General features: G+C 41.8%; 2 protein-coding genes across 2 annotated transcripts in view; both read left to right on the forward strand.

The window, feature by feature from the left end:
* Positions 1-10,625: 10,625 nt before the first annotated feature.
* GRAP2 (GRB2 related adaptor protein 2) lies at positions 10,626-50,117 on the forward strand. Its single transcript, XM_008931529.2, has 8 exons — positions 10,626-10,708; positions 35,438-35,540; positions 38,663-38,754; positions 41,039-41,158; positions 42,661-42,829; positions 44,468-44,599; positions 47,552-47,671; positions 49,881-50,117. Exons 2-8 carry the CDS (start codon positions 35,463-35,465, stop codon positions 50,058-50,060), a joined length of 891 nt encoding a protein of 296 aa, XP_008929777.1. The 5' UTR covers positions 10,626-10,708; positions 35,438-35,462; the 3' UTR covers positions 50,061-50,117.
* A 21,722-nt stretch (positions 50,118-71,839) lies between these two features.
* The window catches only part of FAM83F (family with sequence similarity 83 member F), a 17,813-nt gene continuing 17,563 nt past the window's right edge, over positions 71,840-72,089 (forward strand). Inside the window, exon 1 of the mRNA XM_029963637.1 lies at positions 71,840-72,089. This exon is cut by the window's right edge and continues 206 nt beyond it. Within this exon, the coding sequence (XP_029819497.1) occupies positions 71,840-72,089 (250 nt within the window).

The raw sequence follows: 72,089 nt of genomic DNA on the forward strand, positions 1-72,089 counted from the left end.
TAGTCTAAATTATGCAAGAATAAAGTACAAAGAAAGCTGTGTTACAAATCTGCTGTAACCACTCTATTGATCTTTACCTATATTTTCAGAGCATTTAATCTATAGCATGCCTGTTCTCCCAGTATTGGTCTTGGTACTTTTCAGTCCCAATGCTATTGCACAGTTCAAACAAGAGTCCATTAAACTGGTTACTTGTTATTCCCCACTGATGCTCCCCACTTCCTAGTTCTGCACAGGCACCTCAGTCTTGACCCAAAGCAAGTCTTTGTTTTCCTGGTTGTGGGATCCCAATGCACTTTCTGTCAAGCTATTTTAAGACCAACCATTAATAGACCCTGCTATTCCAGTTTTAATTAAATCTTTTGGTGAAACCAGGTTGTATCAAACAGGGACTAAGACAATAGAAAAAGCAGACTGAGACAGAGAAATGTTTGCTACATTTAAATGCCTACAATACAAACCTGTTTGTGACTACATGAGAGTACTCTAACAGACTCATTAATTTATTCCTAAATACTTCCATTTCCCCCTTTTTCTAAAGCCATTGATGTACAGTTTTCACTTTTTGCATTGTGTGGATTTTTAGCATTTGTTTTAACAGACAGCACTTTTCTTATCATGGAAAGCTTTTTCATTTTTAATCAATTAAACTTTCAGCAAATATATTCTTAAAATATAAGTGAGCTGTTATGGGTGAGGTTTGTGTTGAGAAAGTCTGGTAGGAGCTAAAAGAAATTAAATGTTGGTGAGTAGCCTTTGATAGTAGCTCTCTTAGGGGACAGCATAATATAGGAGATACAACATCTAATTATGTTTTAGTTATCTTGATGTCTGTTTGTCATATTACTTCTCCTGATGCTGTCAGAAACCGTGGCGAAGGGAAGATAAGGCAGATTTTTCCTGGGCTTGGCATGCTGGGCAGAGACATTAACATCTGCTATAAAATGCCTCAAGAGACAGGTTGTAGACTCTGAAAGACCTCTGGCTTCCTCCTCTCTTGGAATTATAAACCTGAAAATTTAGTGCTGAGATCTCCTTCTCTCTATTTCTTTTTCTCTTTCATTCCTGGTTTCTATTGTTGATAAGTTTTACAAGCACTGAATCTGACATCACACTGATGAATTCTGGTCTGGGGTGAGCTAAATAGACTGACATGACGGACAAATATAATGAGTTGCAGCTGGTAGTTCAGGTGGTTACTTATGGCACTGATGAGCACAGGGTTTTCAAATTGCTTTTCAGAGGGCTTTTGAAGTTGAGATATTTTGGTTCACAAATAGGACGGAGTAAGACTGCATATGTTGTCAGTTATCAGAATCCAAGTGAAGGGCAATAGTGATTTAAGACAGTGACACACATCTTAGAACTGAGTGACCAAATGTTAGTTGTTTTTTTCTGACTTGCTCTGAAACCACATTAAACCACATACCACTTTCAAATTATGCAGTGGAGGTGGAAGCACATGCCTTCTTTCGCTGAAAGAGGGGAAAAAAGGCATTGAAATGCAAATTCTTATGGTACAGTTAGAGTTTTCCTTACTTTAATCTCATAGCCCCCAGATTTTTATGCAATCACTTAATGGTCTTGAATTAATCTTATCCATCATTATAAAATCAAGCAAAATCATTACTCACAGCTGTGCTATAAAAGCATCACAGTGCAGCTTTTTCATTGCACAGAACAGATGCATGCTGTTGGCATGTCAGAGCCAATAGGAGCTGCATGGAGCTTGTATCAGCAGGAATTCACTTTTACATACATCACTTGGGGACATGAATGTGCAATGTGACAGGCCCATCACTACCAATAATTTATCTAATTTACTATGGCAAGGCAGATACTTGGTTGTGTCTGAAAGCCAACAGGTCAGTGGCTTCATCAGGCAGCTCACGCTGTTCCCAGCAGTGTTGTGTTCCTACTAATAATTTAATCTTGTATTTGAAGTTCAGCTCCTAGCAGCTTACCTCCTCCTTCTCATTTTCTTTCACTTCTACTTAAAAATATAATGGTCCATTTCAGCAAAATTAACTGTAATTTCATGGATCACTACAGCAGGAATAAGTTTTATACATAATACTGTAATCCATCTATTTGTTCCTCAGAATGCAAATTGACTTGATAAGCAATTCTGTATCCTATGTAAATAACCCTACTTCTAATTGAGAGTGCTGTATTTTCAGTGAAGATGGAGAAGGGAAAAGAAGATTGTCTCTGGCTTTGACTTTGATAGTTGTTCCAGGATATGTTACTTAAATCTTTTTAAGTTCATCATATGGAAAATATCAGCAACAACTACCCTGATTTCTCTTGTAACAAAAACTCTGGTGCTCTGATCATGCTTCATTCTTCCTTTCTCTTAGAAAAAAATTTCTTAACAAAAAGTTTTCAAAATTTGGATTCTGATGTGATATGCCAGATGACAGTATCTAAAATGCACAGCTCCTCTAGCTAGTAGATACCAATTATCATACGGGTGAGAATAGAATATGACTCTTGTTCTTCCATCAGTGTACCAGTAATGTGTAAGAAGAAACACTTCACAGTAGGACGAAAAATAGGAAGTTTGTTTTCCATGTTCCCTCTTACATTCAGATTCCCTGTGAGGTATGCCAGCAGGTGGAATAATTTATATGAACTGGACACTTGTTTTTGTACTGTGGATATTTTTCTGCTATGAATTGATTGGCATTTCCATCTCTTTTCTTTATGAAGATCTTACTAATTATCAAGAACTTCTTGCAGGTTCAGAGCTGAAAACAATGGCTAGATATTATATTGAAAATAAAGATAACACCTTTTATATGCTGTTACATATTTTCTAAACTACCAAGGTTCTCAACCAATTTTATTAATTATGAAATAGAAAAAGTTACTTAAAAGCCAATGGTAAAGATATTTGAGTGGTAAACATTGAGTATTGTCTCTAAGTGTAAACTTCATTGGACTACGGCCTTGAAGTCCACTAAGTTAGTGTAACCTAACTTCTCCAGGAGGAACAAACCTACGTTATCAAAATTACCAGGTAGTAGTTTTAAATAAAAAAGAAGGAAGTGTTCTTCCATACTGTGCATTAAGTAAATTGTGGCATTTATTGCCACAGAGTGTAGTAAAGGGCAAAAACACAGACAAATGTACAGAAAATAAATGTCTCTTAAATATAACTGTTCAAATACAATCTCTGGCTCAACAAGTCAAGTCAGGCTTGTTGCAGGGAAGTATTCCTGGGAGGAATGTCAAGAAGGCTTGTTTTGTTTCCTTTCTTCTTGATCATTTTCTGTAAATAGATCTTATTGGCACTAAATAGATCTTATTGCCCTCTCATCTAGAGGGCACTGGGCCAGGTGGGCCTTTTGCCTGACTCTGTACACTATTGTAGTGCTCTTCTGTGCATTATGGCATCTTTAGGATGATTTCTTGGCAAAATCACTTTTGCTTCAAAACTGACTTGTTTCTGCCCGTGGCATCTGTCAGAACTGCAGAATGAGCAAACCTGCTGGCTGAAACTGCTTCAGCACTCGCTTCCCAGCTGACATACACCTGGAGTGCTGGTTAATAACTTAAGTTGTCTGGGCTCTCCTTGCCCCAGACAGCCACAATAATTACCCTATTCTCATATTAGTACTCATATAAGTAGGAATTCATATACAAAAATTCCTTCTAACTGCCTTTGGTTCAATTCCCTTCAACAATCTAGGAAAATACAGGTATGGGAGAGTAATATAAACAGCAATCTATTTTAGTACATATTTTAGACCCAGGAAATATTATTTTGTCTTGTTTACTTTCCAGTCACTAGTTTTCAGAAATGCCAAATGGATGCTAATTTCTTCTCAATTTTCAACATTTCAGTTCATCTGTCTTCATATTCAAAAATATTTCCACTGATATATAATCCCAAAATCAGCAGTTATACCATTTTTCCTAAGTTCTTACTTGTAAAGGTGTTGATATTTTTAAGTACTTTTTCTGAAAATAACAGGGAGAAGTTGGTTTTCCTTACTCTTTTTCTGATTTCTTTGTGCAGCTATAATTACTTGTTAATTTTTCCTTGAGCAATTAGTTTAAATAATCCATCTCAAACTTACTAATTTTAATTGACAGTCCTTTTCAAGTCATCCTGAATTCCTTTCAATGTTATACAGATATTGAAAATTCTTCATTGCCTCAATGTTGAAGAAGCCCTATTGACAATGGTGTTTGACTTTCTCTGATCCATTATTCATAAAATAGTTAACCATGTGAAGCACTTAAATACATGCCTCCAGTTCTTTCTGCAGACGTTCATCTGGTGGCATTCCATGTCCATCATCTCACAGAGAGAAACTTTTTGTTTCACTGTATGTTAGTTCATTGATCTCTCACATTAATGAACTTGAGGGGCCTTAAGAATTGTTGGAGGCTGTTTTTCTGACTTTTATTTTGGCCTCAAAACAATTTTTCATAACGTCCTTCATGTGCATCCTGAGTGTCGCAGGTAAATAGTTACTTTGCATCTAGAGTCAGGAAGTGATGCCATACACTTCTCACGGTGCTTATCTCATCAAAAAAACTCCACACACTTCTGCAAATATAACAGCTCAAACATGAGTTAGGAATTAGAGCTTATCCCCAAAAAAGGTAGCAGAATCAAGAGCCCAATTGTAGTGCATCTACACCAACGCATGCAGCCTGGGGAGCAAACAGGAGGAGCCGAAAGCCAATGAGCAGCAGGAAGGCTGTGGCATAGTTACCATCATGGAAACATGGTGGGATGACTCGCTCAAGTGGAGTGCTGCAATGGATGCCTATAAACTCCCCAGGAGGGATAGGCAAGGGAGGATAGGTGGTGGGGTTGCCCTGTATGTTGGGGAGTGTTTTGACTGTCTAGAGCTTAACGACGGCGGTGACAGGGCTGAGTGTTCATGCGTAGGAATGAGGGGGAAGGTCAACAAGGACGATATCATGGTGGGATTCTGTTACAGGCCAGGTGAAGAGGCAGACAAAATATTGTATAAGCTGCTGGGAAAAGTCTCAGAATCATTGGCCCTTGTTCTTGTGGGGGACTTCAAGTTATCAGATGTCTGCTGAAAATACAACACAGCAGAGAGGAAACACTCCAGGAGGTTCCTGGAGTGTGTGGACGATAACTTCCTGACACAGCTGGTGACTGAGACAACTAGGGAAAGCACCCTCTGTACCTATTGTCTGTGAACAGAGAAGCACTGGTGGGTGATGTGATGGTTGGAGGCCATCCTGGGCACAGAGATCATGGAATGATAAGAGTTTTCAGAGTCCCTTCAGACAGGTCTAAAGAGCAAAGGATTCCAGGAAGACCGGACATTCTTCAAGAAGGAAACCTTGACGGGGCAGGAGCAGGCCATCCCCATGTGTTGAAAGATGAGCCAACAGGGAAGAAGACTGGTCTGGTTGAACAGAGAGCTTTGGCTGGAACTTGGGAAAGAAAGGAGAGTTTATGATCTTTGGAAGAAGGGATGCGCAACTCAGGAGGATTACAAAGATGTTATGAGGTTATGTAGGGAGAAAATTAGAAGGGCCAAAGTCCAACCAGAACTTAATCTGGCTACTGCCATGAAAGACAATAAAAAATGTTTATATTAATACATCACCAACAGAAGGAGGACCAAGGAGAACCTCCAGCCTTTTTTGGACATAGAGGGAAACATTGTGACAAAGGATGAGGAAAAGGCTGAGATACTTGATGCCTTCTTTACCTCAGCCTGCAGGTACCCATACCCCCGAGCTGGAAGACAGGGACAGAGATCAGAATTAAGTCCCTCATAACACAAGGGGAAATGGCCTGCTACACTACCTAGACACACTCAAGTCTCTGCAGCTGGATGGTATCCACTCAGGGATACTAACGGAGCTGGCAGAAGTGTTCATGATATCTACGATTCTGTGATATCATACACTTAAAATTCTGGAGAAAGAAACAGAGACAGAAATAATTTCATCCTCCATTTCTCATCTGTGTAAGGCAGCCAAAATCAGGATTCCATGGTAGCAAAATTAATGAACAGGAGGACTGGAGATTACTTTCTGCAATAACCTTTTGGTCACATTCAACTGACCTTAACCAAAAATACAGCAACCATAACAGACCCAAGGAGAAAATACAGAAAATATGCCTAGCCTCTCCTACTGGCAAGATATCATGTTTGATATTACACTAGAAGGAAAGTGGCTTGGTTCTACTCAATAATGTATGCGGTAATAATTAAGTGCTTTGACATTTACAGGTTGAAAACACAATGAATAGTCAACCCAGAGGACTGGGAGCCCTAGCAAGTAAAAGAAGAAATGGATAATTTTATTTTCCAGTAAGTTTGTTTAAACTTACTTTCAACTATTAAATCACTGCTTCAATTGACTTTGGTGCTAACAAAGCTAGCATTTTGAGCATATATCAATATATATCAATATATAGCATATATCTATAACAAGATCCAAGTGCCAATGTCAGAGTCAGTGAAAGTTACATTACAGCAAAAGGACAATATCTGCAACTAGGGAGAAGGGAAGGAAATGTCTCATGTCAATCTATTGCAATCCTTCTGTCTAAGGAATTGTTGAAGGGCTTTAAACCAGAGCAGAGAGGTGAAGGAATTAAAACAAGAACTTCCATTTGTCTATGAATTGCTCTGCTAAACAGTAACAACAATTTTTCTAGACCAATCAGCTTGGATCTGTCATCTTTCACAGCTGGTACACTCAATAGGAAGTGCATTTTGGTCAGCAACAGCATAAAAAGGGAATGCAGCCTCCAAATGATTTAAATGATGCCTGTGAATTGTCATTTCATAGCTTTTTGTGATGTTCCTGTTCCTATCCCTTGCTTTTATTGGTTAGTATCAGGCTGGATAGAATTCTGTGCAATTCCCATCTAAGTCACCAGAGAAGGTCCATCTTCATCATGTATCAATTTGATTTCAAGCCTTGAAAAACACCCAGCCTCGAGAAGAAAAACAATCTGTAGTACACTTTAGGAGAACAAAAAGTAAAAATATTAAAACTTATGATAAATGTTTGGTTTCCATCTGAGGCGCCTCCCTACAGCCCCCCCTTATGAGTATGTTTCTCCTGTCTGCGAGCTACCACAGTCCAGATTGAGGAATACTTTTAATGCAAGGATAGACATGAATTTCAAGCAAAAGATCAAAATGGTACCTTTTCAATTTTTTAAAGAATAGAGCTAATTAACCTTTTTATCAAACTACACACATTTTCAAATTACTTAAACGGGAAAAATACTGGTTTAATTAGGATTTCACAGGGAGAAACAGTTGCAAACACTTGGATGAGAGAAACTGAGATCTTTATGAGGAGGGTGCTGTATGTTTTACAATTCCCTGTGTCTTTTTGTTGTTTGCGCTTCAGATGGAGTCCATTTATATCTGTCTGTCTCCTGCTGAGAGAATCTGATTTTATCATGTGTTTCAATGAAGCTATTAAAAACATCAATCATGAGGTTCCTCCTTTCCCTTTGTATGTTTCTCTCTCTGTCAGAGTGGCACTGTGACATTGGTTATATGGCAGCATACATTGATTTGCTTTGTTTTACAAATTGATTAGCTAATCCTTTTGCAATCCCCCTTGCTTTACAGAAAACTTGGTACCTATGTTTCCCTTATCTGGGTCCCCCCATGGTTTCTATTTTGTAGGTCTAGGATTTTGATGAGTATGCAATGCTTTCTTCTCTTTCTTTGCTTTTAGTAAGTGGTGAAAAGTCCAAGAGTGACAGCTTGAAGTTCTATACATATACAAAAAGAACAACATGAACAATGCTGGCATAGCCTTCCCCCTCACTTCAGGAGCTCAGGAATATTCCAGAGGTATAAAAAGAATTTACTAACTGACATAGCAATACAATACCAGTATTTTGGTGGCATTATGTCAAAAGAGTTGAATCATGATTAAAACAAGTTATTAGCCTAAAGATCTTCCTCTGACCAAAACAAAACACAATCAAAAAAAAAAAAAAAAAAAGCCTGAAATATAAAATTTGGTAGATGTTTGTATTTAAATAATATTCAAATTGATCAATTGAGACTATAAAGCCTGAAGACTGGATACAGCCCTGCATTAATTTCCAGTCTTTTGCTTTTGTTTGTCAGGAAATGTCAGACAAATTGTGCCATATAAATGAAGCTGAACACTGTATAGGTCTTAGCATTAGTGAACAAGATATCAGCATTTGATTCTTGCATTCTGTGTCTCTGTTCTTCAGCCAGCTCCATGTGATTAATGCTACAATGCTGCATATATAACTGATTTTCAGTTTGCTTGCAAGATTGATGTCCCTAAGGCAAAAGAAAAAATATTTTTTATCTTTATCAAATGGAAAGTTGTGCTTTTCTCCAAAACATTGTATATTGTTTAATCTGTTTTTACCCTTTTTACTCAAATTGAAGTAGATTTTGAGATAAAGAGCTGTTTTTAGATGGAAAACCAGAATATTTTATATTGGAAGTACTTAAACCATTAAAAATGGCAAAAGAGTAATTTAATAGCAATTCATAAAACATCTTAATTGTTCTTTGTAATTTTTTGGACAAAAGATACAGTTAAGAATAGTTTTTTTCAATATTAGATAGTTCAATGTTATCAATAAAATTTTGCCCATTTCTCTTTGTAACACCTGTGCTCTTTTGAAGAACACAGATTGAACCTGAGCAGTCTGGCCGCTTGTTCTACAAAGTTAACAATAATTAGGAGTGAAAATATTTTTTTCTGCTGCTTTTGAGCAATAGGATGGAAAAGGCACGGACCATTTGGCCAGGCGCTGAACCATACTCAAGGAAACAGTACAAAGTCAAGAAAAGTGGCCTCAAGAACTTGGGGCATGTGGATCTCACTGGCTCAAGAACTTGATAATTTATGAATCTATTTCAGCTGCAGCAAACAGCCCTTTCACGGCTTACAGCTCCCCGACAGAATTTAGATGATGTTTTTAGGCTATGATTTTAAGTGGTCCTAGAGTGGTGGCTGCAGGGAGAAATTTAACTTGATGTCAAGTCCTTTTTACTTTCTCTGAAATGCCTCATGTTAACAGCCACAGGCACCACACCTGGCAGCCCATGGGCCAGGGCAAGGGCTTGTGTTTCCTAAGGCCAGAGGCTTTCTGCTCTCCAGTAGCAATCATTTTTCCAACCACCCATGCTCCTCCTCCCACAGAGACCCTGCTGATCCCTGGCAGCCCTTAGGCATGAGAAGGGAGCTCTGGAGGGCAGGGAAGGTGGGAGGAAACAGCCTTCCAGAGGCCAAGCCCCAGTAGGATGAGCATAGTGCAGGGGTAACTGTGTAATTAATGATTGGAGTTAACCATGAGGCTGATATAGGTGGATGGACTCACACCACCACCCTCTATTTATCCCCTCTTCCAGCAGTGGGAACAGCAGAGATTCTGGGATCAGCTTCCCTCCCCTCTCTCCCCACCCCCGCCCCGCCCCCCTGCTTCAAACTGCTTTTGCCAATCCATCTGCAACATTGCCCCACCCCTTTCCTTCTGTAATCCAATTCAGAATGCTTTTAACCAGCCCTGCCCCTCTCCATAGGCTTGCTTGCATCCACGAGGGGGCGGTCAATTTTCACGCATCAGCCCCTCCCCCCCATCTTCCAGCCCCTGCTGTGAGGAATGGGAGACCCCTTCCATTTTCTGTAGTGGTGGGGGGGTAGTTTAGTGCAGTAACCCAGCAGTGTCTTTTCAGCCATTGCTCACCTGAGGAGAAGAAAGTTCTATTCTTATATCCTTAAGATACTACCACACATTTTACCATCTGAAAGGTGCACAGCCCAGACAAATCATCAGTCAGCTGGGCAGACCTCAGTCACTCTTGTCCAGGCCACTGCAATACAACCCTGCTGGCAACCCAACTGATACAGCAACTAAATAGGCAAATGTGCCTTTTCTGTGTTCTTGTACGAATCAGATTTTCATAACTCTTTTTCTCACAGCTTGAAGACAGCCCCCTGGTTCACACTAATCCCTCAATCTGATGAAATCCTGGACACTCGATATATCAACTCTCTCTTGGTCTGTGCCTACACAGGCACAAGATGATTGTTGCATTTGCCTGTGTTTGCTTACACAGATCCAAGTGCATCTTCACATGTGGGTGCCCCGTGCATATACACCCATAGATTCTGTCGCATCAAATGGGGTGTGTAGCAGGAGAGGTGCTTCACGAATTCAGATGCTGATAGTTTATGGCCACTGCTGTCCCCCCATAACAGAAAAGAGGGTGCATTTTAGACCTTTGATGGCTTGCTCTTGGGGATCACTACTTCTGTCCAAAGGGGCCAGTGTTTTCCAGACAGATATATTAAAGAACTCAGCATCGAGCAAGTTATGAGGTGCCCCAGCACAGCTGTAGCATTCAGAGAAACTGCTCTAGAGCAGTTTCCCTCACAGTAAAAGAATAAAACCACTCTAAGCTGATGAGCCACTCACAGGCTCGGTGAGCTGCCGTGCCTGTGAGTTCCTGCGTGGTTTGTGGTTTGCACCCTACTAGCTTGATTGGCTGTGCTTCAGGAGGGAGAGGCTGAGATGCTGGGGTGAAGACTTGTGTGTCCCACATGGCTCCACAGACTTTGGCCCTTGCTAAGCATTTGTGCTGAAGACAGGTTGTTATGAGACTTGTGCCATTCCCCCATCGCTTTCTCTCATCACAGAACCTGAAACAGGAAAGTGCAACCACCTGCCTCAAAGGTACAGATCTGCTTGGCTGCTTCCTTCTTTCACTATGAAGTTTTAAGGGTAAATATGCTGAGTAAATTAGTATCACATTTTCTGTGGAGTTAAACAAATAAGGTCTTAGCTGCAAGGCTTGAGATTCAGTGTGTTTTCCACCGCAGGTGCATCAGGCTTTTCGCCTTGTCAGTGGGGGATCAGGACTGTGCTCAGGAGGAGTGTTTTTATTGGAACAGAACAAAGAAAATAATGAATGGAGAAATTTCTTTGTATTAGTCAGGAGCACAAGAGATATCCAGATTTCCCAGAAACTTTAAGGTTGCTCTGGCAGAGATCAGACTATTGTATCTCTGAGACACCCATTGTGATCATACCAACAGGGGCAAGATGCTTAGAAAGAAAAATGCTTCTGGCAGCTGAAGATCTGGCATTATTGACCCTCCTTTTGGTGTCTTCTGTGGAATGTGGTGGTTTCTTAAGGGGTCAGGCATGAATGTAATTTCTCCTCAATTATTTTTTAATGTCCTTGTAAAGCTTTTTGATGCACTGTAAGCCTAATATGCAATATCGTTATGAGACATTTCTTTAGACTGCAGTGCTATAGAGCTGTATAGCAAGGTCTTGTGTGTGTTTCATGTGTGTTTGTGTACATAAAGTTCGTAATAGTTGTCTTGTAGGAACAAAAGGACATCAGTCTATAAGAAACATTTTAGTAGCATCCTACCAGTACAAAATTTTCTTAGAAAAAACAATAATCTAAACTCTCTTCAACAGCAGTGGGAGAATCTGTCCCTTTTATAATTGCCTGGTGAAAAAAGGTTTTGTAATGACTGAGCTTTTAGTAAATAGGCATGACAGGAGGAGCTGGGTTTTGGGATAAGAAAGAGTTACCCATCAGTTATGTGTTGATGTGCAAGATTGTAGGTGATGCAGCCATCCACTTGAAAGCGGAAGAGAGAGAGGCCCATGCTTTAGCCTCTTCTCACAAGTTTCTGAATAGGACATAAAATCTGGCTATGATGTGATGGCAAAATGAGTTGTGGAACAGATATGGAGAAACCATGTTTCCTTAGTAGCAGCTCAGTGAAAAAATGTTGCAGTGAAGCAATTCTCTTTACTTTCCTATTTAGTGACATTTACTTCTATTTCTTTCTTACATTCTAATGTGACAATCCCACGGATAAGAGATTAAGCACAAAATAGCAGGGTGTGTCATTCCCATTTTTATCAAGAAAGCAGAATAACCTGGAGATGGATGGAGATGCAATGTGAAATGTACACATCTAAACTTAGCATAGTTTTGTTGTCTGGATTTTGGAGTTGCTTTCATCTCTAGCGCTCCCTTCTGCACACATCTCCTAAACTAAGACTGAAGGATCTGCCTGGGCAAAACAGGCAACTTCCAGAAAGCCAGGGCTCTGCTGCTCAAGTTAGTTTTTTGTCCTGATCTCTTACACCTTCTTGCATTAGTTTCCATAAGATGTAGCGTGTGTGCAAGCTTGTCTGGTTTTTATAAGTTATAGCCATTACTTTTCTCTTTGTGTTTGTCTTCCTTTACCTGTTCACATGGAATTTCTTTTTTTTTCCTCAGGATTATATTCTACTCTTGTAACCATACACCAATGCCCTCCGTTTTTGCTGATTCAAGGGCAACAGCAGTGAGGTTGTAATGTCCTCTGCACAATGTTATACTTTGCTCTCCCCATCAACTTGCAGCTTGACAGCAGCTCTCTTTAGCCACAAGCAATATCTAAAAGTTTGGCAGGCAAGAGGCTGCTATTAAGCTACAGATCTGGAACTACTGCTGTAGGCAGTCTCTTCTGGTTTATTTTTACTGTCTGACATAATGAAAATGGTCTTCATTCTCTTCCCTAAGTTTCTTTCCCTAACAGTATTTTCACTTGAAATTCTCCTCTTAGTGGAGCTGTAAGATATATGTATATAGACACACACCTTAAAATATACTCACTGGCAAGTTCAGTCTCTGATATTAGTTAGAAGAACTTACCTACTGGGGCAGATAAAATGCCATATGTTTGACAAGTAAGGAAATATTGCTACCAACAGTTGATATGCCTGGGTCTTCGGGGGTCATTTTAGTTTCTTTAGCTTTTTACAATATAATAAGGCCCCGACTTCCACTACCTTTTTCTCTTCTCTTCTCTCCAGAGTCTGCTTTTGGTTTAAGAAGAACGTAACAATTCTATCTTCTTTTGGTTCCTCGAGTGACTATATAGAATCACAGAATCATTAAGGTTAGAAAAGACCTCTAAAATCATTGAGTCCAACCATTAAGCCAGCACTGCCATGTTCACCGCTAAACCATGTCCCTAAGTGCCACATACATGTTCAATATAATGATTGTCACACGCTTGATCTAAAGCTCAGGGTTGACTACCAACCATATTCCAGTCAGCACAAATTTTATCCATAAATCCCGTGATATCTTTCAAAAATCTTTTTTTTGGAACTCCATTGAAGGAGTCTTCTTAGTCTTTTCATCTTCATTTCCCACCATTCTTTGCACATTTGGGCAGCAGGAAAGGAAGTATATTACCATCAGGGTTTATATGGCAGTAACTGTTTTTCCTGCACAAGCCTTTCATCTTAATGTCTACAGACGTTTTTGCCTATTGATGGGCATTTTGCCCATTTGCTTTTAAGACAGATGAGTGTGAGTGCTCTCACTTTATAACTGTAATCAGGCTCAGGTACATGAGCGTGATGACATTGAGATGACAGAAGCACTAAAGCTGTACCAGCCAAACTAACTTGACAATCTGCAAAAATGAACTGGTCTCCTGATGAGGAGGTTTTATGGATTTTGGTGCCCCATTCCATTTAAATATTTCCATGTATGGCTGCACTGCACTTTTTCAATACATCCTACAGTACAGAGACGTGAAGTGACTTGCCCAGGTATGCACAGCAAAACTTTAGCTGAGCTGGGCTTGGAAACTGGATTCCTAATCTTTCTTCATCACCAAACAAGGGTGTCTTGTTTCTGCATTTTATAGTGATAATTAATTTTAAATACTATTTTAAATGAGCACTTTTTTTGAACGAGGGAGAGAGACTTGCACGAACACAAGTAGAATTGGTAGTCACATCAGCTAGGCTAACAAATGGTTCAAAACACAAACTGAATCCCATGATACAACCATTCTAGTGGGCTGATGTTGTACTCAAATGCTTCGATGTTTGATCACTACTGTCCCAGGGATATTTAACTCAACCCAGCTGGATAATCTGGGAGAAAGGAAGGGCATCTTCTTTTCTTTTGCTTTAGCCCAGAATGCTATCTCTGAAGCATAGTTGCTGTAAATACTGTTTCTAGAAGGATTTCAGATACATGAGAATGAAAAAAATTATCCTGGAAGGGTCTGAGTTCTTCCCATAGCCATAACTTTTTTTAATTGTTCTGCTAGTTAGAGAACCATGCTAAAGTACCATTTAAATAATATCTGAGCAGGGGAGACTAACCTTTGAGGAATAAGCTTGCTAAGAATGGACACATTATCCTGGCACTAAGATCAGAGGTCGGTACTGCAAAATATTATGAGATGAAAGAAAATTACTCGAATGCCTAAATGAACATTATGTGCCAATACATGATGAAATTCTTTTTTACCTCTCTTGGAACTCCCAAGATCCATCCTTCCTCTTTCTCCCCAACTCTAATCTTTTTTTACATATGGCTTTATCTTTTCAGAGCAGTGTAAAGTACTAATAACATGCCATTTTTTCCCCGAGGCACTCTATGCCTTGTGTTCTCTAGTTTTTCCTTTCCCCGTTTATTTTTTTTTTATTATCTCATCATGAAAAATCCACCAGTAACACTTACAGTACAAACTTAAACCCCCAGAGCTCTGGCATTCCTTTTTTATTTTTAAAATCTAGCTACATAAATAACATCATGTTTCCAGGTCATAGGCACTCCAAAATACAGCTGAGTTCTGGCACTGGAGAAGCACTCCATAACCCTGCAATCTAAACAGGGATGTGAAACAACTTCTAAAATTGCCTCTGTGCATAATCGTGCCCTGGTAACTGTTTTTCATGTGAAAGTACATAGTGTATAAAGCCAGGACACTAGAGACATTCTCTTTGAGTCTTTGTATATGGCATTTGCTGAACCACATCAGACTATTCGTCTGTCACATCCAGTATGCTCCCCAAATAATAGTCAAAACACTGATTCTGAGAAAGGTGACCAAACCTTCTGTCAACCAAGTGTGCAGAGCTTTACACGGGGATGGAACAAACATTTTCTAACTCTATCAGGATGATTAGTTTACAGTTTCAAGTGGTATTATCAAGTTTCAAGTTGTATTATCGTTACACTGGTTGGACTATCCTTTCTTGATAATTCTAACAGTGTAACAGATCTCTGAGATTAAATCCATCAAAGCAAACAAAAACAAATCTCCCAATCTTCTCAGCTGTCAAAAAGAACTGAATCTAGTCTGAAAACGCTTTCCCATCTTCAACAGAAGGTGAATCTTAATACACTGAAGCCATCAAGTACTTTCATGTTCTTAGTAGAAAGGGATGAAGCGACATGCAATATTACATTGCCAAAAATTACATCAGGTTGTCATAATCATGTCATTACCTTCAACAGAGGCCATGTGCTGCACTTGCCTCCTTTGCCTACTGATTTGATACAGCATATATTGCTATCTCCTGTATACTAAGTAATGACACATGTACTACATACCCAAATGGTTTAACGCTACCTACTCCTTTTGCTGTAATGAGCCCATTCAATAATGAAAGTCTCTGAATGTTTGTGTTGTCAGATTAGCTTTAAATGATGTTCAGGCAAACATTTTTCCTTTCCCACAACATCGCAGCAAGGCAGTTCTCAGTGGGGCTGACACTGCTGCTCACAATGGGAGTTTCATCATTCTGAGCAGCAGCTGCTTCCCTCTGTTTCCAACAGAAGTGAAGCCAACTGTCCCTGCTGAAAGATGGTGGAGGCTCTACTATCTACTGAGAATCCAAGTGTGAAGTGACAAGCATTCCAAAAGGACCATTCTAACTGTCGGCAGCTCAGGTGTCTTGAGGTCTCCATTTGTAGCATCATCTGAGGGAATAAATTAAACACTGGGGGGTTTCTGAAGGGAGATTTTTTTGTGAGAAATATCATAAAGTTAAAAAATTCTTGAAAAATCTTCCTACATTGTCTACGCAAGATTTCTGTGATCTTTAAGTAGAATAAAAAGCTGGATTAACTAATCCATTATTAAGGCTATAGAAACAAGCAAAATATCGAACACAAAGTGTCAAGTTTCTTAAAAAAACCATATTTAAGAATAATTTTACTTAGTAAACTAATTAATAGATTTAATTGTAACTTCTCAGGAAATTAATTATTTGCCCTTACAGTAAGTGCTGTAATTCTTAATGTATGCTGTGCTTTTCATACACAGCAAAACCACCGAATCTGTATTTTAAGTGCAAAACTCAAATTAGCTGTTAGTACGCGGACATGCCAAGTGCCTCCATAGTACATACTAATTAATTTTATTTTTATTTTTTAGCTAGTTTTTGTCATTGTTCTGATTTCTTCCCTTAACTGTTGAGGTCAATGTGGCAAACAGGGTTGAAGCAACCACAAGATAATGTCTGTAGAAACTAATCATTCATTAATAACTGCAAATGCAGAATGGGTGTAGAAATACTTTCCTAAATCTCCAGGGCTTCTGAGGGTCAGCTCTTTAAGCATCCTGAGCTTTATTATTAATTAGTTTTTTTACAGAAAGGCTTGAACTGACTTTCAGACACTGTCGACAGTGGGTGCTCTGCACTGACAGAGGTTATGTCTTCATTGCCAAAAGCAAGCAGTGCTTTAATATTTAAGCGGTTTACTCCAGGTATATTTCTCAATATGCCATCTCAGGCAGGAGAAACACAGGGGATTTTATAGCATTGTGGCTAGCTGTGGTCAATACAATATACCTCCTCGGAAAGCAGCTCTAACAGGTACATCAAGGTAATAATTTAACTGGGAATTTAATAAGCAGTAGCTGTCTTTATTTAAAAATTTAAAAAAAAAGAGACTAAACACATCAGTTCTTGAGGTGTAGGCAACATCATAGCAGAAAAAAACCCAGGTCTCAGCAAGCTCCATTCTAAAAAGAAAGGTAGGAAGTAGAAGGGAGGAAAGATGAAGGGCTTGTTTGAATGAGGATCTCTCCCAGAGAGTTGTTTCAGGGCAGTTCTTCGGGTAGCCATTAGTACTCCAGAATAAGAATTCATTTTTCTGGCATGATTTCTATCACTTCAGTAGTGCCTCAAAACTCTCCACACCTGCTTTTACCTGTATTATAACTGTCTTGCTCTAATAAATCATCAGGGGTGCTGCTCTCACTTGAAGGATCCTTTCCTCTCCACATCCAGCTAAACAGTTTTTACCATTCTTTGCATACCATAACTTATAGAGACAGTGGGAATGGTAGCACACTTGTAGCCACTGCTTTGAGTCTTCTGAGCACTTTGTGATTTCAGCTGGTAATTTCAGGGAGATTTCTAAGGAAACCCTCAGTGTTTCAGGAGATGGTGTTAGTGACTCAGACAGAATTAAGCCCTTTCTTCTGAGTCAATACTGAGTGACATGCCCTAGCACATTTCTTGCATATGAGACCCACAACTGTAGGTTGATTGCTTGTGGCCATCAATTATCCTTCAGCTAATTGCATGAGCCTAAAGGCATTTTGCCCTTATGGCCCAGGCAGATCAGTTTGAGTACAGTTTGCCTTCTGCACATCTGACGTTTTAATTTTAATTGGGCAGTTGTTGCTGCTGCTCCTAACCTGCTGTGCACTGCTGAAAAGTACTGGAGAAAGAATTTCATTGTTAGGTGAAGGGATGGATACAGGGTCAGGAAAAGCAGCAGCCAAACTGGAAGTACTCTCTAGGGTAAAGCTGGAGTCAAAGCACACAATCATCATATTTTAACATTCAGACTTACCAACTCAGCTAACTTATACCAGGGGTGTCCAGAGAAGTGTTATTTTCAGTGAAGCTGCAGCAAAAAAACCCCAAGAACCATAACAGACCTTCTTAATTAAAGTACTAGGTAGTTTTAGCAAGAGAAGGCAAAGCAGCAGCTGTAATCCTTTCAGACACACCAGGGAGGAACTACAGCAGTGTGTGGCCCCTGCCAAGCACTGCTGCAAACTCCCCCACTGGAGCCTATCAGGATATCAGAAGTCTAAAGTGAGTTTGAATTTAATTCATGATTTATGAAATGCCTTGAGAATCTCTTGGAGTGAACAGTGGTTATTTTCTTAATGAATTACTGCTATTTTGAACAGTTTCTATTTGTATATTTAATTTTACTTTTTTTGTTTGAAACGCTCTTTAGCTTTTGAGCAGAATGTTCTTTTGAAATGTTGTTCCCCTGTTCAGTCAAAATCTTGGCATGACATTTTTAAGGAAGTGGTTTTGAATGCATCAACTTCTGCTCTGCAATCTTAGATGCTTAATTGACTTGAGCTTCAGAAACGCTGAGCATTACCTCTTTTCTTTGTAAGTTGCAGAGATGAGCAAAGTCCAACTACCTTCAGAGAGCACAACCAAGAAAACAGTATTCCAAAATTCAAAGAATGTTTTGTGGATATTTGGAGATTAGCTTCTTTTACAATGATGATCACTTTATTAAATATAATCATTTTTGTAACGCTAAACTAAAAAGCAAGGTTCATCTTCAAGATAGCCTACCATAATCAAATACAGCAAGATATGCAATAGTAATGAATCTGAACATTGTAGTCCTTAAATCTGATCACAAGTAAATTAGATATAAGCAGAACAAACTGATAGAGACCGCAGCAGAAAATGGAAGTGCAGTGAGCATAATGGGGTTTTGATTTTTTTCACCTGAAAGCAGAATTGTAGTGTTGATAATATTTTTAGATGTATTCAATTTGGATAAAATTCACCTCATTCATCATGGAAGTAATCATATTAATCTGTGTTTTGAGGGGTAAATCTCCTTGTAGCAGTGCACAGGCCTTGTTTAAATCTTGTGATGAGTAATTCTTGCCACTGGTAGTTTTCTCGTTGCAGAACCCTTACCAACGTTCACAATGCATCTTGAAGGGTGAGAGAGGCACAGTTCCTACAGTTTGTAGCTCTCAAAACTTTCTTCTGCAGATTTTCTAAAGTATGTAGAAGAGGAACACCTTCTTGAAAGCTGTATGAGGTAGATGACACATAGTGTTTTCCATTGTGCCTAGTAAAGTAATTTTTCTTTTCCAGTTTGGAATTTTCCCCTTCTTTCCTCTTTTGTATTGTTTTCTGAATTCCATCTACAAATAATCAGTTTTCTGAAGTTATATAATGAGAATATTTAAGCACACAGAGGTCAAGAAATAATGATTGTAAAAATAGCCTCATTTTAGTGTGTGTTTTGATAATATGCAGCTGTATAATTGGAGTCTAGCACTGAAGTCAATATCATCTATGAATGTATATTGAAAGAAAATCTCAAATCATTTACTGCAGATCTCCTACCTAAATTATTTTCCATATGTCTTTGATCTAGGTGTGTGCATAATTTATATAATTGCCTGAATGAGACTTGTGGGTTTTTTAGAGTAGTCACTGTAGAAAAATGAGGTTACATTCTCATCTTGTGTGATTTCAAAGTTAACTCTGCTGTGAGCAGGGGCTTGAACTGCAGGATTGCCAAAAATCCCTTTTAATCTAATTATTGTATGATTCTATAAATGGCTCTGACCTGTTGGTTTCTGTTCAGAATACCATTTGCTTCACGTAATTTGCCTTACGAATAGGAAAGACAATGAAAGAGTAAGGAGAAAAGCATAGAGCTATAACAACTAGTCAACAGACTGTCAATAAGATATCAATTCCTTGATTTTTTTTTTTTTTTGCTTTCAACTCTTCTTCATTAGATGATTCTTAGATGACAACACTGATGTCAGCATAGCATATTCTGGAGCATAACTGTAGGAACAAATGTGCATGACGTTTATTGTGTTGTGGAAGAAATAGCATACTTTCCTCCCCTCATAAAGCTTAATGTAATGTTGAATGCAACAGCTGACTGCTTTAAATATGTACACAGCCATGTCTCAGCCTGACAACAAAACCAGGGTAAAACAATCATACTCTCATGGTTAAGTGAGCTGGTGGGGATCTGTGAACTGGTTTGTAGCTGTCTCCCCTAATTTGATCACCAGTTCCAATGGCTGCTAGACCTTTACCTCAGTAAGTGTGCCTTGGAGCGGACTCACTAACAAAATTTGGGTTTTCATCTCATTCCATTTTATCTTCTGTACAAAGCCAATACAAGCACAGTGGATAAGTTGGAATTACAATAATATACCTGCAGTTGCCACACAAACAAATGTAAGAGTACATTTTCTCTAAACTTTTTGAACTAGAATTGCACTCACTACTTAATGGGACAGAATCTGCAATGACTAGGTCCAATGTTTGGGCTTTCAGATAACGAAGCACACCAGGCTGAATATGAATACAAAAGTCATGAATGCGCACCTTTTTTTCCACTAAAGCACTTTTATTTGGAGATTTAAGTTCTGCCATTCAGTGGTTTGTATGTAAACGGTTACTGAGCAAAAAATGACTGAAACAGAGAGACAACATCCATTCTATACTCTCTCACTAGGGTTAATTGAGAGTGTGGCATCAATAACTTGCAGACTGGGGGTGGGAGGGAGGATCTGCAGTGCTTTATGCAGTTAGCAAATCTTATCAACTTCAAGGACACAATAATTTGGACATTTAAAAAAAAAAAGACAAATCAGTGCAGATCTTGGTGATGGCCTTTACCTATGCAACATGCTGCAAGTCTGTTCCTCTGGATGCAAATACATCATTAGCTCTGTACAAAACCAAACCACTATCTTTTTAACTTGAGGCAAGATACCAGCACTCTGCTTGCCCCACCCAACTGATATTTCATCTCCTCAAGAATAAGTTCATGTGTGGCCCACTGATTCCATATTCACAGCAAGATTCTCTATCTTCAGTTTAAAGCACTGAGTCCTTATGATATAGCCTTGAATATCTCATGAAGTATCTTATGTTTGCCTCTACAGCCTTGAAAATGTCTTCTGTGAGGCAATTCAGCAGAATCTGTCTCCATATGGATAGGTACATTTTTTTTAAATGAGAGCTAAGTGAGCATCTTTGTCCAAAGTTTCAAACCCAAGTGCTTGAACTGGGGCTTCTAAGCCTCAGAGGTGATCTCGTACATTAAAATGGCTTAATGCTTAAAGTTACTAGATATGCAAGGATCAATCAGACTTCAGAGTGAACTATAAAAAGTCAGACTCCCTGCAAACTTGCGCTTTGAATTGGAAGTATGAGCAGGAGTGAAGGAGCACAGTGTTAGGCCAGATCATGCTTTGAGAGGGTGCCATGTATCCTTTCCATGGAAATCTTTAAGTAGCTGGCTTACTGCTAATGATGTTTGACAAGTGCATAAATTCCAGCTTCCACTGGCACCTGTTCATGCTTATAGGTGATCCTTGTCACCCACATGCACAGAGCACACATGCGTACCCATGAAGTGTACACAGACCAGCTCATTCAGATTTGTATTTGCCAAAGAAAACACAACACACACGTCACCTGAAGTATGCTCATGGGACCTCTGTTCCTCTGTTCAGGCATACTGCAAATGAACATCTTTCATTTATAATCAGATCCCTAGAGGTACACATGTTCAAATATACTTTTGCTGAGATGTGTTCAGGCTTGCATGTAGAATGCCTACTCTTGTATGAGGGCAGAAAAGGCACTTCACAGGATACTGTGTTCACCCACTCATGCAGGTAAATACCACATTCTCACATACATGCAGTCTGCTGTTTTCCCTGCATGTATTGTAACAAATAATTTAAATCTCTTTCTTCCCATCCTGCTTAACATGCAAATATGGATAGCACGTCAAGATTAGAAATAAATGTAGGAGAATTACTTCAGTCAACCTGAAATGTCGAATGACTCATTCACACCCTTTGCAGAGTGTTCCCTTTTTGCCACATGCAATCTACTGAGTAGTCTGAAGGCTGTGTGGTTCCCTGCAGCAGAGCAGTAATCGATTACTTGCGCACTGAAGGAGTAGGACTGTGATTATTTTTGCAGGGTGTACAAGGGTTATGCAGAGAGCTTCCAGTGAGCCTCATTGACATGATGGTGCTCATACTGTGGGAAGGGGAAATGTAGGATGTCAGACTTGATCAACATATAAGGAACTTTTTGTGTTTAATTAAGTTTCAGTCTGCATGTTTCAGTAACCAATATTCTTACATCATGGTATGACCCAGATATTTTTATTCCAGATAATGAGAACCCATTCCAATTTTTTATAATTCAATTATGAATTAAGATAAACAAGAATGTGTTGTTCCTAATTCAGAGTAAAAATGTCTGCATGTTAAATCATTCAGGAACTGCTGCTGTGCTTATATTTCAGAGGTATCATAATCCAAATGCATTGACAAACCTGAAATATGTTCCACACTTTACTTAAAATGATATGATCACTGTGCAGAGAGAACCCCAGGAATAGTAACAAGCTGGCATTCACATTTGTCTTATAATGAGAAGAAAAGTTGGATTGACTGTTGGAGTTGCATCTTTAAATGTATGAATTATTGTAATTGATTTCTTTTAAAACCCTTTCAGAACCATTCCCAAATGAGGATGCAATGAGCTAACGGCAATTTATAGAAAGACTGTTTTGTAGCACTTAGGTCTTGTAAAAGGGGTACTGTGTTTAAATGGAAGTTGAGCTGTGATGACCCATTAAGCAGAAAAAACAGTTAATACAACAGAGCAGCTCAGAAGGTAAAATATGCAAGTGGTGACATTATGCAATGAAGGTATCACAACCGTGCTCATTATACCACAAAGCAGATACCACTAGTGGCATTTCAATTTCTTTGTCCTTACTTAAATGTGAAGCTTTCTGTGTGTATCGGTGTGTCAGTTCTTCTCAGAACAAAGGTGGTTGTTAGCTGAAATTATGTATAACATGTCCAAGATAAGAGGGCCATAAAAACCTAGTTATCAGATTTCCCATGTTTGTGTTTCCAATATCATAGCTAATTGTACGTTGAACTAGACAGTTGTATTTCATTCTTTCATAAAAGCACAAGAGGAGAAGAAAAATATATAAGGGAAAAGAGGCAAGACAAACTTTTCAGCAGAAAAACCACAACTTGTGCAGTCAGATGCGATTTTGCACTAGAACAGATTTATGGTTAAAAGGACAAAGAAACTACTTTTTCTTATTGAGCTAACTGTAGGTTTTACTTTTGTGCAAAATCATACCTGTTGGCACACAATGTCATTTTAGTACTAGAATTCCAGATTTTGCACAATTATCTGTGATGGCAAGATTAATCTTAAAAAAGATAGCAAGAAAAATGGCAGTTTCATCACTGATCTTACTTTTCTTCACATTTTACAGAAAATTTCATCAGCTGACCTTATCAAAGAAACATGTATTATGTACCCAGCAGTATATACTAGCAGATTTTCATAACATTTTGTTAACAAATCCCTACTCAAATGTATTGCTCCAATACAGAGTCCAATATAAGATTAAAAACTATTTTTACTAGGTTGGATTAATACTTTAACGTGATGAATTCTCTAGGTTGTGCTATGCCCAGAAGCAAAAAAAATTATAGCCTTCTGTTGCATCTTTCATCTTTTATATAGAAAAGAGGAGTTTGCTAAATGCCGTGGAAATGAACCAATGACATAAGGTGAACTTACTTGTATTTTAGCAGAAACATTTACAGATTTTTTCCTAGATTTCCATTTCACATTGCGAAGTGCGTGATTGCACGTACACAAAGGGAATTTACCATTCACATGCACATCCAGTGTGTATTCATATGCAGACCCCTACGAACACCAGAATTCCTCAGCTCTTAGTTACAGTGCAAGAGCACAGATTTACAGAACAGGATGTTGGAATCCTCTCTCTGACAGTCAAAGTTGGACATAATGAATCTTGAGTATTCTTTCCCATATTTAGATACCCAAATACAAGGAAAGCACCTTGGAATATCTTGATCTAATTGTAGGTGGGTTTTACTGTCTGTGGTTGGTTGTTTTTAATCAAGTCTGATAGTACCAGATTCTTGATTCTGTTTTGACTCTTTTGCTTTAGAAGTGACTTTTGAAAAGTCCTCCCTGAAAGGATGTATGTCTGAAATATAATGCCACACCTCATCCCAATCTCTTGTATGATTGATTTGAGAAGTGTAATTCTCCATCTGACTTGCAGCTAGCAGAATTCCCCAGAGCTGTTCACAGCTCCTGTGATTCGGAGAAGCTTTGAAGGTACTTGAAATTATACCAAAGACCAGTTTTAGGATAAGTAGTCCCAGGATTTCACAGAGCCCAAACATTGTCTGATGCCCACTTGATCCCTCTTGACTGCAGTCTTTTAGTAAGAGTAGATCTTTTCAGAGGATGAAGATTGAAAAGGGCTACACCTGCATAAAGGCAGATGCGCATAGGCGTGTGCATACCTTCCAGAACAAATTCAGAGATGTACATTTTGCTCTTTTTCTGGTCTACATCCATTTATCCTCCAATGAACCTCCAATATTAATGCAAATATGCTTAACACACACGGTTCGTTGGTATATTGATATAGTGTGTTGATAACAGTGGTCTGTTGCAGCCCTAAACTTTGTGAATTCACTGAGTGCAAGCTCCACCTGTACACAGAAGCAGTTCCCTTGCTTACATACACATATATGCACAGTGGGAACAGGACTGGTTTTCTGATAACCACACACTTGCAGTGCAACACATATCAGCCAGTCCTCAAGCTTACCAAGAGAAGATGAGAAAAATTGAGAGGCAGTTAGCAAGATAAGGTATGAGGAGATTTAAAAGAAAGTAGCATAGAAGGAAGCGGCTACATTTTTCATACTTTAGTTGTTTGTCTGGACAGCTTGAGAAGGAGCTGCTCGACAGCTGTGCCAAAAGAGACGATTCAAAGCAACTTCCCATCAGGCGGCATTCCTCAAGTGTCTGCTCTTTAAGAGCAGTCAGGGAAAATTCGTTCTGTGGGAAGCAGTTAATGGAGCTGCATTACGGACCCCTTATTGTTCTGTCTGATAGAGAGACAGCAGGTTCACTTTGGCAGCTCCAGAGCACTGATCAGTTCAGATTAGGGGCACATCGTCTGTCTGGCTTAATCAGGCATGTTTAGATATATTTATCATGATTAGAGGGGTGTAGTGCAGAGAGGGGGAGGAAATGAAGAGTAAGATTACTTTTCTCTAGCTTCAAATGGAAGCTTAGCAAATCCCACTGAGTCAATAGGTGCTCATCAAAGGCAGAATTTAAATGTTTTGTTGAACACTTCAGCATTGGATTCCAATCACTGAAGAAGAGTCTTCTTCTTTCTTTCACTTTCTTTCTTCCTCTACCACTTGCATGCAGCAAAGAAGAAAATCAGCAGCACATGCAACTCGTGATTCATCTAGATTTCCAAGTGAGGGCACAAATTGCTATGTGGTGAACAGAGGTTTCCTTGACAGTGAGCTGGATCATCTTTGATCTCAATGGCCAATCCTTAAAACACAGTTGATGGGCCTAGGCTGACAGAACACTACAGAACACAGCAGACATGCTTTGGCTACGTACCCTCACAGCAGCTGGCAGCACAGAAGCTGTAAGGCGGTTTTTCATGCCTGAACTTTTGGGCAGCAATGCAGCAGTTAAAGTAAGTCTATGGAAATCTAGAAGAATCATTTGTTAGTGAAGAAAAATAAGTCAAGCTTCCCTTTCTGTGTTGTAATCTACTCCTTTCTCCTCTGCAACTCCAGTCGGTTCTATGACAGTTCAGTTCTTGTGATCTTGTAATTGCTGTCAAGATGATAATCTGGGATGTCACAAGCATGGCTCAATGTAATCACCATACAAATGTAGAAGGTAGAAAACCTGACTGACAAGAATCAAAAAGCTGCTAGTGAGACACTAACAATTCAGTGGCAGGATTTATGGAGTAGAGAATGTAGAAGAGAAAGTTGGCAGGTTTGGAAGAATTTGAAGAAAATATCTAATGACAGCAAGTTTGCCAGTACTTCTTTAGAATTCTGAAGTAGAGGATCATAGCCTTATACTTCCAAAGAAAAATCTCTTAGAAGTGCAGAGATGCTCCTCAGCTGGCATGGTAGGGAGTATATTTGGAGATCAATTAGCAGAATGACGGGAAGCATTGTATGAATTAAATAGCAAATTAACACTGTTGTTCAGGATTAAAGCCACATCTCCTTGCAATAAACGGTGCTACATCGATGGGACCAGGCAGTTAAAGTTGTACACTCTCCTAGTGCAGGCGCACCCATAGAATTGGAACGGTACTCTTACAGTTAAAGCTTATTCCTGTAAGAGAAATGGCTTCACACCTTTAATTGAAATAGTTGTACCACATGTGCAAGCACAGTAGTCTGTAGTCATATCAGCTAAACTGACTGTGGTTTGTGAGGGTGATGGTGACAAGATCAGCACTAGAATAGCAATAGCTGTGCAACTGATGCTGTTGACTGAGCTTTTTGAAAATCCTGGAACATGATCAAAGAGGGCTGTTGCAGGTGAGCAACAAGGTACAGAGCTTTCAAGGCAATCTTTGCTAAGAGGAAGCATAGCAAATGGGGCCAGAGCTCTTTCCAGATCAGTTCATGGAGCTCTGCAGAGAAGCTTTTATAGCACTGCCCCTCCTGTGCACTCAGTCTCGAAAAAAATAAGTGCCGACTAATGACCTGTCACTGCAGACAGCCCGAGCAGCTGTTTGCAGAGAGCAAAGCAGCGAGAGGATGAATTGCTCTGTAACGAGCATATCTGAACGTGGGAACAGGAATAGATGGGAGATTGGGAGAGACTAGACAGCTTCCATTCATAACATTCAGCTTTATGTGGATTTACAGTCCTGATGCTCCTGAATCCACAGATGCTGAGTTATTACTTACAACAATTACTTACAACAATTGAAATCTCCCGTTTCCACACTTTGACTTCTGTTTCTCTTGTTGGCATAACAGGTGGAGAAGCAGAACCACATCTCTTAGTTTGCAAGATGCTTTTTAAAATAGTAATAAGTTTTATATCTCTCTCTTATGATTTATAACTTCCTGGACACAATTTATTGTTCTTCTTCATTTTCTCAGCTATTATTCAAGCTCTCTAGGGAAGTGGTCATAGCACCAAGTCTGTTGAGGTTCATCCATACAATGCTCTGTGAGCAGCAGGGAGTTGGACTCAATGATCCTTATGGGTCCCTTCCGATTTGAGATATTCTATAATGTATTTCATCTCTCCATAACAAATGGAGGGACATCTTACAGTTCTCTCAGTATTAGATTATCAATATTATCAATATTATCAATTTGCCTTTCTGGAGGCAAACTAATTTAGAACACGGGGAATTAGTTTGCACTGAGGACTAACAAAAACTGGCCACTTAATTCTTCATATATTATCAACTCAAATAATTCATAGTAGGCAAGATATTTATGCATTTTATTGAAAATAACCTTTTTTCCCTTTTCTTTCCTTTTATTTTCTTTTCCCTTTTGTTTTCTTTCCAGCTGCCCCCAGATAGAAACTAAAGTGAATAAAGTGTCTTGGAAAACGATTTTTCTCTTGAAAATTTCAGCCCAGCAAGAAATTACTAAAATTTTTGAGACAATGTATTCTTAGGCAGTTTTCAGGCATGTTTGCAGACACATTTATTTTGGGTCACTCACCTAAGTGCAAAAGCAGGTATCTCCATTACTTATGGCTGAAATGTCTGGATGTTCCTTCATATGGTTCAACATAGCTGTGGTGAATGTATTCTGCAAGGTGAAGAGGTTAACATGTTACCATAACTGTGACAGAGGAGGAGTACACAGAAATGGAGAACAAACAAAAGAGAGTTATTCCCTATTCTATCCTATTTCCTATCCTTTCTCATTACTGGGAGCTTGCCACTATTGAGTGTTTTGTTTATAGTATAGAAAGCCACATCTTTTATGGCTTGACATTAAATAGATTTAATATTATAATGGAATGGTTCTGGATACACAACAGGAATCCAGGCAGTGCCATTGTTTTGTGACATTGTCAGGCAGCAAGCATGAGTGACAACTCACAGCAGCATTCTTGCTGGGGGGCCCATTAGATCACATCATGGTAGAAACAGAGAAAATAGGTCGTTCCAATGTGTAATATAATGTAATCTGTCATGCTGTCCACAGACCACAAGAATGCACATAGCTTAAAACCAAGAAAACTCTGAGGATTGGTGTCCCACCTGCCTGTACAGAAATTTATATTCCTGATGTATTGATAGGCACATGTAAAACTTTTCATGACATGGCAAGAGCTAGCTGCTGTATTCTTCTTATGGCCCCCTGCTTTCTGCAACTGTATATTTTTTCAGCAAAATGTATTGGAGATTATCCTCTTCAAAGGGAGTTCTCATTGTATCTACCCCTGACTGGTTTGAGTGCTTCATAATTTTCACACTCCCCGTGTTTTAACTTACAGATATTCCAGGGAGATAATTGTCTCCCCAAAGGGCAGTGTGGGGGGGGACTACCACCTACCAGCCTGCTGCTGGACCGATTGTCTTGGACTAGCACATGGGAGTGTTTTTTGGTGAAGTACCACAGCTCATAAGAAAGTATGACTTGGGTCAAGTTACAGTTCCACACAGCGTGGGAGATGCTGTGCCCAGCAACAGCAGTTTGGGGAAGGAGGGTAAGAGCAGGACAAGTAAATGTCAAAGCTTCTTCCCTTATGGCCTCCCAGATCCCAACACTCTTGGGAATGAATTCCTAGTGCTTATGTTATAAGAAATGATGGATAAAATTTCCTATTTACCTTTTCCATGATTCTTGTTATTTTCTACATTGTTTTTGCATTTATCCCTCTGACAACTTTTTTTCTAGGGTGAAGAATCGTAGTCTAAGTTACTCCTTCCTTGTTCAGAAGCTTTCCGTTCTTTTGGTCATCTTAAATTACTTTCTCTCTACTGTTTCTAATGCTATTGTCTCTGGTTTTGAGATGGAGGCATGAGAACTAGCTTCTGCATTCAGGTTACAAATATTCAAGCAGGTGCCCCAGGTATTTGTACAGTGACATGATGTTGCCTTCTGGCTTGTTCCCTGTCACTTTCCAGACACTTCCTAACCTGCCTTTTTGACTTCCACTCAGCTGACACTTTGATAGAACTATCCACAGCAACTCAAAGGTGTCTTTCCAGAGTGGTGATTTAATTTGTATTACCCTACAGTTTTTTCTCATCAATAAGTTTTGTCACTTCATGTTTTCCAGATCATTTATGAATACGTTTCCAAACTTTTAATCAGTTATTAATCCTCCATAGGACCTTCCCTCCTATTCTTTGAGAGCTTAAAGGGCTTTTTTAAGTCTTTGGTGAGAGACTTCATCAAAAAGGATTTAGAAATGCAAGTTTTGTATCAAGTGATCACCTATATCCACATGCTCATCAGCTCCTTTGAAGAACTCAATCAGTTTGTGCAATATGACTTCCTTCTACAAAAGCTATATGAGGGGGAATTGCTATGTTATTTCTCTCACATGGCCAGTAATTCTTTTCTTCATTATTCTTTCTACCAATTTCAGACATAAAAAATCAGACCTCCTGCACCTTTTGCATCCCCTCAAAACACTTCCCAAACACTGGCATTGTGTTTGCTGCTTTTTCTTCTAATACCAAGGCTGAGTTAGGTCTTGCATTGCATGCCACAGTTTAATTGTGAGCCTTTACTATTTCATGTTCAGTTTAGATTTCAGTCAAGATTTCTAAAATATAGAATCTTTGAATTTACTCTTGTTCATTTACTGATTTTTTTTCCTAAAACCTTTTCTTCCAATTCTTTAGCTTGAAATTGTTCTCCTGGCTCTTTTCTGCAAAGAAAACCCCAGTGTGGGAACATCCTTGCATCCCTATGGAAGATGCATGGATGCAGAGAATTAATTTAGTTTTTGTGCTTCGTTCTTATCTTCTTTGAGCATTCTTTTTACATCTCAATCATCCGTCAGCCTTACAGACACACTCTGGCAGGCTTCCTGCTTCTGTTGTCTTTGAAAATAATTTTATTGCATGTTTTTATGTCTTCAGCTACTTGTTCCTCAAGATATGCTTTTCAACGGACTTATGGTTTCTCAGTTAACTTAGGAGATCTGTGCTTATTTCTGTTTTCCTTATTTGGGTAGAACTTGCACTTTTTGAGGGAGAGTACCCTCCTTTATTCATCTGTTAAACCGCCCTGGGCTGAAGCAGCAGCAAAAGGCAGGTCCTTTTGAGCTGACACTACCATTTTAAATATGCAGTATACCAAATATTTCCAGCATTGGAGACCGATAGTTGTCCATGCCTCAATGTGTCCTGTGACAGACACTATTATGTGCCACTGTCCCCCGTGCCCACTCCTGACTGTCCTTGTCCACACATGTGGACCCGTTACTGATGTGGCACATTGTCACTGTAGGGAGGAGCCTGATTCGGGCTGAGCTCTCCTTCTCTCCCGTCCCTTAGGTGGTAACACACCTCCTGCTTTCTAGCAGTGCCAGAGGAGAGGAGAGCTGCTACAAGGTACGGGGTGAACATGGTTCTTAGACTTGAGTGGGGGGAGCTGTGTGGAAAAAGGTACTAAGGAGGAAAGGGGGGGGGTTTGGAAGAAGAAGTAAAGTACTGTGCAGTAGGGAAAGACCATGGGATCCCAGGGCCATCTTGTTTATCAGTTTTCGCAACAGGGCAGTGCTTTTGCAGGACAAATCCCTGTGCCTCAGCCAAATCTGACCAGCTGGAAACTGAGGGAGGAGGTGGGCAAACAGAAGGAGGTGCTTCCCTACCACCCTAGTCCTCCCCACCAACTCTTTCAGCACAGCAAAAATTTGTGAATTTTTACTCTCAAAATATCAGGCAGTACTGTGCTACTCTCTTTAAGGTTGCTGTTGTACCGGCTTCCCATGTTGCTGCTCAACTCTACTCAGTCGTGACTGGAGTTAGCACAGAAGATCCAGGTTCCCCAGGGAGATTAAGCACCATCCTAGTCTGGGGCATTTCTTACAGACTGCTGTTGGTTATAGAGCCCTGAAAGTCTGTTTGTTTTGTGAATCCAGTTCCTAGGAGGTTTATTTTGTTTGCACACAGGCTCAGCCCAAATGCTATGCATTGCTCTGGATGGCGGGATAGCCAGGACTTAAATGCAGCAGTTCTGAATGTTTCAGTGGCTTGTTCTCCCTTATAAATTAAAACCTCTTATCATTGACAGTCAGTGGAGCTGCACCGTTAACTCCATAGCAAGAGGTTTGCGTTTTTGGAACAAAATATTCCCATGCCGCTTGTATGTGGCTTAGCTGGTGAAAACAAAGCTGTTACCTATCACAGCTCTTCTAGATAACAGGTCCCTTCTCCATTGTTTCTGCTGAAATGTCATCTGGAGTTTCTGTACAGATGTTCAGGGTTGAATCCTGTCCCCAGTTGCTCATCAGTCCAATAGGTTGTTCTTGCAGAGCCGAACAAAGACACAGTAGCTTGCACTGTATATCTTGGCGCAAAACGTCACTGGATGAAGCTTCAGACTGGAAATGTGTGGTATTTTTTATGCTACAGGCATACAAAAAAAACCTTCTGTTCATATAGCTCCTTTAAGTGAGCACATTGTTATAACTACATTCTCCTTCTGATGTTAATATGTGAGATTGAGCAGGGCTGAGCCTGGGCAGTTCCTGAGTGATAAAACTCTTTGTAGGTGGTGACCTTCCCTGGCATTGTTACTGCTGAATTTTGACCCAGCATGATAAAGGGTAACAGTATTAAACTCTTTGGGATGCTGCTGTCAGACTGTGTTGCTTCCTGACATGATTTGGGCCTTGGCACTTTCCATCAACAGAGATGCTGATGTTCTTGCTCAAAGAATGTCATTCTGCCAAAATAAAATGCCTGCCTTGTGCTCTGAAAGCCATGCTGCTTTTCACTCCTCCTTTTGTGAACCTTCTGTTGCACCAGTCCCACAGAACTGCAGTAGCCTTATGCCCCTTAGATCCGCCCTGTTACAATTGGGAACTACGGAGAAAATTCACTCCATGCAGAAAGCCAGTACAAAATGGAGGGTACTGGTCAACTTACACTCAGAACTGAAAAATCCTGCTTTGAACACTGTGTAGGCTTCATGCTAAACTCTGTAAAAAGGGCATTTTCACAGAAAGTATTATGCAGTCTAAAATTGTCCTTGGTTATTCAAAAGCTTAAAGAAGGTGTACCAGGCAGTTAAAAGCAGAATCTGGTGCTCTGTCTGCAAACGGCAGCACTGTCCTTTGGGATAAAAGGTGCTTAAGAAATGTAAGTTATGATAATAGTGAAAAATTTCTGTCTGTGTTGTGGGATGGTGTTCGGAGTCACGCACATGCAGAGAGGGAAAGAATGGGCTCTTGGCAGGGGAGTTTTCATGAGGGCCCAGCACTGACCCATGTGGAGTGGGGATTCTCAAGTTACAGATGGAGGGAGAAACAGGATCAGAAAAACAGAAACGGTTTGAAGTTCAGGTGATGAAAAGTGGTAGGCTGGAGTTCAAAGACAGAATTATTGGCTAGTGTTGCTTTAGTAGTTGGTGGGAGAAAAGCTTAAGGCCAGAGCATTACTGCAGTGCTGATTTATCAACACAGCCAACACTGTGTATGGTATTTGAGACACTTCTAAATCCAGCCGCCGGCAATGAAAAGCACATTTAATCCATGTGTTAGATTGTTTGAAGAGGTATCTGTCTCCCAGTCTCTATTCCAAGGTTGAGATTGCTGAAATTGAAGAGGAGGTGAGAGGGAAGATTTTAACTGTTTCACAAACTGTTCTCCTTTAGAGGGGGGTCACATTTGCAATAGACCCTTTAACATTTGGGATATAGAAAAATGAAAGGTTCTCTACTCTCTTATCCCCTCCAGAGAGAACCCCCACTGTCTCTTCTCTGTCTAAGGCACAGAAATCAAAGAGAGGATTTGTATGAAAATAGTTTATTGTTTTTAACTGTGTTCTTTTCCTCAAGCTGGGATTAATGGTCTGCACTTAGGAGTTCCAGGATTCATCTGCATTGTTGGCTCTGATCTCTCTGCAGCAGGCCACCACTGCAAAATAAAATACTGAAAAACAGCCCTTAGTAAAGTAATTCTCCTTTAGTCTTTTTCTTCAGTTATCTTACATGAAAGAGTATCATTATTTAATCAGTTCCCTCAAGGGTTAATTCCTCTTCAATTTAATACTCCTGTGCTCTGTTAGTGTGCAAGGGGCTGATACTGGCTATGGAGGCTTATAGACTGAAGCTCCAAAAATGTCTATGCAAGAATAGAGGACAGTTCTCAAATCAGGCCTGAGCTGCACCTGCAGAGTTACACCAATGCCTTGGAATAAGAGTAGGGCAATCAGAGGGCGGACCTAATTAGCAAAGGTTATCCAAAGTAAGAACTAAAGAGCATCAGTAAGTCAACAGAGAGAACAGGGAGTGAAAGTGTTTGGAATAGATGGAAAGCTGAAGACTGAAAATAAAGCACCAATGTGCTTTAGGGTGTTATGGTTCAGCATTGTGTATATTGGAAGCCTAAGGCAACAAGATGGAATAGCAGGCATACAGCAGACCTCAACTGAGCTATTGACTCAGATCTACACGGGAGGCCCCGACACTGCAGCAACCCCAGTTTTGCTGCAGAACAGTTTCATGCTGAACAAGCAGAGCTCTCTATGGACCACTAAAAACTTTGCCTTGGTTCTGCATAGCTCTTATCAGTCACATGAGTACGAATTCATCTATATGCAGCAAAAAAGAGGGTGTTAACAGAATCCAATAGGAAGCATGTAAAGATATTTTTATAGTTAGAAATTAGTTGTAACAAATCTCAAAACTAATATCCAGCGATGTTATCCACCCCTCCTGTGGATCACTTTATCCAGGCATCTTTAGTCAAGTGCAAAGGAACTCTGCAAGCAGGAAATAGACAACTTAGCCAATAAATAACTGCTTTCTACAGTTAGCACACCCAGAACTTAGTTAGGATTTAATGAAATATTAGGCTAAATATTAGCATACTCCTCATCTTTGTAGAGGCACCCAAAGATTCTTCACAGGCATCAATCAGAAGTGAAGAGTCAACCTCCATGGTTGCCATCTGTCACCAGCTGGGTCAGCTCTGATGGCAATGACAACTCAACTCAATAACCCTAATGATTCATGACAAGTTGTCAGCTAGACTGACTGTCCCAGTTAAACCTCATGTGGGTTTGTTTTTTCCCCGGAGATTTTATACATTGGTGGCTTTCCTTTTGAATCCCTGGGCTACTGCTGGTGCAGTCCCAACAGCCCTACCTCTGTCTACAATTTTTGCCCTGCAGACTTGCTCCCAGCTCACTCTTAGCAGTTTAAGTTGCACTGTATCAGAGCTGGGCCCTGGATCCTTGTTACACAGGTAGTTAAATCCCTGGGTTGTGTGTCAAAAGATTACAGGAGGTATTGTAGAGAATTGTATTGTAAAGAAGTAGCCTTTTGATTTTAAAGTGGCATAACTTTGGAGCTTGCTCAGTATCAGCACTTTTTGGGGATCTTGTATCAGTTCTAATAGGAGACGAGAAATATCTAACCCTACCTAGGGTTGTTCATACAGTTTCTTTCTAGGGCTTTCTGGTTAAGAATGTTTTGGTTCAGGCAAGTTGGCACTTCTTCTCAAGCCATAAATTCTGGGTGTTTTGGTGAGAAGTGAGGTTAGGTAATGGAACCTGTGGCTTCAGGATCATTGTTGCCAGATAATCCTAGCTTAGTAATCATAAAAATTACTTCTATATTAGTGCTGCCTGATCATCTTCAAAAGCTGGGCTGCAAGAGCATCTACCGGCAGTGCACTTGCCTACCTATTTCTCATCTTGTCACTGGCAGCCTCACCACTGGCAATAGGGTCCATGAGCCAGCCATGGGAAATCAGTAACTCTCGATTGTAGAAGTGGTCCTGCTGGAGTACATCCAAGTTACATGAGCAGGAAGTGGTAAAGAAGCAAAGCTCATCTTGCCACTTCCCCTGACACATTGCAGGCTTTGGTTTGCAGGCTGTCTAATACATTTCAAGCTCCTGGATTACCAACACTGAGGTAAGCTAACTCTCTGCCTCCTTCATCATAGGGAATACAGCCTTTCTGTAAACAGTTTTTTGTAGCTGAAAGTTGCGGTCACCCATGCTAAGCCATCACAAAGAAAAGACACTCTTTCAACTTTCAGTAATGTGACTCTTGTCCAAGAAAAAAAAAGAATTTATTGAAGGCTGTTTGTTTTGTCCACAGTTTGTCTCACTCTTGAGATAAAAAGTCACTGCAGAGGGCAAATGCATTTTTCTATTGCATGACAGTCACTTGCTTTATTGGGAACTCTGGCAGAGTAGTGGTTGGTCTATACAGTTTTTTCACATGAGATTGCTGCAGAGAAAGAGATCTCTTGGAATAAGCATGCACAACAGGTTGTTTGAACTTCTGACTTGAGCTAATTACAGCCTCATCCATGCCCTCTCTTCTACCTGCTGATGTCTTTCCATGTCTAGTAACTAATGTCTACCAATGGTTGGTGCATGCTCATCCATATACAAATCATAGCATTGCCTATAAGCTTTCCAGAGGCTAGACTCTGCAGTCTCAGTAGCTCGTAAGTGTTGACAAGTATATACTTCTTCCAGCTTTGCTCTGCCACCAAGACACAGTATGGAAGCCATCGCCAAGTTTGATTTCACTGCTTCTGGAGAAGACGAGTTGAGTTTCCAAGCTGGGGATATGCTGAAGGTAAGTGCAGCCTCAGGCTTGACTAAACAGCATTTCTGAGACTGCTGCCAGATCTTTCTAGGTTCCCATTTGCCTTGACAAAACAGATGAAGACAGACATCTCTAAGCCAGAATACAAATGCAGATTACTCATCTCCCATAGGGTTTGCAGTAGGTCAACCAATAGTTCCCAGGTTACTTGAGTCTGTGTCCACTTTCTGATTTTATGTCCATAAACTATGGATTTAGTTGCCCTGCAGTTCTCTGGTACTCAGCAAGGAAGGATAAATACCTTTGCTGAGGCAGAGATCACGTTCTTTGGTAGACAGATTTTGAGGGTCCTGTCTGTTTTCATTGACTACATAAGTAGTCCACAGTGAGTACATTCAGATGTCTATGTCTAAAGGCAGGCAGGATGAGTGCAGTCTAGAGAGATTGCCATCTTCCTTATTTCCAGCTCTTAAACTATATAAAAGATAATTATCATCCATTATAGAACTTATATCTAACTTTTCACTGTTAGTAATTATTGTTAGTTGCTGCAGAGATTTTAGGCAATTGCAAATAGAAGAGGAAAAGTCTATGAGACAATCTGTTACACACATAATGGAAGAGTTTAAGAGGTCCCAGGCTCTATAACACAAGGGCTTTATAACACAAGAGTGTTATATAGGGTCTTGCAGGAATTTGGCAATGGAGGCAATGGCAAAAGTAGAGTTGATCATATACAACACAGAGCATGTGAAAGTCTCATTAAAGTTGATTTGTATGTGTTATGGTAGAACAGTTCTTGTTAACGCTACTGAAGTCCCACAGATTAGGTCACTCAATGTTTCACTCTAATTATTTATCTACTTCTCAGCCCCCAACTGTTCTGTTTCAGTTGGAAATGCCTCAGTATTACTCCTCTCTAAGGCCTTAATTCCTCCACTGCCCAAAGGGCAATAGTATATAAACCCTTATTAGGCCAGGGAGCCTTTGCTACCTCCCTGTGCAGTCCCAGATATTCCAATTAATAATCAGATATTGGGTCTCAGCCTTGTCTTTTCCATCACCACCGTTTTTTATCTTATTGGCTTTTTAATTCTTGACACTTGAACAAAGTGGCATCCAAACTCATTAATACCAGATTTTTCCAAAGAGCTGTGAGAAGGTTCTGGAGAAATCACTGCCTCTCTTCAGCACAGATAAAAACTCTTATTCCTAATTCTTCCCCAGTACATCACTACTATCCCGTGACCTTAAACTGATACCTTCTTTTTCAGGAAACCATTCTCAGGAGGCTTCCATCAAGTCCCCGGCTGGGTTGATGGTGTTGGCCAAATCACTTTTCATTCTGTTCCTCAGTTTCCCTTCCTGTAAAATCGTTATAAATTAGAGCTTTTTTTCAAAGTACACTGGAAGCTAATGATGAAAAGTGTCAAATAACACTACACGCCAGTAGTAGTAGTAGTAGTAGTAGTAGTAGTATTTGGCACAGAGAATTTACTACCAGAAAAATCAAACTGCCTCTTTCTTTAATATCCTTGAGGCAAACAAAATAACACCTTAGCCACCCAAGCCATAGTAGCAGTAAATTAGCCTGAGTAACAGCTCTGTTCTGGCATATGCACAGATACATTCATGCCCCATCACGAGCCCCCTCCTGCTGCCTGCAACAACCTGCTGATTTATAAAGGAGATAAGATGAAATACTGATGTAGAGATTAGAAAACAGGAAACATGAGGCCCTCAACCAGCCGTGACAGGAGGAAATCCACCCTCTCACCCCCCCCACATCCTTCTCTGGGAGGATGACACACTGAGAGAAACCTGCCAGCCCTGCAGTGACAAACAGCAGGTGGGTCTTTGTGGAAACCTTGCTTCCAGCAGAGCAAGGGCCTGAGCATGAGCAGGAGGTAGCTATCATCCCCTTTGTTCAGCCACAGCAGTAAAAAAGACCCTTTAATCCAGCACCCAGGCATGAGGAAAGCAGTGACTATACAAGTAGGGAACTCCACAGCTTTCTATTCCCTAACTTTTCTGAATCCAAATGCTTAAAAAAGGCCTACGTGGCAGGGAAGGCAATGCAGAATTGGCCCCAGAGACAGTAACATCCTGTTGCCAACACCAAGCAGTTAGAATGTGCCTTAGGCTCCCAAAACCATGAGATTGGCTCACGAAATAAGTATTATTACTGTTAACAATAGATTTTAAATTAAGTCTGTTCCACTTGCTTTCTCCTTTTAAAACTGTCATGGCTTATGCTTTTAGGCGCCTCTCCAAAACCAGAAAGAACAGAAGCATGCTCTATTTCATAAAGCGGAATTCTGTTCCAGGAGTTGGAATGTCAAGCAAAACACCAAAGACCACAACATTTGCTGTAAAATCACAGCATGGTTGTATTCCTGTTCTCTCTCCTCTAGCTTAGGGCTGTATCAGAGGCCATCAGCCAGGGAGCAGTGGATTTGGGCAGCCCTTGGTCAGCAGGGAAGTTCCTAAGGACCATTATAGTTAACATTAATGTGAGCACACTTGAAGCTGCTCCAGTGTGTGCTGTGGACTGACTTCCTGCTATCCTACAATCTCCTAAGTGTAACAGTATCTTTAAAATACTTTTTGCCTCCTTCTTTCATCTACCTTGGCAAAGCTCAGGGCAGCTGAAGACTTAACCCACTAAATAATCTCTTGTGAAATGACATGTGAGAGCACATGGTAACATCTGTGCAGTTGTAATGCACACACACACGCATATATAGCTGCATATCCCTCCATATCCTGCACAGATATTTGTTCTTCCCTTGCGAATCTGAGATGCTCCAGTACCAACTATTAAAAGCAGCACAGAGAATAACTTAAACCCCTATTAAGTCTTTCAAAGCTGAAATTTCTCCATTTCACAGGCATCAGAGACACAGTATCCCCAGCCACCTGCACAGATGAAGGGATAAGGTTAACAAGCAATCTGTCTAATTCTACTTGGGCTTTTCACTGCTTGTTTGCTCTGAAGTGGTCATCAGCCACTAACCTTGTTCCACAGTGACTGGGAAGTACAGCATGTGTAGCATTCTCTTCTTACAAGAAATTCTAGGTTTCTGCCAGAATCGTGCTTACTTTTGCCTTTCTCCAGAGACATGTTTATTCCATCCATCTCTCAATCGCAGGTTTTGAGCTCCCAGGAAGAGTGGTACAAGGCTGAGCTCAGAAGTCAAGAAGGCTACGTTCCTAAGAACTTCATTGATTTTCATGTTCCCCCGTAAGTGGCACAGAAACAGTGTGTACCACCATTGCTCATTTCCTCAGAGTGCTGTCAGGAGCATGGGTGCGAATGCGTGCAGAGGAAGACAGGACAGAGGAAGCACTGGCTGTAACACTTGGAGGCTGGCAAGGATTGCCATAATGCTACTTTGCAGTTCTGCCAGTGCAGCACATTTCTACCCCAAAGCACCCTCTGTTCTTTCGGAGCTGAATAGTTCTCGATGCTCTCTATCACTCCCAAGTGACTCTTTTGTTACTGCTGCTCAGAGGGATGTCACTGAGATGTGGCAGGAACTGCATTTAGATCTCCTCAGACAGAAGGAGAATAGTCATGATGTGAAGTCTTGGCAACAGAGATAGAGGCTGAGCACAAAAGAAAAAGCAAGAGATCTTTCTGAAAACGAATTATAAAAAAAGTAATTCCCTCCCCCTTCCACTCTAAACTACATTGACTCCCTTTTCCCACCCTGCCATCCTCATTCCCTCCCCCCGCCAAGTACGTGTGTGTTTCTCTCGGTGCACTAGAGGTCAGTGCAATGCTGCGCGAATGTGACAGCTGGTGTTACTCATGGATCGGCAGAGATGATAGACCAGACATGCCGCCCCGCTCACACATACACACGCTCCACGTTTCGTGACTGCACACCCAAACACAGATCTGTCAGAGGACAGGTGTACCTGCATTTCTCTCTTCCCGCTGAGGAGACGGCACTTGCACTTTCGGAAAGGTCTGATGGGTGTTTAAATGCATATTAAATGTGCTCTCCAGCTATATGCCATAAATATGACAGTGGAGGGATTTTTACAACCTTTTTCTTTCAGTTGGCAGAAATGCTCCCTGAAACTCCTCTCATTGTCCTCTTTTTTTCAAAAGTGCTGCAGCATTTCAGGAACAAGCAGGCAGAACAAGCACCAAGCCCAGTACTGCTGGCTCCCAGTACTACTGGGAGCATACGGGGATTCTGAGATTACAAATAAGCACCTCTGTCCCCTTGGAGGTGGCACTTACTGGCCTTTGTGGATATAAGCCAGCCTGCTTGGCTGAGCTGAAGGACGTTATTAGTTTGCTGTGCAAATATGGGCTTGTACTTTTGGGCCTCAGGGGGATGAGATCTTCCAGTCAGTTGTTCTTGTTTGCTCTTTCACAGGGCTGTGGCATCACGCAGGAACACTGGCAGCTTCTTTTTTCACACACATTTTTCTCATGATGCTTTCTCCATGCAAGAGCTGTGAAGAAATATTTCCACTTTGATGCTTTTCTAAGAGCAGCAGGTCTGCACTTGGAAGCAGTTCAGGCCAGATACCAGAACCAGATGTAGGGAAGAAAGCTGCCTCCTATTTTTGATGGGTTGGTTTTGCCGATCTTTTTCTTGTCAAGTAATCATTGAGATTGATTATCAAGGCTCATTAAAGTCTGATTTCCCTTTGCTAATGATACATAGGTAAACTGTGATGATAATAAGAAACTCCAAAGTGGAAATCACAGAGCTTATGAAACTATCAGTCCTTAACTTTAATGCAATATAGGCAATTAAGCATTACATAAAAGCAGATCACAGATTGTAGATCTTCTTAGCTGTGGAGTGGACATATGCATATGTACGTGATGATTTTTTTTATCTACTGAAAAGTTCCTATTCACATTGTATTCTTTTACTTTTTATGGTGACTTTCTCATTATTAGTCCAATGCCTTATACTATTGTTTGTTATGCCTAGCTAAATTTGCACAAGTGTGCTTACGTATTCTGTGCTTCTGAGATTTTATGGTATTATAACTCTTGCAGGAACCAATTTATTAGTACTAAAACTTTCATGGTTCGCTTCTGCTAAAAATTTATGTGTGTCCCTTGCAATATATCCATCACAACCCAGTAATTTTCAATCAGTTTACCAAAAAGCAATTTGATGTATATGTCTGAGAATTATGTGTATGTATGTATACATACACATTTGTAATTTAAAATTTCTTTGACTAACACCTTATTGTACTGTGCCTGTAATTACAGTTTCAGCTGAGTGTTGCTTCTTAGCAGGCCAAAGTTTACATTGTTCTCTTTGCATCTACGTGCTTTTACTGCTCAAAGAAAATGGTCTGCACCCATCAAAACCCTCTACCTTAGCATACTCATGGCCACTGGGAGTAGCCATGTGGGCTCCTCTGATCCTTTTGTTTTCTTTCCTCCACCCTGCTTATTCACATTCTCCCTACCCTCAACTTTTTTATTCCTCACCTTAATTCACATCCTTATTCACACTTTCATGATTTTTCCCACTTGACAGCTGGTTTGATGAGAGGATATCCCGCCATGAAGCAGAGAACCTTCTCATGAGCAAAGGAGTTGGCTCCTTCATCGTCCGTGCCAGTCAGAATTCTCATGGTGACTTTTCCATCTCTGTCAGGTATCTGCTTCTCACAGCATATTCCTGCCTCTTCTTCTGTGTAATGGTGTCCCTAGCCTCCTCTTGACAGGATTGCTAATGTGACGTAGCCTCTTGGGAAGTTTGCGTGCTGCCAGTCTTTGGCAGTGCTGCTGTTGTGAATGAGAACAAATTAGGCATCTGATTCCAAAGTGTTTCTGCCTCTTTTCAAGTGACACAGTGAATGCCCCATTCCAAAGCTGCATCCCCTGGTGACCTGCTTCTCTGAAAGAGCTACAGCAAAGCAGAGTGGTACATAGAACGTCTCCCACAGTGCTTAACATGTGTCTTTCATTTGTATTAATTCCCTGACAGCTCTGGTTACTGAACCAAGAATTCAGCTACTACCTATTAAGAGATTACAATTACATTGTTAACTTATTTCCCACAGGTCACTAAACAGCCATTGGACAAGGAATGGTTTTTCATTGCTTGCAGCCCAGTTGCATTTCAGCAACTTAGTGTAGCCCAGCCCTTCTCAGAGCATATGCTTCAGAGCAGTGCTCTTATATGATGGTTGGTTTCCCAATTTTCAGTCAAACAACTGATAATCAGTTTTAAATTAGAGTCATGGTTAACGATGCCTTTTCCAAGCAGTATGTACCTTCTGATTCAGGAAGCTCAAAAAGTATGTGGGAGGAATGCAGGAAAACATTCTGGTTACATTTATACCAATTTATACCAACACCAATAAGTACAGGGAGGCTCCTTTTCTGGCTGTGAAGTCAAGCAATGTGGCAGAGCTCAGATCTGTATGGCTAAAACCTCTTCACCCACCAAACTGAACACCTGTTTTCAAGCAGCTCACTGTGAACAGTTCCTGGTCCGTTCTGTCCCCTTAACCACAGCCCAGCACTATCTAAGGGAGAGCTTCTGCATTTAAATCAAAACCATGCTAACACGAACAGCCTGTGTAACTGTAGCACTTCAGGACAGGAGTCATCATCTGAAAATTCCTTCTTTTTTTTTTTTTTTCTTTTGGGTAGGGAGAATTACCAGTAGTAATGATATCACACTAGATTTTATGCAATTATAAAACTCAATGTGTGGCTGCACCTGACTGTGTCTGCATGTATTGGCGATGCCCATGGTGTATAAAGGTGTAATAAATCTCTTATAGCCAATTCAGACTGGATGCTAACAAGACCTGCAGAGGCTGGTGAGTAGACTACAACTGCACCTCTTCACCCTGGAAGCTCCTCTGGCCTTTATTTCAAAGGAGAGGCTTTAAAGCCCTATGCTTTGTTCTGATAGTGCTTTGTGACTGGGCAGCCCTGGGGCACTCTGTGTTTGTAAATTGATGAGTCTTTTGAAATAGAGCCACATTTGGGTCCAGGATGCACAAGGACTGACGGTGGCTTGACTTTTCAGAAGTCTAGGTTTGGCCAAGCAAGAAGTTTTGGTACCCTTCTGGAAAGGACTTTTTGCAAAAAGGTAGAAATGCAATCTGTTTGATGATCTCTTACTTTTCCAATTGGATCCAGGCATGAAGATGATGTGCAACACTTCAAAGTGATGAGGGATTCAAAGGGTAACTATTACTTGTGGACAGAGAAATTCCACTCCCTAAACAAGCTTGTGGACTACTACAAGACAAATTCCATCTCCAGGCAGAAACAGATATTCCTAAGGGACAACAGCCAAGAAGAGAAGGTAAACACAAACTATCCTTTGGAATTTCTCAGTAAGAAACCTTTCTGTGGAAGGAATTGATCCCATGAGAATGTCTTGGCATGGGGGGAGGAGAGTCTGCCCTTGGAAACACAGCCACATCATTACACTGGTGGCCACTGCAACACAGATTTTTAGTGGATTCAGTGGTATGTAGAGTTATGTAATTGAGCAGAATGTTCTGATTCTGCTTTGGATAGCAATAGACAGTACTGCAAATCTGCATAGAGGTGCTTTGTTAAAGGTGTGCTAAGATCCCAGAGCTGAAATTCTAAGATGCCTTACAAAGCCAAGAAAAGCAGGACTTACCTTATTGAAATGCCTAGATTTCATAAGGGCAGGTACAGAGCTGACTGGTAGTTGTGACTGAGAAGAATTTGAGTCTGGTTTCCTCAGTGTCCTTGAATGCACCCAGAGTGCAAATTACAACCGCAAGTTTGTCTGCTCAGAAGAATCGTCCATCTTCTGCTATCAAGCAAACACTGTAACAAGTGTGGAAGAACACAGGGCAGAACCCAGAGCAGTGCCTGGTAGGAACTGAAAAGTACTACTGAGAAGAACATAGCAGACACAGGAACAAGCTGTGCCTTCAGGGAAGGTGTAGTAGGTGTTTCAGAAGGCAGAGAAATCCCAATCCAATGAATGCCTGGTTTTGTGCCAGGGGAACAAGCAAATGACATAGTAGAGACTGCTACGCATTGCACTCACAGTACTGGGAGCAAACACACCTGGTCACTGCAGTAACCAAAGTCCTGCTTCACTGGGAAACGGATTCTGGTATTAAATTACCAGGATGTGCAGTCACAGGCAAGGTGTGTGACTTGCTGACTGCAGCAATAAAGTTTTATAGGCTGCATGTGGGTCATTCTTGCTGGCTCCAAACATGAGAAGATGCATTTTTCAATCTGAAGAAGGGGCTTGGGTTGCTGTCTCCTTCTAGACCACTTATATAGAGCTTTAAAATGCATTATTAAGATACAAAATAGAGGCTATGGGACCTGTGAGAGAGATCACAGTGAAGAACTGTCTGGGGAAGGAGAAAGCAAGGCTGTATGCATGTATATCAGTAAAACAACCTGTTTGGGCTGACTGTGATCAGGAAGGAAAAGAGATGCATTTGCTCCAAGATGCAGACACGCAAATGAAAGAAGTCAAGTTTGCTTTGGTAAACTCTCTGTACATTTGTTATGGTGATGGGCTCAGCGGGGTATGTTTAGTACTCATCACAGTGGGATTTCTGTTTACAATTCAAATTTCTAGATGCTACAGCTATATGATAAAATAGTCATAATATATAGATTTCTGTGCAGAGACAAATTAAGTCTAAGGGCAGTATTTCAAAAAATAGCTTGGTTCCTGTGCTGGACCTCACACCAACATTTTCAGCCCAGCACCTCCCATTACTGCCCAGTCTTCAGATGGGGAATGACTATGAGAAAGATCTAAAATATAGGATTCCTGATTTGTTGACCTGTTCAGAGAGATGGAATTGTTTATTTGAAAGAGCCTACAAAGTAGAGGATAGTGGTAGTGATCACTGTGCAATGACTGCTGAGCTTTAGTCAAGGACGTGGTAGGTAGAAAAAGCTGATCTCACTTTTGCGATCTTGCTTCCATCAGGAGAGGCGTGGTGGGAGCCTGGAACGGATGGGCCGGGAAGGATTCCACCTAAGTGGAGCAGCTGGAGAAGATCATTCTTCTATATCCAAGAGATATGTCGAGCATGCTATCCCCATACTGCAGCAGCAACAGGTACTGCCACAAACAAGGGGCTGGGATGTTGAGCCCAGACACAGGAAACATTGGCTTTAATTGCTTGGTAGCAAGTGAACAGTTGCTTTATCAAAAATCTGCCACCCTCAACCTGCTTTAGGAAGCAGAATTAGGTCTTTTTACAGGAGTAGCAGCAGTGATGGTTCAGCCTAGGGGTGTTTTTTGATATGTAATAAATATGTGGGCTTTTATTTAGTTCTGCAATCTGTGACTGACTGACTGACAAACCAGAAAAAATAGAAGTGTGCAGTGACCCTTTTACTGGGAACCTAGGAGTACCCTTCAGGTGGTTTTGGTGCCCCATCCTAAAAACTGGAAAACAAGCAATGATGTCATGTTCTTACTTGGCTTAGGAAAAGACATGAAGTATCATCCAGTGAGAGTGCAGGAAAATGCTCACAAATCTTGCACTGCACGCACATGCACGGTTTCAGGAACTCGTCTCTAGTCTATAGAACGAATGAAACCTTGCTGTCTGTTTCTTTTTTCTGAGTTATGCTACTGACATTCAGCACCACAAAACACATCACAGGGATGAGAAATTACTATAGTAATCCTAGGAGAGTTTGGTTTCCTCCGGAACATTCCTTCTCCTCCGCCGTATTCTGGTTCCTCTCTGCACTCTTTCATCATGTTGCTTCCCTGATGTGTGATGTTTCTTTACTCCTTTGATTGCATAGGAATGGAGAGAACAACAGCAGTACCTGGTGCTGTTTTCAAATTTCTTCCTGGTTAATTTTTGGGGAATAGTTTTCCTGGAGTTGGCTCATGTCTCTAGCTAGTCAGCGTAGCATCATCCAAGGAGAGGCCTTTTCTTACTAAAGGGAAGAAATCCAAAATGTCCCTTAAGGCATGAGAGCTCACATATAGCAAAGCCAGAGGCAATGGTGAAATGGCTGTTCTCTCATCAGACAAGCTGTGTGGCCTGTTAAGGGACTGCTGGTGGAATAATACAGGTTCTGACAAAGCTGAGTGCCTGCACCCTTTGCAGCACAGTCTATTCATGAGTCACATTTTATATGGAGCAGAAACACTCATAGGAGTGAAGCACCCATGTCATAAGTCTTGTGACTGCAAAGCCACATTGAGTTCACCCTCTTTCTGGCAGAGACAGGTGAGGTGCAAATTGTGCTCCAGTTTCAGGCAGCCTCAGCAACATTTTAGGCTGACAAAGGCACATGTGAGACCAAGGGAGTTTTTGGAGGAATGCTGTAGGAAAGGAAGCGGCAAGAGGGATAGGACAAAAGCTGTTTACAAGCAACAGCAAGCACAAGCTGTTGTTCTTTCTCCCCGCTGTTGACACAGCTCATCAGACCCTGTGTCTCTGAAGCACTACTGCAATCTGAGCTAACATGATTTAAGGTTCTGTCACACCCTTATCATAAAAACAAAAGCTTAGTGCCTGCACTAAGGGCCTGGGAGGATAAAGAGACTCAGCACCTCTCAGCTGTGCACACAAAAGAGAACTTGCTTCCTAGATGTTTCCTACTTCCTCTCTCCATCTGTCTGGGTTGATTTGTGTTGATATGACTTCAGATGTGTGGTCATATGGCTACTTTTCTTTGAACCTGATTTTGTCTCGTTCTTCTTTGGTTAATTTGGCTACTAGATTCTCAGGCTTGCTTGCGGTCCTTTGCAACATGGAGCAGCCCAAGAAAAAGTAGAGTCCTCAGATACAGTCAGCTGCATCAGCATCACTGTCATCCTGCCAGCATATAGGACAGAGGAAAAGCAAGGAGAGGGCAGCACTGGGTCATAATAACTCCAGATTGGCAAAAGTCCCCTTGGCAAGCATGGCTTTTTATCTGTGAGTTAAAACAACCTTAGTTTTTCTCCAAAAGTCTTAGAGACCAAAAAAGGCCATTTTCCCCAGCAGCTGTGATACACATCTAAGAACACTCAACTTTCAACTTCTAAAAAGTAAAATCCAAAATAGAAGAGTCAAAGGTGACCTCTTCCATGAGGGTCACTGCTTGCAGAACTGGAGCACTGGGACAGTATTGGAAGCAGATATCTAAAATTATTTACTTGAGGGCTGGCCCCTGACACCCTTCTCACCAATGACTCTTAAAGCCCCTCATTTATACATCTCAGCATATATATGTGTTGTGGTTTAATCCTAGCTGGCAACTAAGTACCATGTAGCCACTCACTCACTCCTCCTCCCTCTGGTGCAAGTGGGGAGAGAATCAGGAAAAAGGTAAAACTCATGGGCTGAGAAGAAAACAGATTAATAATTTAAATAAAAATAATAATAATGATAAAGATGATGATGATGATAATAATAATAAAAGGAAATTTTAAAAAGAGAGAAAAGAATAAAACAACAAAAACAAGTGATGCACAATACAATTGCTCACCACCCACTGACTGATTTCCAGCCAGTCCCTGATCATAGAATCATAGAATCATAGAATCAGTTGAGTTGGAAAGGACCTCCAAGATCATCAAGTCCAACCCTTGATCCACGACCGCCATGGTTGCTAGACCATGGCACTAAGTGCCACATCCAGTCTCATCTTAAAAACCTCCAGGGACGGAGAATCCACCACTTCCCTGGGCAGCCCATTCCAATGCCTGAGCATATTCCAGTGCCTGATTGGCCTCTTCTGGCCAACTACCCCCAGTTTATATACTGCCATGATATTCTATGGTATGGAATATCCCTGTGGCCAGTTCAGGTTAGCTGTACTGGCTATGCTCCCTCACAGCTTCTTGTGCACCTACTCATTGGCAGAGCAGGGGAAACTGAAAAGTCCTTGATTTAGAGTGAGCCACTACTTCACAACAACTGAAACATCAGTGTGTTATCAGCAGTATTTTCATATTAAATACAAAACACAGCACTGTACCAGCTACTAGGAAGAAAGTTAACTCTATCCTAGCCAAAACCAGGACAACGTGACTTTTTTCTCGCTGTTTTCTTTCTAGGAAAGATATGGTGGGAGTCTGGACAGGAAAGATGTGCTGCATGGACTAAGGGATCATGGCCAAGGAAATGCAGGAGCTATGCAACGGAGACACACAGACCCACTGCACCAGCAGACACCGGTAGGTGACATACCTGGAAGGTCCCATCTGCCTGGGCTCCTTAGCAATGGCCAAGCAGTCTGGGCAACGTCACCTGCAAGGAGGTTGCAGAGGAATATTATATTAAGGACATATCTTAAAAGATGTTTCTGAGTCTCAAGACTCTATCCCAGCCACTTGAATCTGCTTCTGGGGTACTCTTGAGGGTAGGACTACAGTGTTACATGAGCATAGTTCTAGGACTGCTCTCAAGGTCAGCCTTAGTTAACATGCAGCCTTAGTGGAAGAGGAAACTCAGCATGAGCTCAACTAAATAGACATCTGGGACACTGGCATGAGCACAAGACAGCAGAAGACATTTCTGAAAGCCTAATGATCTAGGAGAGCTTCATGTCCATCAATGCAAGGGACTATGAAGTACCTTTGCCACCCCAGCCAGGCTGTGACTAAGCTCAGTAGCTGGAAGTGCTGTACATGTTTTAAGTTCTACAGAGAGCTGCCTCATGATGCTGTGCCATGCTGCAGTACTCTTTCTGTCTTGAAATGCACTTGTAGTCACACTATCTCTTCCACTAATTTTTTCTCAGTCCTGAGAAGGCCTGTCATCATTCGGCTCTACTTGTCTATACCTGGCACATCCTCAGACCTACTATGCCATCAAAGTGGGACTCACCTACCTGACACCCTTAGCTGTCAGAGCTTAACACAGAGGATGTGGGCATGATCCAGCTATTATCTGCAGACATCTCAGACCACTGCCCTACTTGGATCCATACCTGTCAGTCAACCTTAAGTAACCACCTGCTCTGCAAATTCCTACTATGTGAATGCCCATATAGAATATAGTGTCTTTCTCTGCCTCAGCCTGTGATTCCACTGCCAACTCTAAAGTATTTCTCCATCAGCTCAGTGTGACCTAAGGAATGCTCCTCTTCCTTGAGGAAATGTACAGATTAGCCCACAACAACCAGAAAACCTAGATCCAAGGAGAGAAGGGAAGGACAGCAGACCTTTCTCGAGTGTGAGAGAAAGTGACCAGATTGGTTTAGGAAATATGGAACAAACTGAAAAACAGGGACATGTCTTTTCTGGGGTTTGGGGGGGGGTGGTTGTTTATTTGTTTGTTTGTTTGTTTTTGGCAAAATCCCTAAATCTTTATTATAATCCAGCTCAAAATACAATGGTTTTTATCCCTCAGAGGCTGTGGCAATCAATAACATGCCCTTGCCTGCCACATCTCATCAGTGATCTAGAAGCCAGAAATACAGTCATAGGAAGGTCTATATGTCCAGCCAAATTATTAGGAGCCAGGTCTAAGTAGGGGCCTGAATGGAAGATTTATCAGAAGTTGGTCTGTCTTCAAACAGATCTCTCAACCTATCCCTGCAAAATATACCTCCCAAATTATCCATGCCCTGTGGTGTGGGCACCAACAATTTCCAAGAAAGGAGCTCATGCTATGTCCTTTAAAATCTGATTTCTGGCCAAAATGGGAGACTGACTGCAAAGTCTCTTATGATTAAGCTCTCATAAGAAAAAAAAAATCTAACCATAGTGCACATTAAAGTGCAAACCCAAAATAAACTGATATACCCAAACAGATCCTAAATCCTTTTGATCTCAGGGGACTGACCTTGGGGAGAGTGCAAAGAAGGTTTAAGACCCTTCCCTATGCCCCAGAAGTGCCTGAAAGAGCAAGTATCTTCTTCACAATGTTGACTACACTTGCCTATGTGCTGCCTCTCATAGACCTTTGCTGGCCAAGGACACATTTTGATATCTGTACCAGCACCAGCTCAGCTCTCCAGAGCCACTCACTTACAGTTACAGCCCTGCAGGGCTCAGGCAGGAGCCCTTTTCTGTGCTCCCATAACTGGCTTCTGACATGGCTGTCATGGCTGCCCTTCCAGGGCAGAGGTGACAGAGCCATGAGAACACTATTTCCTAAGGACCTGCTCTCAGTCTGACTTTTCACCTTATCGTGCAAACACCCACGAATACACTGAGGCTGCTGAGAAACCAAGCACCATCCCTTGGGTGTCCCAGTAAATTAGTTCCTACTTCCTGGCATCTTGGCCACTTCCTGGTTTAATTGCAAGTTGGTCTAAATTTCATTACTGCTCGTCCTCTCATAGTGAAGATATGTACTGGGAGTTAAGAGGGGTGACAGCAAGATGGTCTTTAAGAGTTCTGGCTCATTGTTCCCTGCCTGTCTCTCTCTCCTTTCCAGCGAACGCTATGGGTCCGTGCCTTGTACGACTTTGATGCTGTGGAGCATGATGAGCTGGGCTTCCGTAGTGGAGACATCTTAGAGGTCCTGGACAGCTCCAACCCTTCATGGTGGAAAGGACGTCTGCGTGGGGAACTGGGTCTCTTCCCTGCCAACTACGTCACACCAGTGCTCCTGTGAGGGCACAGTTTGCCCCACAGGGCCAAGCTGGAGCTGCTCTTCTGAGATGACAAGGGACAGAGAAGGAGTGCATCTTCCCTGGCCACCAGGACATACATTGGTTTTGGTTTTGTCTTAATTTATTGGCAACTTATTTTTTTAAATGTTGGTATGAAAGGGAAACCTTTGAAGAAAATATTATTTTTTCCCCCTATTTTTCACCTTCATGAAGGGGAGGAGCAAAAATCCAGGACTGTTCATTGAGACCTTGCTGGATCCTCCCTGCCCTTTCACCTCTTTGGCTAATGATTGATAACTTCCTGCAACTAGGTTTATTCTGTGGAAAAGCCCCTCAGACTTCAGGTTCAGTATTCAGATGATCCTTCCCCTTCCTTTTGGAATTCACCCACAAGAATTAAATGATCATTGGTAATCCCATCAATCCTTCAAGTAGGAAAGGAAAGTGAAGGGGCTTTAGGTTGAGGTTCAAGGCAATTTGTATTTTTCTAAATAGCTTCTGGCTTACCCATCTCCTACTGTGTGTATGGACTGTATGGATATACCAGATGAAGGGAAAGGATCCTGTGAGCTTTTGTACAAAAAAACCCCAGTGGTGAAGGTATGGGAGGGCAAGAACCTACTTTCTTTGTTGCTTCTGATAGTCCTGGTCTTCTTTCCACACCCCATAACAACTTACACCATTTTCAAGCTGCTCTCTTAGGTATCTACACTTCTGCTAGATAGCCTGGTTAGAGCAGATCAGGCCATTCAGCTAAATTAGTATCCACTGGATTGGATAACAATTAATATCCCTCACTGGTTCATTTTGCAAAACTGAACTGGGGAGGGGTTAGAGAGAAGAGGTTTTACTGGTTTGGTGGCAGAAGTTCTTTCCCTGAGAACTCGGGGTGTTGAGGAGCACTGTGTACACAACTCTGCCTTACCAGTGGAATGCCTCATCCAACAGGTTAAGCTGTTACTTTACCATATGCAGAGAATAAAGTTGTGGCCATCAAACAGTCTGTTCTATGTTCCAGTTTCTTTTGGATAAAGTAGGTTTTCAAATCATTGCTGAGTGAATGCCCAGATGTGATAGAAATATACTGCAAATGCACATTAAAAATGAACCAAACTCTGTGAAGGATACACTATTCATAACTACTGCTCAGGCAAGTTGATATTAAACAAACTGCCTGAATTTTTCACAACATGTGGGACCTCAGCAGTCAGCATGGAAGTGATGATTAATCATTCTTGAAAAAGAAAGAGAAGGCAAGTGAAAAACTCTAAAAATAAATCAGACTCAGCAATAAAAAAAATTGTACTTATCTTTTTCTAGTCCCAGTGGGAGAAAAATAATCCAGGAAATAGGTTCTTTAGGTAACGTCCAATTCAGTGTAGTTGGCCTGAACAAAGCTGCCAGCTAGACAGAGTATTAGCAGAAAGAACCCGTTTTGAGAGAACTCCACCAGAATCAGATTATTCATGGGTGAAGTAAAACGAGAATATTTAACACAGCATATAAACTCTAAAGAGAATAGAAAACTTTGAAAGACACATTAAGAGCTTACCTCCATTGGCTACCAGGGAGGTCCAGGAAATGGAAAGACACCATGTGGCTGCCAGGGCTGGACTTGGCCCTGTTCTCTCACAGAAGCTCTTTTCTGGGCCTTTAGTGTCTTCTTTTGAAGGGAAGAGGTACCTTATTATTTGTGTGAGATACCTCTTCTTTTGGAACGAGATACCTTATTATTTGTGTGAGGATGTAACCTCAGTGATTGCATAGTTTGAAGAGTGTTTTGTTGTGATTTGCCCTTTTTTAACCTTTATGTTTGTTAGTTTGATTTTTGCTAAAGTAGTAACAAATTTGGAAGAGAGTGTTAACATTCAGTCAGAGAGACCAGGGGGAAGATGGATGCAAAGAAACCAGAGACTAGCAAAGGCAGAAGAGGGATAAAAATGATGAATCTTTCATATTCAGCTCTGACTGAAACAGAAGAAATGGTGTGTTCACAATTATTCCCATCATGTCAAATCATCTTTCAATTAATTTCTTTTTTTTATTAGTTATGTTTAAAACTAGAAGCAATGTCTCCTTTTCCTTTCCTCAGCACTCTAAAGACCCTCTTGGTAGTGAAGATGTAGTTGCACAAAATTAATTGAAGATAATGCACTTAGCAGTTTGACAGCTCTTCACACATTTGAAACCCCTTTACAGAGATTAACTAATTAAGCAAGTCTAAGTAGTGCATTTTAAGTACCCCCTTGTTAACTCATGATTCATTTGAGGAAGAGGTAAATTTTCACGTGATTTTTTTTAATTGATGTTTAAGGAATTAATACTTAAGGTAATTAGTATTAAAGGGCTGCTTGCTAATTATGGACAACATACCAGAACCACAGTAAAATCATGATTTCTCATTATGAGCAGCACCTAATGACAGCAAAATTACTAGGAGGCGAAAGTATCATGGCGTCTGTGATAACTACACTAGTGCCATGTTCTGTACCGCCTTGTGCAGTGGCCAAGCTTTGGTCTGCCATACCCAGTCTCTGTTGCCTCTGCTGTTGTCCTTGCCTGATCCCCAGAGCAGAGGCAGTGTTACCTGCATTTACTGCACATGCCAGTAGCTGGGAGGCACAGGCGTCAGACGGCATTTTTGTACCCTCCCACAGTAAAAGCTGTTTTCCTCCCAGCAAAACAACAGCACAAAGAACCCCAGCTATTCCCAAGTCCATGGAGACTCTGGATACAAGGGGAGGCAAAGTGGGGAGTTTTGTGGGCATAGAAGGTGCTGTAGTCACAGGAGAGAGGTTGTTTTCCATGCCCCATGCCATTTTCTCCCTGTGAAATTCTCTCTCCCATAAATTGGGCCACTTAATACGCAGAGAGAGAGAGAGAGAAAGAGACACTCTCCTCCTCCACCCATATATCCTGTCAACCTTCCAGCTCCTTCTTCCAACAGGTTTTAATTGTAACACAGTCCTTGTTAATATTGTGGTGATTCACTTACACCTGTGCTGTGAAAGCCTCGGATTCTATTGCCCGTGCAGAAGCACATGTTAGCAACCTAAGACTGGAGCCTTAAGGTGACAGTGTGGTGCACTGAGTTCACCTGACATTTACCAGTGTTTTGGAAACCTCTGGAAAACATCCCAAGAAGGTCCACTGCAAAACTGAAAAGTGAAGGAATAAAGAGGGAATTTTGTTTGTTATTTGTCTTAAGCAAGAAAGACAGTTCATGAGAAAAGAGATTGTAAACAGAGATAAAAGTAGGAAAAGTATGTGGGAAGGCAAACATTATTATAACAAATGAAACAGAGGAAGCTGGACTTGCATAAGGAAAAATAAGTTTGATGAGAACAGCTGAGCTGTGCTTTCTCCTGTCTGAAGTAATTTTTTGCCTATGTTCTGCTGCAGATCCATATTTTGTCTAAAAATGTCTCTGTGATTAATAAGGCTGAGCTAAAAACAGTAAATGGAAATCTCCTGTCATGCAGATGATGTCCAAGCAGTTTTCTGTGCCACAAAAAGAAGGTCTCTCTGTCTTGGTGTACGTGCTTACTGTAACAGCTGTGCTCACTGGAGCACACTGCTGAAACAACGGGATCACGGCAGGTTCCCATCTGACTCCTGACAGGGGAAGAGCACCAGGGAGATGATCCTCAGGGCTGCCACAAAGTCAGCACCTGGTCAGACTGCTGGGCCAGTCTCCTGTACCAGGAAAACAACAAGTTTGTGGGTTGTTGTTGTTATTTTTTAAATAGAAAGTACTTCTCAATTTCAGTGGGCTGTGCAGGAAATTTGAAGCTTTTCACAGCAGCCATCTGTTCATCATTTTTTCTATTCAGCAGCACCTCTCATCCTTCCTCCCCAATGGGATCCTGCTGCTGCAGGCTCTTGAAAGGCCATTTTGCCTTCAGCCCTTGTGGAGAGCAAGCAAGGACGTCAGAAGTGAAAGATCCAGCAGCCAGGACCACATAGTCAGGAGAAATCAGCCCTAAACAGCAATGTGGTATCAGCTGGGACATGTTGCACTGCAGGAGCAACACCCCAGCAGCTGTAGTCCAGCCACAAGGTGAAGGGTGATCTCTGAGTAGGAAGCAACAGGTCTTTAGTTATGTCCATGTCACAGCACAGGGACAACAAGGAAGTCTGGTGGGACAGAAACGTGGCCATCTGGGCTAGGGCTGTGCCAGACTCTTGCTCTGCTTCTGCCGCTCTTTGCCAAGGAGCCTGGCTTACACCAGACGAGGTGTGAGAATTGTTTGGCAGTGCTGCCTGCCCCTGCCCAATGCAGCCCCAGAAGCCTATGTGCACCTCCTTGCAGCTGCAGCCCATCACCTCACTGCTCCTACATGCACTGGAAAGCCAGGGGCCCAACTTTTGCCTCCGTGCTGATAGAAAGTGCTCTGCAGACATCTCACTTCAAATACTTGTTCAAAGCAATTGGCTTAGGTGCTTTTAAATGAAACCCCATAGAGATCAGTTGAACCCATTAGTGTTCCCTAGATGATCCAGGCAGTAACATTTACTGGTTAAAAAGCACTCATGGACTAAAAAGCTCCTTACACCCAGCCACTCCTTGCTGCTGAAAATTTTGTATTTCAATGGGGAATGATGATCTGAGCACGTGATAAAGCCTTTAATAGCCCTGAGGAAGAGGGCAGAACATTGCCATTTTCTCCAATTTTTCAGAGGTAACTTTCATGTGACAGAACTCAGGAGCATTAATTCACATCAAACACAAAAGAAGCTTCTTACATTAGCAGAACTGACAGTAGAAAACAGTCAATGACTTATCTGTGAGCTACAGGACAGCAGGGCAACAGGCAAGTGAATAAGGAAAGGTCACCGACCTTTGTGTGGAGAGAAAATTCAAAGCACATTGTCTACTGCCATTGTGCAAGTGAGAGGTGCTTGGCTGGTGTTGAGCTTGCCAACATGGTAATGCAAAATTTCAAAAATGGCAGGCATGCAGGGATCGTTGTAGACATGCAGAAACAAAATTAGCTCAGGCAACAAAGGGAGGAAGAAGAAACAAACAAATTAAAAGATCTCTAGATATCTTGCAGCTTCTCCCCGCTAGTCTAAGCAGGTTCATTTCCACCAGGGTTTATGAAAGATACAGCCATGGTGAGTTTGTTTGTCACAAATGAAAATGAGAGCAAAGCAGTGGGAAAAAAAAATGCAGTTTATGGCGATTGTACACTCAAAGCTATAAAATGGTGGCAATGTCCTGATATCATGACTGAAGTTCCATTCTCTGTTTAAGTGGAGCTTCTGGGAAACCTCTCAGTGATGTCTACGATTCATGCACATACACGAATTCTATGATTCTATATTCAAACACAGATAACGAAAAGAAAAAAGAAAACCCACAAAAAATATGAGGTACCTTCTCTACTAATCTAGAGGTCATTTGCAATCTATCTTTTATGTCTTTGCTGTACTGAATGTGTCATAACTTCCTTGTGGTACTGACAGTCCCTCTCCCTTGTCAAATTCCAAGAAGGGTACTACTGCAGTGCCAACAGATAATAATAAACAGCAGAAACCAGTCCTTGGTGACCCTTCTTGTGGCTGAATGTTTTCTGTCAGATGCAGCACAGCAGAAACCAGTCCTTGGTGATCCTTCTCATGGCTGAATGTTTTCTGTCAGGTGCAGCACACCAGAAGTTTGGTTGCAAAATGCTGAATTAGAAGTAGATTGCACCAACAGTTTAATTTTTTTTTTTTGTCTCATCAAAATTTAAGGAGAAAAAAATTTCAACTGCAAGTTTGCTACCAGCACCAAAGGATTGGAAAACACCCTTTGCCCTGCCCCTTCTAGAGTCACTTTCTTCAGAGCTGAATGCATGTGTAGCTCGTTCTGAATTAGCAGCTTTTCACACTCACTTGGCAGAGCTGTGAAATAAGAGGGATATGTGGCAGCAAAGAATCAGCTCTCTGTAGCTGTGTATCTGTATATCTTGCCATTGTGATGGCAGCTATTTGCCTGTTATCGGAAGAAGATGATCTGCTAATAACAATGGACGTGATTTCATCACAGCTGGTGAGTCAACCAAACATCTCAGCTGCCGCCCTGCAAAAAACCATCCACTTGTTTTTTGCTGGGTTAATGAGTTGAGTCAGCTCACCGAAGGCAGCATAAGGAGACCCAGAGCCAGCGCAGGGTGAGCAGTGGGAATGTACAGCCAGGAGGAGGAAAGGGTAAGACAGAACCTCCCTGTCCTGGCAGCAGAAGCTATTAGATCACCTCGTCCTAGGCTGTGGACTCAGCAAAATGAAAACCTACCTGACATTGAGGTTGACATAAAGCCTTGACATGAGCAGGGGATTTTTTTAAAGCTTGTTTGGGAAATAGGAGTGAGGGCAGGAAAGGGGGAAAGAACTCGGATCTGCTACAAACAGTACATCTCCATGGAAGCCTACAGATGTTCCAGTTAAGCAGCAAAGCTGTAACAGGATTTTTTGGGAGGGAGGGGTTTGGACTGTAAATTAAAGCAGGGGAAAAAATAATTCTTAACATGACCACAATAGTAAAACTCTCCATCATTTAAACTATTATCAGCACTGACTCTGAGGAGAAGGGACCATACATGACAGTTTTCAGGAGAAATAACAATAAAAGTGAGAAGCACCTTGCTGCCCTGTGAAATACCTAAATTAGTGCCACTTGTTGCTGATGCTTCTCTTTTGGGGTGGGGTGCAGTATCAGTCATGTTTATCAGGTTGGAAAGCACACCAGTGCTTACCAGTTTAAATCTTCAGCATCAGCTGACCAAAATGATAGCTGTGTATTCTCATTTAAAATGTGCATGACTTGTAGAGCATAGACATTTCACAAGCACTTACGCAGCAGAATGCACTCTGGAACACCAGTCATGAACACCTTGAATTCAGGACTCCAAAAATAAGAGGTAAGGCTTCAAGACACACAAATGGGTGGTTTGCACTGACTTTGGACAAATTCTGACTAAAAATAAAAAGTACATGTTTAAAAGAGAAGGTTTGTAGACACTTGAACAACATAGCAAGCTTGCTGTGGTCTCTACCATACCATTTCCAGCTCAAGGCTGACAAGAGGGCTGTATACAAGGTTTATTGGATGAAATACTCTGGCCTTGGTTATGGGAAGCTGGAGACCGTGGTCACAACCGTCCCTTTGGTCTTCTGAAGCCTTTGGCTCTGTCAGTGAATTGAAGGACAACCACAATGATGAGAGATACCATTACTAACAAAAGACTAGTGGTGTTTACTGTCTTTATAATACATTTAAATATGAAGCCTATTTTTCTGAAGTGCTGGCTTCCCTGGGCCTGGAGAAGCTGTCTCTGAACAGCATCCTATTTTAGCTGGAGTGTACGGCTGTGGCACACGAAGGCTTGAGTGTGACTCTGGGAGGAGGGGGGCACCTGAGAAGACAACTGAGTAGGCAAGTGCGACTCAGCTTTCTCTGAGTAAATTGCTGTTGTATGTTTTAAGTCCATGGAGCTATTCTGATTTTTACCAGCTGTGGTCCTGCCTCATTATTCCAGAAAGAGATCATACTTTAATCTGATAATATCTTCAAGTAGGGAGCCAAAGGGTGTGGGTAATGATTTACTCCTCTTTGAAATTATAATTATAATCTTTCATCTATTTAAAGAATCTTTATATTTACCTGTGTAAGACAGTCTAATATGGTCAAAGCTTTGTGGTTTTCTTTTCTCATGATTCAGACAAATCTGACCACAGCTCCAAAGCTCTTCTCAACAGACTCTTCATATTACACTTTATTGTTTCTACCTTCCTTATTTCTGCAACCTCCAGCTTATTGAAAAAGCTGCTAAAAAGGTTGTGTGTTGTTTTGGTTTTTGTTTGGCTTTTTTTTCCCAACCATGTCTATGCAGGGAATGTCATTTAGGAAAAACAGCTGGTTAACTTAGGAGCTGGTTCAGCTCAGTAAATCACTCCAGCTAGTGACAGTGGCGTGACTGTTTCACAGTAAGTGGTCAAGCCCAGCACCCTGCATGGATGCACACCATCCACACAGCAGAAGTGGAGGATGCTGTATTGCATGGAGACCCAGCTGGTGTAGAATAACAGACCTCACAGGGGAGTCACTGAAGCACAACCATGTTGTAAATGTACAGAAATGATTTTCCCATGTAAAGAAGAGCTAATATTTTGAGGAGTACAATGCCCAAGGAGGCTGAAGCCTAGCGTGTACAAGACACGTGTTGTGTTCAGAGACCATTAACCAAGACTGACAAAACCATTTTTAATGCAGCTGTCTTTTTGTACATGAGAAATTCAAATTTATGTTGAGCATCCTGTTACTTTGAGTGTGGGTGCAAAACTCTCTAATAGCATGTGTACTGCTTGTATAGACAAGGCTTGACTGGCTCAGCACTGCAATCACATCAGCCTCCTATTTGCATCCTGCCAGTCTCTCTTTGCACTCCCACATTAGCTGGAAGCTCTTGTCTTCATCATCTAATATCTTCATCCTTCATCCACAGCTTAAAGGCTTCATTATGATCCTAGAATTCATTCTACAGTGTTTCTAAAGTTCATCGTCCCCATCACCTTCTCTTTCGAGACTGTGTAGATTTGCAGATCTGCTTTCAATTTCCTTACACCTGTCATGGATATGAGTGTACTCTCTTGTACACTCTCTTTTTGTGTGTGGGGGGTTTGTTTTATTTTTTAAGTTTCGAAGATGTTATTTTAGTATTTATTCTTACTATTCCCAAGTTGCCATAAGTGCTTGGGAATGCTAAATCCAGACCAAGACCAAGATCTTTAGTGCTGGCACTATGGCTGTGCCCCAGAGTTCTTACAGCTTATAGCTAGTGATAAGAGGTGTACAAGCAAGTAGATAGGAATAGGGCAAGGAAGCAATGAGGCAGGATAGGTCACTGCGATGGGCAAAGCAGCAGGAATTTTTGACTCATCTGAGCATCTCAGTGCATGTTATTTGAGTAAAGTATTCCCTCTCTGACTTGAAATCCCTCTTAATACTTGCTTGTAGTAGGAGCACCACTGCAAGTGGTAATTCCACTGTCAGTGGTCCCTCTGCTTCCTTCTCACAGCTTTGCTCCTAATGAAGCAGTGTGGTTACCTCACATCCAGTGAATGGTGCAGGGAGGGAGCTGGACTGTTCCAGACATGCACAGACATGGGCAGCCAGGCCATGGGTTGTCAGTTAAGCATGGCTTTGCCCAGCACAGGTGCTCTGCTGGGGGTCTGATCTCTTATCCCCAACTAAAGAGCACCAAGGAAAGAAGAATCCTTAAAAGAGAGTCTGCTCATCTATGTAGGACCACAATTCTTACCTGGAACAATCATTTTGTCTCACCTTGTCAACTCGTAGTTTGCAAGACAGGGCTGGCCTTCCCTTACCATCTGCAGAGCACACAGATGCTCTCAGGTCATAAACTAGTCTGGAAGTTTGGGTTGCTGCTGTGGAATGAATGCCTGATTCCAATTAATAAGGGATGGAGCTGAGAGAACCCCTGTGATGTGGGAATCCAAGTCAGCAGGTTTGGCAGAACTCTGTGGAGTTTCAGCCTTGGCGTCAATGTCAAAGTTTTAGGAAGCAGCAGCCTGTGCTGGCTCAGTGGCAGAGTTCAGGCAGCAATATGAAATTAAAAAGTAACATATGTCAACCAGGGAGGAAAAAAAAAAGGGACCACAATTGTTGTAAAGCAGAAATTATGAAATTACACTGACTGACACAGAAAACTAAATACATCAAGGACATAACCCTGACTAGAAAACCTAAAAACAGTAAAGGATTTTAAAAAAATTTGGAATAGAAATAACTCTAGCAATGATACAGACTTAACGACGTTTTAATTGATACAATGAAGACATGGGGCCCTGAGTTAGCTTTTATGGAATAAACAATGTATGTTAGTCCTTGCAAACTCTGTCCTATAGCTTTGTCCCTAGTCACACCCAAAACACCAGGAGTGAAAGGACAACAATAGGGAAATCATTTACCTGAATATATCCATGCTGAGAAAGGCTGTGATATGTTCAGAAAATAAGACAGGAGGACTGACAAAGGGGGAAGAGGATAGTTTTCACCGAACCATGACTTCATGAGTCCATGAGAGCCTCAGTGTCACACTGAATGGAGGACAACGAAATGGGAAATCACAAAGACCTGAATCCTTACAGAGGCTTTTATTTTCACATCCAACTTCATTACATTAATGGCATCTACTGCCCATTAATGGTATCTAATGCTCACTAGTTGCAGTGGAACTCCCTTGCATAAGTGGGAATTCAATGTCCAATTGGACTTGAAGATCTGACCCTCTAAAATGGACTTTGCCAGTGTTCCTGGAGCCCCTGCTGTGTAAGGGCTGCTGTGGGGGGAGTACCACGTGGGATGGGAACAGAGCATCCTGTCATGTGGTGGAGGGGAATTGCTGCACACAGGATACTCTGGTGTGGAATGTTGACATCCTGGACCAAAGTTAATAACTCATGTCTTCATTTTTGTTCTCTGACTTTCCCACTAATGTTTCTTCAATATTTCTGTGGGTTTGTGTGTACAGCTGCCTGTGGTCCAGAAGGTCTATTATCTTCCCATCCTGACAACTTGATAGGCAGTAGAAGGAGTGGGATATAGCACTAAGAGGTAATTAACATTCAAATAGGTCAGGAGCTCACTTGGGGGTTGTGCATGACTGGGTTTTCCCAACTCCTTGTCAGAAATAAGTGTTGATAAGAGCAAGGGCAGTCACCAGTGGTGAAACTGCAAACATGAAATCAAACCTTGGTGGTGCTTGGGGGCAAGGAGGAGTTCACCTTGCACATTTGCTCACCTGCAGGAAAGGGAGGTCATGAAATGCTGCCCAGCAAATACTGAACGTGCTGCAGAGAGCTTACAGTTTGCTTCCTGCACCTCTTCTCTGCTGTCCAGGGCAATCTCGTGGCCCAAGAAGTTTCCTTTTTGTTGGATGTAATGCGTCAAGCACCTCTCTCCTGTCCTACACTGATCTTATGGGCCCCTTATTTTCAATGTACACTAAACTGTACGTGTACTACTGTGTGTATGTGTGTGTCTATAAAGATACAGTTAGTACCTGCTTAGATTTGTGGGTATGTGTGCTTGTTAGGAATTTCATAATTTCTCCTGGAGTTTCCTTACGTGTAAAATGGAGATAATAACACGTAATTACCTACCTTGCAGGGCTGCTGTGAGGACAAATTAACCAATGCTTGTGTGGGTGTTTGCAGATGAAAAGCATGATATTAAGACTAAATATAATGATTGAATGTTACAGAAGAGAGTTTGTATTTATTATGGTGATTGAATATGAGTCGAAAGCATTTTGTGGCTATTTATTTCTTGTGCAGTACTAAGTATTTGTGGAAGGTGGGAAACTGGTGGAGCTAAGTTTGGGGTAGGTGTCAAAGAAATGGTTAAAGCTCCTCTTTAACCTTTACAGCCTACGGGCTTTCTTCTTCTCTCAACTAAAGCTAATGCTGAACAAGAGAACAGAGGGATGAAATAGGGCCAAGCTACAGAGGAAGGGAATGAAAATAAAATACAATTGAAGGTCATGATTTCAAATAACAAAAATATAAAAAAACCAAATGGAAAAATAAAGTCTGGAGAAATGAGAACAGGGAGAGAAAAGAAACCTCAGGGACATATGGTATTACATTATCTCAGTAGACGGAATTATGAGAAAGTAAACACCAATTTAAAAGAGGCATCACAAACAATTGATGGAAAGCATATGCTGGGAAAGAAAAGGAGTGGAATGAGAAGGAAGCAAGAGATGTGCTTAATTATTTTTTGTTTTCACTTCGTTAAGTGTAATGGCATCATTCTTTTATTTCCTGTGTGTTGTTGAGAGGTACTTCTCTGCAAACCTAGAAGATGGTGTCAAGTATTTCAGATGCTTTTTCCATGTGTTCCATGGGTAGGTTGGTAAGAGTTAAGGCGTGGATGCATTTGTCGGCCTGAGAATGGCCCTGTCTGGTTTCATTTGGCTTTCATGCTGTCTCTGGAGAATTAATGGAACAAATGCATTTCCGTCTACTTCAGTGAAGCTGTACCGGGAGTGAATCAGACCCATTCTCACTGCTAAATGTAGCTGTTGCCCTATGAAACCCTGATCAAAGTGTATTTCAAGTTAAACCTGGAATGTTTTGTGATTAAACCAAAACAATAAAACAAAATCTTAATTGTTTCGGTGAGTATGGTAGGTCGGTGTGTGAGCTGCCCAGAGGAGTGGCAAGGGGAGGTGGACCATGAGAAGAGTAAGGAGTAAATGACCAGTACATTGCAGAGTTCAGGGAGCAGACTGCCTTTCTTTGCAAATTGTCCTGGCTTGGAATGGAAATCATTAGCCAACATCCTTGCAGGTTCCTGTGGCCTGTTTGCTCCTTCTTGTTCACCCTCCCTCATCCTCATCCTCCTTACTTCAACATCTCTCCAAATCCAGATGGCTCTAGTTCTTCACCTGGTCCTTGTTTCATAGATCTTCCTTGTACCCCAAAACTTATTTTGGGCTGAATCATTCTTATCTCAACTCATTGGCCTAAATTAATCCTTTGTGTAATTCAACTGACTAAAACTGACGTAAATGGAATTACATCAGAGCTGAAATTAACCCAGTCTGACTAAAATAGCACCTGCCTTTTCTACCAAACCAATGCTTGTCTCTTCCCCATCTCCACCCACATATCATGATTTTAACATTTGTTTCTCCTCATTGCTCTTTCACTTATCCTGCTGCCATGAGCAAGCTGTGTTCTCAGTGGTTGGTGTTCCCCTCTTCTCTCCAGCACCCTGTTCTTCTTCATCCCCACAGCACGGGCTGTTGGTTCCTAGTAACAGCCAAAACTTGCCTCTGTCCAAGTCTGTGCAACAGCTTTTCATCTTCCTTTGGATTTTCCTGTTCTTCACCACAGAGATCAGACCCTGTTTGCAGTGGGCAGTTCCTATGCCTACAGAAATTACAGTCCTACTCCAAAGAAAGTGGAAGTCAGAGTGCCAAGATACACAAAGAGGAGGAGGGAAGTTAGATGAAGGTGAAGGGATTTGCCAAAGGTAGCCTAGCAAGCCAATGGCAGAGTCGTGGATGTCAGACTCAAAGCTCCTCCTCCTTTTCCATGACTACCTTTATGCCAGCATAGCATTTCTCATCATCTCTTTCGCCCCTTATCTTTGGGCCCTCACCCTCACACAGTAGTTAAATATCTCCTTCACTTTTTTTCTCATCACCTCTGGTTCTCTGACTTCTTTCAGTTTTCCCTTGGAGCCTGCTCATGTTTACTAGGCTTTCTTCTCTCGTCTTGAAAAGAGGAAAATACTGTGTGTTTGCAACCAAACATAAAGTACTGCTCCTCTGGTTGAGTACTTTGTTTGGCAGCATGCTCCACCATTCACACCTGGGTATCTCTCTGGGGCAAGGATTTATTCCGTAATTGCTCTGACTTATTTATTATCATGGCATATGTATCTGCAGTGTTATGCAAACCGTAAAGGTTTCTAATTCTAAAGGTCGACATGGGTGTACCACGTGTTTACCTTCCAAATGCAGATGAGTGCAGAACAAAAGGGACTGGCAGGCCTCTGAGTAGATGAAGACAGGGAATCACCCTGATCTAACTAATTTGCCAGGGCAGTGTTCACAAAGTAGGTTACCTAGTGCTGCAGACAAACAACCCAATCCAAACTCACCCTCTTTCAGATGACTGATTTAATTGCCCAGCATTGCTGTGTAGTCCCACAGCAGTAGATAGACACTCAGAGCAGGAGCCTATGTGTTTCTCACTGTAAATGTCAGGCTACCCAGCTTCCCACGCTGGGACTTACCTATGGAGCTTTTTGTCCCTCAATGTTGAGTGCCAGCCAGAGCTTCCTAGCAGTGGTGGACAGAGGCTGTGGTGTTGCCTTGCCATGGTAGATTTGTCCCCAAGCTCAAAAGAGCCTTGCTGCAGCTAATGTCCCTCAAAAGCTGGAAAGCCACTGTGCTACCTGGTGACCAAGGCCACCAGTACATCCCTCACACTGCTTGTCACAGTGTGACCCCAAACATTGGCATGAATGACAGCTGAGTTGTGATTTGCTATTCGCATTGCTCTGCAGCGTTGAAAGAGGATCGCAAGGCAATTACTTTACGTGAGCACATGAAGTGACCCCACTGCATCCTATATGCAACTTGAATGAAGAGCACAAGGATAAATTAAATGTTTGTGAGAAATGCAAAATGCTAAGCCATTAGTTGCAGTCGTTCCCAAGATCATCCGCTGTCTAATAGCATTTCCTGCCTTACTGTGACTTAGGTCAATTGTCAGCATGAGTGAAAAAAAAATGTTATTGCTTCCTTTACTAATTGACAGCCTCAACAGAGTGGAATTAAAGCCATGAATGCTGGACTCCCTCATTCTGCTTGTCAGAGCAGAGATACTCTGGTAGGGATGGGGATCTGCCACAGGCTGCACTCTTCCCCAGGGGATGCAGCTGCTTCTCCCACAGAAGAAAATAAATACAGGAGGGTGGGGAAGAAGATGTGGGGATCTGGCAAGCAGAAACCTGTTCCTGAGCCAGCCTTGCTAGAAGAGTAAAAGGAAAAATGCCCATGGTCACTCTCAAGGGAAGAATTTTAAAAGATCTCACCAAAGGATGGCAAGGCAGAGAGAAAAGAGCAGGTAAGCAGGATAAACTAAACACTAGGAGAGATCTAGAGATTCTTCGTTGTCAGAAGAGGGAAAAAGGAACATGGATAAACTCAGAGCCGTGGCTTATTTCTCCTGCATCTTCTCCTCCCCCTCTCTTTCTTCTATGTGCTTTGCATGAGTGTGCATCATTGTAACCTACTGCAGCCTCGAAATAAAGAGTACTGGGGGACAATCTGTCTGAAAAGAATCTCTTAAATATGATGATCAAAGTGTTCAGATATTAACAGATGAGAATGGCTTATGAATTGGGATTAGCTCAGAATCCATTTGAGTATTTTTAAACCTCAAAGACTGAAAGCTATAAACTTTCCTAAGAGAAATGCCATTTATTTTAAAATGAGCAGCAAAATCTTGATTAATTGAGTTGCAAAAGAAATAGATCTAAAAACAGGCAGGGGAGGAACATAAGTGCATTATGCATTTGGGTTTTGCTTTTGGAAACCAGATCTTTCCATCAATGCTGATCTGAAAATATGATATTCTAAGCCTGAATTCAGGTGTCCATAGACCCAGGGAGGGGCAACCTGAGTCACTGCTCCTGTGACACTGCCTCAGGACTAAGGCCACCACCATGCCTCTGGATGGCTGCCTTAGAAGCTTTTCCCTACTGAAATTCAAGGTAGTAATGTCTCTTTTTGTGGCTTTGGCATGCCCAGAGTGCACCCCTACTCAGAGCAATGTTATAGCCTGGGATAAATGCTGCTGTACAGTGCCTTGGTCAAGCTGGAGGCTGATTTGTCCACAGAAAGAGCAGCTGGAACAGAGGCAGGGGGTGTCACCTGGTGCCTTTTTTATGGCCTTAGTTCTGCACTTATTAAACAAAAAAAAATTAAACAGCAGATTTCAAGCGTAACTTTCTGTAAAGTTTTGCTTTCACACCTACAACACGTCTCTCTGGAAACAGCCTTTCCGGAGGGAGGTCTGGTTGGCTCCTTTTATTTGCTTTCTCTGACTCATGGGAATCACTTGCACCCACTTGATCTGCCTGCACTGTGGCACTGCTGGCCAGAGGCACTGGCGAGTAAAAGGCAGGGAGTTTCTGGAGCTAGCAATGCTTCTGATAAGGTCATGAGAAGCTGATTTCTCCTTTGCACTGCCTCTTTGGATACTTTTAAGCCAAGTACACATCAGAGGCCAACGTATGTCAGTGTATGCAAAGGGCATCTTCAAAACCAAATAAACACACTTCTAACACATCTTAGAACCTAGCTGTATGTTCATGAATCACAGATCAACTTGTTCCACCTCCAGGTCTAAGCCTATGCTTCAGCCTTCTGCACCTCCCCTCAAGAGGGTTCCCTTTTCTTTCCTATGCCACTCCCTTCACACAGTTTTGCATTTCTTGTGGGGGACGAACTGCTTCCTACCTGTTAATTTTTGTATTTTTAGGTCCAACTTTTAACTTCTCTCCCCCATATCCAAGCCCCACAGCTATATTCTTTTCCCCTTCTTATAAAAAGCAGAGTTTCCTATTTTGCCATGGCTTTTTTTAGGCATCTTCAACGATGGCTCTCCTTCCAACTCTGCTTCCAACTACTTTCCTCCACTGATTATGCAGTTTCTCAAATGAATTTGCTCACTCTTGGACGCATCATGTCTCTCTTGCATCCCCTCCACTGACTCCCTTTTACCCACCACATAACATTAGGACATCTTATTCTTGTCATCAGCACATAATTCCATCTACCACCTGATCTTGCTGCACTGGCTGTTGGTCTGCTCCACAATGTCAAGATTGTCCCATTAATTACTTCCTGCCAGTCTGCTACTCATCCCTTCAGTTTCTTCCTGGGACTGCTAGGCAGACTTTCCTCTGCCCCAGTCTCCCCTCTCTCCTTTACTCCTCTTCATTTTAGCTATCACCTGAGCATTTTCTCCAGAGAGTTGATAGCAATGCACACTGACAGGTGGCCAGTACACAAGTAAGTACACGATGCTGTAGACTTGTTGCTACCTTAATTTTTCAGTGCCCCTATTCCTGGTGTTCCTTTGTCTATAAAGCACACTGTGATTTGAGAGCTACATAATTATAGCTGCAATTAAGCATCCTATTCGGAGACTGCATTGCTGATTCCTCACTGTTTTGTTTAGCAACAGCTTCCATTCAGGGGTTGGCTCGTGTGTAAAGAGACTTTACAGCTGCCTTTTTTTTTCTCCCCTCAACCCTTGCAAGAGAAACCAAAGTAAATGTAGGTGATGTTGGTTTGGGGTTTTACTTTTTAAGCTCTCCTCCATGACAGTCCTGTGACATAGAGTCATATTTTCCTCATTTTACAGATTGGGAACTGAGGCACAGCACAGGACTTGGCCAAGGGCCCTCAGGGTAGCTCAGCTGAATTGCAACCAGTTTTGAGTTCTTGCCTGTATAAGAGTTGAAAAATTAAGCAAGAGGCTGGGGTCAGCGCTATTTCTTACAGGAAACTGCCTCAGACTGCTTCTGTGTGAATGGGAGCAGTCAGGGAAAACAGCTAAAGGTCTTTCTGTGCATGCTCAGTCAGCAAATACCTTGCTGCAAGACATGAGCCCACGAACACAGTTGTTCCTTTCTGCTGTCTTCAGAGGACTCTTTTACCTATTTACTCTTACATGGAAACAACAGCTGAAAAACTGAGTGGGAAGCCAGAAGCACTTGACTCATTTGCAGAAATTCTCCAATTCAGTAGCTAGGTCTTCTCCCTGAGGCAGTGTAATATGACAGAAAGGAAGCATCTGAAAGCATTTCTTCATCCTCCAGATTGCAGTCTGTCACTGCTGCTGCAGAAGTGACACACCTACCTCCCACCGCCTGCAGCTCTTTGGGCCGCTGGAGGGGGAATTGTGAAGGCAAGAGCTTCTTCCTCTCCACCCTGAAATCACCTTGTTTCAAGCTTTTTAGCTCTGCCAATACTTGGACATGACTAATGCACTCATTCCTGTGCTGGCTTGGCAGCCCTTGCAAATGAAATTTCAGACTCTGGACAAGCAGAGCACAGCTCACTGTGCACGTAGCAGTCTCCCCACAAACTCCTGGATCCTGCTGCAGAGAAGAGAGTCAAGAAGATGCAATCTCCACCAAGCTTTTGTGAGTCTTGCTGTGGTGCCAGCCAGCACAGGGAAAGAGTATAGTGTTTAATAACAACCATGACACGGGCTCCTATTTATTTACTCTTCTATTTCAAGACAGCGAAGACCCATCACCTCAGGCTAACCTATAGCTGGGACACTGAGAAATAGAAAACACTCTCTTGTATCTTCCATCACATAAGCAACGAACTGTCTTTGCAAAACTAATTTTAAACCAGTTGTTGCTTTTTATGGAGAAAAAAACCAAAAACCAAATCAAAATAAAACAAACAAACAAAAAACAACCCAAAAGTTAGTGTGTTTGAATCAAAGACATTTTGGTAAATCTTGTTGTTTTGTTTTGGAGGATACCACCCCTCACAAAAAAACTTCTACTATACTAGCTCTCAACCACTTTATCACAAAATTATGCCTTTTTTTATTTTTTATCTCTGCTCTTGTTTTTACGCCTATTTTGCATGTAAATGGTGACTGCTCTTGGGAGAAATAAGATGTAGGTGAGGGGGAAGGCATCAGAATTTTATTCCTGAAGAGATGAGCACCCAAACATTTATAACAAGAGCTTGTAGCAGTTTATGTCACAAGAAAAATACCACTGGGAAATTTATCAAAGAATTTATCATAAGGTGGGCTATTTAGGAACTGAAATTACATTGGAAGGACTGGCAAGAGAGATGTGTGCTCAGGACAAGTGCAGCTACAATTAATGCTAAATATAAGGTGTCATATCTTTATCTAATGCACAACCTGCACTGCTTCACAAAGGAAAGTGAAGCAATTAGGCCCAAATAACCAGATTATATGTGGGAGGTGTTTGAAGGCAGAAGATTTAAAACACTGTAATGCATTGGGGGAGGGTTACAACAAGAGGTAATATTTCCTGATAGGTTAGTTTACATCCTTAGGAAAATATTTTGGACCAGACCAGAAAAGTAAGCAAGACCTTAACCAGGACTTGGCTGGGATGACACCCAAACAAAGGTGAAAAGTAAAGAGGCCCCACCCTTCCTAAGCACAGGAAGCCCCTCCAGCAAGTAATCCCCAGGAACAAAACAAATCCAAGAAGAGATAGTGCAGTCCTGTGTGGATTTGCAGCTGCCTCAGCCCAACTCAGAGGCAGCCTTCTCCCTTCTTGTTTCTCTTAGAGCCAGTGCTAAGGGCAGAGAGGAAAACCTGAGTTCAAACAATTATGACTCTCTTTTAGAGTGGAAACTGGAATTCACTTCTCTATCCCAGAGGGGCAGGGCCAGCCATGAGTCTTTCCTTGCACCCTGCCTGCCAAGTTCCTTTTTGTCCAGTCACAAAGGGTTAACTTTGTGACAGAGAGGGTAGTTTGTTTGCACAGCCCTTTTACCACCCTGTGAGTTGAGGCTGTCAGCCAGAGGGTCAGGGTTCATCAAAAGGAACTGAATCATCAGACATTATAAAAACTCCATATAAGAAATAGATTTGGTTGGAATGTATGCTGTCAGAATGGGAAGGGGGATGAGATGGGACGCATGTTTGCATTGGGAAAGGGTCTCGCTCAGCTTTTGCAAAACTCCTTGCCCCTATTTATCATATCAACACACAGACAACACTTTGTCTTCCAGAGTGAGAGATGGGGGCCAAACATTTCATCACAATAAGCTGAAAACAAATCTCTATTGCCTTTACTTGGATGTGGAAAATGCTCCCTTGCTTTTAAATATAAAACTATACGTATATTTGTGAACCTACTGTTGCTTTCATGTGGGAGTCTTAGTTTAACACAAATGATTGTACAGCTACGAATGAGTAGAGCACCTAGGATTAAAGAGATTTTATTTAGCCCCACATGAAATAGCAGAGCTGATGGCAGCCTCTGGTACAGAAAAAACACAACCAACAAGTAGTTTAGTGAGCACTGGAACTAACAAAGCCGCATCTCCTGTGTGTTTGTACATTGTGGTTGATTGACTAGGATGTCTAAGATGGCATAAAATTAATTTGAAGCTCTTCCTACAGATCAGGCACTTATTAGTATTCTCACTTTTATGGAATATCTGAAATGTAATAAGACATGAACCCACGTTGTAACTTACCCTGTTGGGGATTGTGATAGAGCCTTTATTTGCTATCAGGCTGGTTATTTTCACAAAATCTGTAGGGATGTAATTACACTTCTGCCAAACTTGTTCAAGATCTGATAGTGGGCTCAAAAATTATTAGAGAAAAGGACAGACAGGCAGACAGATGCAGACACCATGACCATGTAAATCTCATTTCCATCAGAAATCAGGCTAAAAGAACCTATATGGAAATTAATTTTTAAAGGAGACTTGATAGGCAGAGGAGTAGACCTCTGCAAAGTGCAATTTCAAATTTTAAGTGAATTTCATGCTAGGAAACGCTATTGATAACAGTCTGGAATACTAAAATTCTCCCTTTTACCTAAAGGAGAGGAACAGTACAGAAAGAGCCGTGGTGCCCCACCTTATCCTTGGTTTTATAAACTAAGGCACTGAGGGCAGGTGATTGCTTAGCGAGAGGAGACAAAGAGCAGCTCCAGTGGCTCTGTCCCTACATTTTTTTGTGCATGTGAGCACTTAGGGCTAATCACACATGTAAAGCATTGCAAATGCCTCTGAATGTTTGTATTTCACCACTGCCTTTGCCTTTATCCTTGTTTCCTTGCTCATTCCCTGCCAGCTCCATCCCTGGGCTGCAATGGGAAAGCACTGCTTTTTATCCATTGTGTATGTACTGCAAACCGCAGTGGGACCTGAATCTTGATTAGGGCCCCTAGCAACGATCACATACTCTGCAAAAATCATAATTTAACATTACAGCCCCTGGTCTCTCAGCTGGGATGCATGTGTGGAGCTGGGGGTATTTATTCATGGACTCCCAGCCAGAGACTGGAAGCAAGGCTGTTTTATTTCCAGCTCTGACACCAGCCTGCTGGGCGGCCTCAGGCACATCGCTCTGTCATCTTCCCCTCTGTAAGCTGGGTATCCACACCGCCTGCTTTTCTGGAGTCACTGAGCTGCCAGTGGATTTGGGGAGGGCCAGCTAGCAGCCCACTGCAGCCGATGGGCCATGGCTTGCTCTGCCCATCTCCCTGGCCCCACTCAAATCCCCCCCTTTCCTCATGAGCACCCCATAGGTGGCTGCCCAGTGTGAAAAAGGGAGGAAAAAAGGTCTTCAATAGACTTTTGCATTTGCACCCCAAAATACACCTGTGGCCCAGGCCTGGTTCTCCTCCAAGCACTGCAGTTGGGGATGCCGGTGCTGGCCATGCCAGTGTGTTGTCCTAAATCTGTGTTCTTTCACCCAGTGTGGAAGCTGATCCACACACAGAATAGTGATACTTGCTTTTATTTCATGTCTGAGCAGAGATGGGTGCTAAGTGGCAAATCTACAAAGCTAGCAAGCATATTTATACATACATATACAATGTATATATATGTATACATATACAAGCATACTTATACAATTTTATTCAGGTAACATTTGCATAATGAATCCACATCACTACCCGTCTAAGCTGCTATTGCCTTCACTTTCCCTGCCCTCCGTTTAAAGGTACAGGGCATTTTGAATTCATGTGTTCAGTGGGTGAGGGTCTTCCCTTGGAGGTGTTTTCCCATTTTAATGCACTAAGTTCACTCATAGGACACAATTTCTCCAGTTAGTTAAAGATTTCTAACCCACATCTCTCCAAAGCTGGTGTGGGCTGACAAATAACCAGTCTCTTCCCTTTATCCCATTTTTCCCCTTCACCGCATTCTGCATCCCTTAGGTCAAGTTGTTTTTCTTTTCCCAGAAACGGTTCTCTCCCCAACTTGTGCTCCCCGTCCCCAGAGGCCGGGGCCACGCCGGGGTGTGGGAGAGGGGCAGGACGGTGGGGACAGCGGTGTCCCCAGGGCCCGGGGGAGCGGCCGCCCCACCCGTCGGGGCGGGCTCGGGCCCCCCAAAGGCCCCCCCAGGTGAGGCGGTCCCGGCCTGTCTCTCCCTCCTGCCGCAGCCTCTTTGCTTCCCTCCCGGCCGGCGCTGCGCTGGGGGTGCCGGCGGCATGGCGGAGTCCCAGGTGCTCCTGCTGGACGAGCTGCACGTCAACGAGAAGGTGACGGAGGCCCAGGCTCGCTTCTACTACAGCGAGGAGCAGCGCCGAGCCCTGGAGGCGCTGGTGACCCGCGGCGAGGCGGCGTATCGGGAGGCGCTGAGGAAGGAGCAGCTCCGCGACTTCCTCTCCAGCCGGGAGCTGCAGGACCTGCGGGGCGGATGGCGGGGGTACGACGACCCCCGGGAGGGCGGCAAGGTGG

Source organism: Manacus vitellinus, unplaced genomic scaffold (assembly GCF_001715985.3).
Source record: "Manacus vitellinus isolate BGI_N305 unplaced genomic scaffold, ASM171598v3 scaffold_5_pilon, whole genome shotgun sequence".
NCBI classification, from domain to species: Eukaryota; Metazoa; Chordata; class Aves; order Passeriformes; family Pipridae; genus Manacus; species Manacus vitellinus.

Coding starts and splice junctions, on each gene's coding strand:
- GRAP2 (XM_008931529.2), top strand. CDS start 35,463: ATGGAAGCCATCGCCAAGTTTGATTTCACTGCTTCTGGAGAAGACGAG. Junction 41,159..42,660: donor GACTTTTCCATCTCTGTCAG/GTATCTGCTTCT, acceptor AATTGGATCCAG/GCATGAAGATGATGTGCAAC. Junction 47,672..49,880: donor CACTGCACCAGCAGACACCG/GTAGGTGACATA, acceptor TCTCCTTTCCAG/CGAACGCTATGGGTCCGTGC.